We start from the raw sequence: 72,089 nt of genomic DNA, 5'->3' as shown, positions 1-72,089 counted from the left end.
TTGTTCTCACTGCTTTTAAGATTTCTTCCTTAGCCTCTATATTGGTCATTTTGGTTATTATGTGGCGTGGAGTGGTCTTTCTTTGGTTTTGTCTCAGTGGAGTTCTGTATGCCTCCTGGACTTGAAGATGGAAGTCTCTTTCCATATTAGGAAAATTCTCTGAGATTATTTCCTTGAAGATATTACAGATGCCCTTGGTCTGTACCTCTATCCCTTCCTCAATGCCTATTATCCGTAAATTAGGGCGCTTCATATTATCCCATAATTGCTGGATGTTTAGGTTTTGTTGCTGTAAAGATTTCTGTATATCGCTGACTGTGTTTTCGGTTTGGGATGTACTGTCTTCTAATATTGATATTCTGTTTTCCATTTCATCTAATCTTCTAGAGTTTCTTTCAATTGCTGTCTTCATTTCACTTATTGCCTCTTTCATTTAATTCCAGACCTCTTTCTGATTCTTTTTTAGTGTTTCTATTTCACCTTTAACCTCCTCTATACTTGTTTTAAATCCTTTCATCATATTGAACAACAAGATTCTGAACTCCCCTTCTTGCATTTCTAGTAGGTCAGTATTCGTGATTTCTGCTGTCTCTTCATAATTCCTGGTTCTCATATTTGTAGTGTTCTCTGTCCTGTTTTTCTGGTTTCTACCCATCGTTCATGAGTATTATGCTTAGTCAAATCTTAATATTAGGAGTTGGGGTATCGGCTAGTCAGCAGAGCCTTTCCAGTGTTGAGGGTGGGTGATGTGGGAGGAGCTGGGGTGATTAGTAAAGGAGTCAGATTAGGTAGAGGATATGTTTAGGTTGAGAAAGACTTTAAGTATGGTAAGGTGAAATCTTGCTAGGAATGAGAGAGACTTAACTACTAGGACTCTTGTCGTTTGTGGAGTAATTATGGATGTAAGAAATACTTAGAGTATTAGACCAGGAGGTATATTATGTGGAAAAGTTTTTTGGGGGAAAAGTGTGTAGGGTTAGTGTGGGAAGGTTTGTAAATAGGGGTGATGGAAGGAGCAGACAGACATAAAAAAAGAATAGAAAAAAAATCCACACAAGATACCAAGACTATTATGTAATCCAAGAAAAAGGGAGGAAAACCAATCAAAGGAGGAGAATGAAAATAAAGGAAGGAAAGAGAAAGAAAGAGGAAAAAAGAACAAGAATAAAATAAAAGGAACTAGCAGCTGTGTGAAATAAAAAAATAAGGCAAACTGTCATATATATATATATATATATATATATATATATATATATATATATATATATATATATACAACATGTGAAAGTAAGAGAAGTGTGGGTTAAAAGAAAAAAAAATAAAACAGCAATAACCATACCAAAACAAAAGCACTGTAAAAGCAAAATAAAACAAAACATCCACATTAAAAGTAAAATAAACAGTCCTCCTTATTTACGCATATGGGGTCAGGTCTATATAATATGTGCGTATCTGATTGCTTTGGTAACTTTCAGAATACCATCCAATGTCTCTTAGTTTTCTTTGTACTCTATTTTTTTATCTTCTTAGGTCACTCTGGGTGTTTGGACACCTTCTCTCCTTTAGTTACTTTAGGTTTATGTGTCCGAATGTCTGGTTTCACTTTTATTTGATTCTGTACAATTCACAGGTTCTGCGAAATTCTAACCTGTGGTCAGTACCTCTGCACTCACCACCCTAGACTCCAGCCTGTGCTTCCCTACAACATGGGTGGAGCATGACCAAGGTATAATTATAACCTCCCCCTGAGGTCCTGTGCAGATATTGTGGCCCGATGGATTTTCCTGTGTCTCTGGAAATTCCAGCTGGGTTAGCCGGTGTGGTCCCAAGATGTACCCTGGGCAGATGGGTGCTGGTTCCTGGGTGCCCACACTTGCTGCCAGAGCTCTGCCTATTCCAAGAGTGCAGGCTGGGTGTGCTGCTTTTACTGGACCCAGGAGTGAGTGGATGCAGCTGTCTGTTGGTGCTGGTATGCTCTTCCAAGGTGTATTGAGCTGAGTTCTCGCTTAGAACTAAGCATCTGGCTACCAGGAGTGTGGGAACACCCAGCGGTGGGCCAGGAGTGCAGGATAGGTGTTCAAGGATCCAGTGCGTGGTGCCCAGTAATGGTCTCTGCCTCCCGTGGGATGTAGAAACTGGGGGTGCCCCAAGGAGATTTCCGGTTTACACAGGGCTTTCGCAGCCTGGAAGGCAGTCTCTGGCAAGGTGGCAGGGGGGCTAGACACACAGGCAGGCTCCAATTTAGTGGAGATAGTGGGACAGGCACTGACTGCTAACAGGGGACCAGGGCGCAGACAAGGTGCGCAGAGGGGAGTGCTCGGGTCTGAGGCTTGGGCGTGCTGGGGGGTTGGGGTGCAGCGCACGCTAGGGTCCGCACTTCCCTGGGCGCCCGCAGGTACCTGTCTTCCTTGGTTCAGGATTCGTGGGAGTCTCTATGCTGTTGTGATCCAGTCGCTGGTGAGCACACAGAATTCTTACGTGGGTGCTGCTCGCTGTTTTCAGTCCCGGATTATCTTGCTGTGGGACTATCGGGACTATCGGACAGGCAGCTCCGCGGGCCCGCGAAAGCAGCCCGCCGCCGGCGATTGTATCTGCAACTGGTCTGGTGTCTGATCTATGTTCTTCTTCTTCTTCAAGTTCAGAGTTCCCCCGAGGTCCCAGGATTTGTTTTGGTTCCTGGTATGTATTTATTTTGTTGATTAAGACACAGCTTTCTAAGTATTTGAAGTTTATTTGCTTCAGCTACTGAGGAGTGCTGTGTCCCTCAGTCGCCATTTTGAAAAAAAAAAACAAAACAAAACTCCATGATGGATTTTTAACTAGTTTCCCAGATGACTGAGAAGGATAGATGGAAATAGTTCATCTGACCATGAACATTTTGCCCATCTATCTACATCATTGAGTTCCATGCTGACTATGGAGAAGTTGCCCTGTAAATGTTTGCTGACTTGGAATGTTTTGTGCTCCCTTTAAAAGACATGAAGATCAACCTACTACTTGGAAAGAATGAAGGTCAGTATTTGAAGTCAAAGTGTTCCTACTTTACAATGTCTATTCTTTTCATTCTCCTTAGCCTCTACTGGAGTTCTGCTGCCTGTACGCTCACAGGTTATTGCTCAGAAAATGATAGAAATGGAAAGAAGACCACCTGAGTCTACAACCTGTTCTTGTCACATTCCTTTCTGAGAAGGTCATATCAAGAATGTTGGTAAGAGTAACACATTCATGGAGTGCCATCCACTATTGGCACCATATATACGTGAGCTGTATGATCTTGAGAAAGCTAAAATTTCTCTGAGCCTCAGTTTACTCAGCTATGAAATGAGTAGCTGTTTTCTATATTTTTAGTCCCTCACGGGAGAGTTAGAATCACTGGGTAAATGTTACAACTGTATAAAATTGTTTCATAAATCTCAAGAATTATATATCTGTTCGGTTTTTATTACGAAATTTTCTTTTTCTCCACCCCCCCTTTTTTTTTTGGTGGTACTGGGATTCCTGGAAACCCTTCTACCTCTGGGCTAGACTCCCAGACCTATTTTTATACTTTTTTTAAAATTTGGAAACAGGGTCTCTTAAGCCAGCTTTTAACCTACATGATCCTTCTGTCTCTGCCTCCCAAGCACGGGGATTACAAGCGTGCGCCACCACACCTGGCTATTACTCATTTTTCTAGTAATGATTTTTATTCTTAACCCCCCCCCCCAAATGTTGGCATGTCTTGGTGTCACCTATGTAGTCAACTTATTGAAACTATTATATACCAGATCTCACCCCACCAAGATAAAGATGGGGAATATTAACTTCATCTCTCTTAGCAATTTATTGTCCAAAATTATGAATTAGTTTTAGTTTCTATCACCTAAAACTTAGTTTCTCTTTCCTAACAAGTATCTCTTCAGATCCCTTTTATTATCACACAAACCTAAAAGTAGTTTATACTCAAAAGTGGAAACAAAAACAGCCATTCCCCATATATAAAATCAGAACTACACAATTATCTGTGGAATAATTCAGAGTATATAATTGCGCCCTCCTTCTTTTATTATATTTGTCATGTTTATTGCACACCTTTGATCCTCAACTGCTTAAGAAGTATGTGAAAATATCCTAATGAATATATTGAATCTCAATTGGGTTAATTAGGCAGTGTTCAGTCTAGTGAATTTTTTTCTTTTTTTTTTTTTGGTGGTACTGGGGGTGGAACCCTTTCTACCTGCGGGCTATACTCCCAGACATTTTTTATATTTTATTTGGAAATAGGGTCTAAGTTGCTGAAAGCCTCACTAAGTAGCTGAGGCTGGCTTTGAACCCATGCGATCCTCCTGTCTCAGCCTCCCAAGCGCAGGGATTACAAGCGTGCTCCATCACGCCCGGCTTCTAGTGGATCTTTGAAATAACAAATGCTACATATCCTATCTTAAGAACTAGCTATTCCCACTTCATCCCATTAGTAAAATTTTACCAACTCAGTTTTCTCCTTCAGAAAATACTGGCTTTTGATTTGCCTGTTTTACTCATCTCTTCAATATTATTCTCTATGTATAGTAAACAGGGTTTTTTTTTTTTGTGTGTGTGTGTGGTACTGGGGTTCCTGGAAGCCCTTCTACCTCCGGGCTACACTCCCAGACCTATTTCTACATTTTTATTTGGAAACAGGGTCTCCTAATGCAGCGCATGGGGCTGGCTTCAAACCTGTGCAATCCTCCTGTTTCTGCCTCCCAAGTGCGGGGATTACAAGCGAGCGCCACCACGCCCGGCAGTAAACAGGTTTTGATATGAGCAGAGGAGGGGAAAGAGTTGTGATGGGTCTTTGGGAAGAAGTAGGAATGGTCTGAGAAAGCATAGATCATTAGGCAATCTGATGCCACATGAATCAAGAAGGTGGGAAAATAAGGCTCTCACTTTCCAGGAATGGATCTACCTTAGTTATTCGCAAGGACTACTCAGTAGCAATGTGGTTTTGAATCAAACTCCTGGTGAATTTCAAATTCCAGCAGGTAGAGCCTCAGTTCTGCCAGACTCAGTAAGACTGAGATACTTCTAGTAAGAGGGCTGCAAAGAGCATTTCAGCTGATCATCATTGTAATTTTCTGTGAGACATGTCACTGGAGGATTTTCTAAAGCTCACAGTTCAAGTAGCTTATTTAACTGGCTCTGAAGGAGAACAGACCAGAAGGAAAGAAAATACAGTATTTAGTAAGGTGTTCAAGAAAATAACAACCAGGGTCTCCTAGAAGGAGAATTTATTTATAAACCAAAAAGGTTATGTGATTTTATTTTATTTTATTTTTATTTTTATTTTTATTTTTTTTGGTGGTACTGGGGTTCCTGGAAGCCCTTCTACCTCCGGGCTACACTCCCAGACCTATTTTTTACATTTTTTTATTTGGAAACAGGGTCTCCTAAGCCAGCGTGTGTGGCTGGCTTCAAACCTGCGCGATCCTCCTGTCTCTGCCTCCCACAAGCGTATGCCACCATGCCCGGCTAAGGTTATGTGATTTTAAAAGACAGCTTCCACCATGGTGCCATCAGAACTCATAAGATTCAGTCCAGGGAACAGCAAGGCCTTTTAAGTTAAAGCAGTAAATAATTTGAGTGAGATAAAGATTAATATCCAGAATCATGCAAGTCAGTTAGATGCACTAGAGAGCATCCATCTTCAATGATTAATAATGGTAAAATACAACACTGTGATGATCAGTTTCATAGTGATGGATCATGGGAGAATTTAGTGGATGAATTTCAGGAGTTGACTAAACTCAGGGAATGCACGCATCATGCAGGTGAACCTGAAAGTGGGTTATCAGCCCAGAGGACCCAAGTGGGAATACCATTTTCCTGTCTTCATGCTAAATGCTAAAATATCACACAAAATGATGTCAAGAGGTTGAGTGGAATCCGCTGCATCAGGACATGACTGGGGCAAAGAAATTGTGCTCACCATGCTCATTTAGAAGGCAGGAGAACTGAGCCAACATAATGTAATCATGTTTTAATGTGCTCAAGGAGGCTGAGCATAATTAGTCACTGTCTGAGGAGGCATACAAACTGATGTCACTTAGGAAACCATATCATTTTTCAGAAAGTAGGAGGTCATCATCCTCAGCACTTGTTTCTGCCAGCCTATGTGGGCACAAAGCTGATCTTCCTAACAGGGACCTGGTACTCACCAGGCAGCAAGCCATATCCTGGGTCAGGAGAATTGAATGACAAATGATCCATGGTCCTGAATCTTAAAGGACTTACAGTTTTAAAAAGAGAGGCATCTGGCATGATGGAGCATGCTGGCATTCCCAGTACTTGGGAAGCACAATACAGGAGAATCACAGGTTCAAGACCAGCCTTAACTTAGCAAGGTTCTCAACAACTTAAGCAGACTGTTTTAAAATAAAAATAAAAAGGGCCAATGTAGCTCAGAGATAAAAATTTCCCTGCGTTCAATCTGTAGTAACCCCTCCCCCCCAAAAAAAAGACCTAACTTATAATGAAAGGGATCACCTGGTTTTAGAACATAGACTTCAGGGATAAACTGGCTCATCTTTAGCCTTAGCTCTAGTACATACTAATTACAGAGCCATGACAAGTGAATAAGTCTCAGTTTTCTCATTGGCCAAACATGGGAAAATTATAGTTCTCAGTTCATTAAGGTATTGGAATGCTTAAATGGGATGGTGGTGCACACTTGTAATCCCAGCACTTGGGAAGCTGAGACATAAAGATTACTGTTCATGTACATCTTCAGCTACTTGGTGAGGCCTTCTGCAACTTAGTGAGACCTTGTTTTAAAATAAAGAATAAGGGGCTAGGATGTAGGTCAGTGGTAAATCACCTGCTTTGCAGGTGTAGTCCTGTGGGTTCGATCCCCAGTTCCAAAAATGACAATAAAAGAACCCCTTTTTAAAGAAATAAGTTAAGAACAAAATTAAGAATAAAAAACAATAGGGCTGGGGTGTATCTCAAAGGAAGAATGACACTGGGTTCCACCCCACTACAACACACACACACAAAAAAAAAAGAAAGAAAGCTTAAATGGAACAAGTCAGGTGTATTCTTTACATGGTGCCTGGTACGCTGTGATGTTCTAGAAATCATTGGTAACTTGCACCATATGTAAGTAACTATTTTAATCAAAGTGTTATCATACACAAAATTAGAAGGTAATAAAATGTATAGAGAAATGAGTTATTTTTGCAAAGAAGGATGGGACCCAGATTTGGATCAAAATTAGGAGAAAATTAAAAATCAAGAGATAGATATTTAAGATTGATATTTATAAACTATTCTTTTTGAAAAATAGTTTTCCAGATTCAGAAGGGACAAAAGTATTCAAGGAAAAAGAAAATCTTGTGAGCCCAAACAGAGAGTATGAAAATCCATGGCTAGTTTGAAAAATCATAAAGAATCTTAATGTGGCTAGGTTATTTTATAGTTTATGGGACAAGGTAGGACAAACTGGTTTTGACAAGACAGTGAAAAGTTAACTATGCAAGAGAATCCTGAATAACCCAAATTTGTAGCTTAAGTACTTAACTTTAAAAGAAAAAAATTTTTTAATATTTCTAGAACATAGACACATCTTCAAAGGAAAGAATAAGCAAAATATATTGGATAAAACTTGCTAAGATGTAATTTGTTAGGTTTGATATACTCTTTAGAAAATCAAATCCCTCCAAACAAAACTTTTTCATTACAAGTATTATTAAGCTTGCCATGGTGGTACACACCTGTAATCCCAGTACTTAGGGGTCTGAAACAGGAGTATCACAGGTTCAAGGACAGACTCAGTAACTTGCAAGGCCTTCTGCAACTTTGTGAGACTCTGTTTCAAAACAAAAAATAAAATTGGGCTGAGATCCATGGATTCAATCCTCTGCATCACACACACAAAAAAATGCAGAGGTTCTGAGAGATTAAGTCATTTGCCCAAGGTCACATACATAGGAAGTGGGCACCTGGGATACAATTTAAGTCCCTGTCTCTTTCTTTCCTCTCTTCCAAGAGAATAAGCAGCAAAATTCCCTCTGCATGGAGCAAGAAAGACTTTAGTTTCCCACTGGCTCCCATTCCATTCACATTGGGCAAATTATATTATAAATTAATCCTGATGAAACATTCAAAGTCTTCCCTCCCCATAAGCTAAGTAGACATGCAGTGTTCCTATGGCCCCCCACAAAAGGACCTTAGGAAAAAAAATCCAGAGGCCTTGATTACATTTGCTTTTTAATTAATCAAAAGTGTTAATTTTCCTTTTGTTAATCTAATGACTGCATGAGAGATTTTGTGCCATTGCAGCAAAAGTTTGGAATGATTGTCAAGCACCCTGTTGCTTCAACAAATGCAGTGGCACAAAAAACAGCCTCCCTGGAAGGCACATGAATTTAAATAATTTCTACAGATGGCACCTGCTTCTCTCAGTGAAAAGGAAAAAAGGCGAATCCTGACCTAATCAGGCCTCCTGAATGTCCAGGCAATACCATTATTTTCATCTTTTCACATTTCTTTTTCTGAAAGTGAAGAAAAAAAGAAAATTATTTCTTTCAGTAGCAGAGAAGCACTACAGGTGTGAGGTTCAGGTGCTGTTCTATACCCTAGTCTTCTTTCTTGTCCCCATTATATAACTATAGGTTGGGACTCTTAACAGAGATTCTGAGATAAAGAGGTTCTATTTTTGGAAATAAAACAAAAGTGACAGTCCACTGGGTTTTTCTGAAGTAAAGTCAGAATATGTCACTATGTATCCTAGGACTTAAGGAGGTAAGTACAAATATGTCCACTGGGAGTAAACAATAATCAAAGTTGAGAGGATAAGGTTCTTGCAGCTACATATCTTGTCTCCAGAAACCTTAATGAGGTTTGGGACATTCCCCAGAGGACCAACAAGCATTGGTCAAAAGCCTATGCAGGTGATGGGTATGTACTTGTAATCCTAGTACTTGGGAAGCTGAGATAGAAAGACCACAGGTTCAGAGTCAATATGAACAATGTATTGGGGTCCTCAGAAACTTAGTTAGACCATGTTTTATTATTTATTTATTTATTTATTTATTTATTTGGTAGTACTGGGGTTCCTGGAAGCCCTTTTACCTCTGGGCTACACTCCCAGACCTATTTTATAAATTTGTAAAATTTGGAAACAGGGTCTCTTAAGCCAGTGAGACTGGCTCCGATCCTCCTGTCTCCACCTGCCAAGCACAGGGATTACAAGCGTGCGCCACCACACCCGGCAAGACCTTGTTTTAAAATAAAAAATAAAGAGGACTGGAGGTGAGGCTAAGAGGTAAAATTCCCTGGGTTCAATTCCCAGTACTCCCCCACCCCACACACAAACAGCCTACCCCTCCATAGGAACCTCTGTAGAAACTTGAATTTTTGGAATCTAGGAAGGATGGTTAGATAGCAGATGCAACTATCTACCAAGTACATGATATTTGCCCGGGAATCCAGACTTTATAAGTGTTGGTCCATATGGCCATTCATGCTTTCCAAACACTCTCTTACCACATTTTTAAAATTTTATTCACCACCCTCATTTCACAGGCCAATTCCAATTTATAATAGCAACATGTAGCACCATGTTTAAAAGACATCATGAGATACAGTGGGTAAAAATCCCCTCATTTCAGTGATGTACAAGACAGTGCTCAGTGGAGCCAAGCAGAAGGAAGTAGGGTACACATCTGAAGTATCTGCCACCCACACACCTGCTTATCTGTTTATCTCTCAGCTTGCCACTGACAATAGAGTTTCAATGCAGGAGGGAATCTTAACTCTTCAAATATCACTTGCCCAATGAGTAGAGCCCAAAGCCATTGCAAACAGGAGCATCAGCTACCCGTGAAAAAATGCCACAATTTTTATTTTCCTCCCAAGTCATTCTTGCAAAAAAAAAAAAAATTGTTTTCTGCAGTGAACTTGTGTTTTCCCTTTTAGAAAAAAAACTTCTCTTTCAAGATAAGGTGCTTGAAAGACTGAATTTGACTCTGAGTCTCTAAATGAAATATATGTTTAACTCTATATCCTCAAACAGGGGGAAAGACCTATACAGATATCAAGGGGTTATACCTTTGTGCACAGAAAAATGCCTTCCCAATAAGGCTTAGAATCAGACACAATGAATTCAGCCTATCCACTTTTAATGGCCTGTGTTATTAAAAACATTGCTTATGCTTTTTTGCATGACAAAGAACATGAGTAATAATTTTGATAATAACTTTTTCTTTCATGTATAAAGGAACTCAGTGTGAAAGTTTTTAAAATACTCTCTTTGGGGCAAAACTACAGATTAGCAACACACTAGGAAATAAGCTATTCATTTGAGTGAGAAGACTGAAGCCCTTTTTAATTTTAAATTTGGAACTCCAGAAGAAATTAAAAAAAAACTCAGACAAACATGCACAATAGAATATTTTGTCTGTGGAATAAGATGTAAAACTACTGGAAGATAAGATATGCATATGTACACATATGTAGTTTCTTCTCTTCAAGCCTCAACCCACTATAGCTTTTTTCTATCTATCAAGTACAATTTGAAGACGTTCATATATATATATATATATATATATATATATGTGTGTGTGTGTGTGTGTGTGTGTGTGTGTGTGTGTATACATATATGTATATATACATATATGTGTGTGTATGTGTATATATATATATATATATGTCTTATTGTTCAATACTATTAGCAGACAATTAACACATACTTTTATGACAAGTTTGAGCTTTTAAGCACACCTTATTGGCAAGAGACATTGGCATTCACTCATTTGACAAATTAAGCATTTACTACACACACACATGATGCTGAACTTAAGAGACTGAAAATAAGAATGTCCACCCTTGTGGAATTTGCATTCTACCATGGAAGAACGGATGTTAAAAAATAAAAATAAATAATTAAAATATACTGTATGTTAGAAGATAAGTTTTATGGAAAAAGCTGAGGGCAGTTAGGATAGCCTTCTTGAGAAGGAAATATTTAATTCAAGAGTGTAAGAAAGTAAAGGATGCTGCAGTTTTGATATTGGAGTTCCCCCAAAGGCTCATATGTTGAAGGCTTGGGCCCGAGGATGGTCTCACTGGGAGGTGGTAGAACCTTAATATGTGAGGCCTCATAGAGATTCTTAGGTCACTGGGAGCATGGCCTCAAAGAAATCTGTGGGACCCTGGTCCCTTCCTCTTTCTCTTTTGCTTCCCATCCATGACATGAGCAGTTTGGTCAGCCATAGACTCTTTGTCATTACCATTCATACACCACAAGAAGTCTAAATGCATGGGACCAATCAATTCTCAACTGAAACTTCCAAAACTATAAGTCCAAATCCATTTTTTCTAAGTTAATTATTTCATGTTTTTAATAATAGTGACAAAAAGCTGACCAACATAGGGGACTAGTTATATAGTCCATTATAGCCAGTGCCAAAACCCTGGTAAAGACTGGGAAGGCTGCATGGGGAAATTTGGAATTTTAGTGTTTTATCTTTGATCTGCTGAGTTCAATACTTCATTATACTAGAGATGACAAGAGGCTTAGATGTCCTAGTGTGCAATTGAGAAAGAAAAAGTGGGCTGCAAAATCAAATGTGCATATCCTTGGCATAGAGAGGGCATTTAACACCATGAGGCTATGTGAGATCCCTAAGGGAGGGCATGCAAATGGAGAAGAAAGAAAGAGGCAAATTATGGAAGAAGAATAGATGTTCATCAACAGATGAATGGATTATGAAATTGTTGAGCATATACACAAAGAAAGTCTGCTCACCCATAAAGAAGAACAAAATTATGTTATTTGCAGGAAAATGAATTCAATCCTTATTTGAAGATGACATGATCCTTTATCTAGAAGACCTAAAAACTCAACCCAAAGACTACTGGAGCTGATTAACCAATTCAGCAAAGTTGCAGGATACAAAATCAACCTAAAGAAACCATTTGCTTTTCTTTATACCAACAATGAAAGAAATAAAGAAAACAATTCCATTCACTGTAACCTCAAAACCAATAAAATATCTAAGAATAAACATAACAAAAGATGTAAAAAACCAGCCCATGGAAGACTTGAATCTACAATGAAAACTATAAAACATTAAAGAAAGAAATTGAAGAAGACCTTGGAAGATGGAAAGATCTCCCTTGCTCATGGATAGGCAGAATAAATATCATCAAAATGACCATTCTGTCAAAAGTGATCTATAGATTCAATGAAATTCCTATTAAAACATGAACATCATTCTTCATAAACCAAGAAAAATCAGTCATGAATTTTATATGGAGAAATAAAAGACCTGGGTTAGCCAAAGCAATCCTCAGCAATAAAAATCAGGCAGGAAGCATCACAATTCCAGACTTCATATTATACTAGAAAGCAATAGTAGTAAAAACAGCACGGTATTGGCAAAACAGCAGGAAGACTGACCAGTTGAACAGAATAGAAGATACAGACATAAACCCACACACCTAGAGTCAATTGATCTTTGACAAAGGGCCAAACATGTACACTGGAGAAAAGACAGCCTTTTACACAAATGGTGCTGGGAGAACTGGCTATCCATTTGTATAAATATGGAACTAAATCCTTACCTCTCACTATGCACAGAAATAAACTCGAGATGGATCAAAGACTTAGAAATTATACCAGAGACTGTGAAGTTATTAGATAAGGGCATAGTCTCAACACTCCAACATATAGGCACAGGCAGTAACTTTCTCAACAAGACCTCCAAAGCACAGAAAATTAAAGCAAGAATTAACAAGTGGGATGGCATTAAACTACAAAGTTTCTTCTCATCAAAGAGAGAAAACTTAAATAGAAACATCAAACATCAAAAACTTAAATAGAAAGCCTACAGAATGGGAGAAGATCTTTACCAGCCAACACTCTGATAGAGGGCTAATATCCAGAATATAAGAAGAGCTCAAAATATTCTACACTAACAAAACAAATAATCCAATAAAAAAATGGGCAACTGAACTGAATATAAACTTCACAAAAGAAGAGATACAAAGGACCAATAGATACATGAAACGATGTTCACCATCATTAGCCATCAGGGAGATACAAATCGATACTACGATGAGATTCCTTCTAACCCCAGTCAGAGTGGCAAGCATAAAGAACTGAGGCAACAAATGCTGGTGAAGATGTGGGGAAAGAGGAACTTTTTTACACTGTTGGTGGATGTGCAAACTAGTTCAGTAACTGTGGATATCAGTGTGAAGATTCCGTAGAAATCTGGGAATATCTCTACAATATGATCCAGCTATACCTCTCCTGGCTATTCATCCAAGCGTTTTGAAATCAGAGAACTATAGTAACATATGCATACCCATGTACTTAGCAGCCCAATTTGTAATCACCAAATATGGAACCAACCTAGGTCTCCATAAACAGATGAATGGATTGCAAATTTATAGGAAATACACACAATGGAATTCTACTCAGCTCTGAAGAAGAACAAAATAATTTCATCTGCAAGAAGATGGAAAGACCTGGAGAACTTTATGTTTAGTGATATCAGTCAAGCATCAAAAGAAAAGGGACTTATGTTTCCTCTAATATGCCCAAACTAGGGAGTATAAGAGATACCAGAGAGACTCTAGACAATGGAGGAGAAACCTCACCAAAACTAGAATGGAAGGATGGGAGAGGAAGAAGGCTGAAGTTGATTAATGAAGGAGCTACATCTGAATTTGTGTAAAAATATAAACACAGCATGATTGACCTGGACACTCATTGTTTGAAGGGGGAAGGGGAAGTGGGGGGGCACCAAGCACAGTCTGAATCTATGCCATTTTCCATATGTTACACATAAAAAATAACAAAAATAAAGATTAGGGTTATCTCCCAGGTGCTCTCCAGCATTGCCAACACAAAAAGAAAGTAAGAGAGGGAAAGAAAAGGAGATAGGTAAGGTGAGAAGTCAAACAAGAGCTTGCACTGACCTGTAAGCTAATTGAGGGAAATGAATCATGGAGAAAGAAATCATCAGTAGAGCCAATGTATTAACTGAACAAGTCAGGAAAGGTGAGCATGGAGAATCACCAGCCTATGGAGGACTTGAATCGCCAACAGCATTTCCTAGTCACAGCTTTTGTGGCAAAAACAAATTCTTTTGCTTTTATATATTTTTGAATCTTATAAATCTGAAAATGATTGATGCTGTGTTTTGAATTTGTTCTACAAATTTCATGTGTTAATTGTATTTAGAGTTGGGGCCATTAGGGGTTTATGGGTTCATAGATTCATGGAATCAATAGGATATCATGGAAGTGATAGCTTGTTCTGCCTTGCCACATAGTACGCACCACCAGGTTAGAACATGGCATGAAACCCTCACCAGAAGCCCAGAACATTCCTACAATACTGTCTGCAGAACTAAGCAAAATCCATCTCTATTATTTATAAATTCCCTAGTCTCAGGTACAAGTTATAGTAACAGAAAACTAAGGCAGTCCATGACCCCATCCTTTAGGGCCATCTTCTAGCCTGGTAACATTTGAAATTGGGCTGGTCTCTACTCATGTTTGTTATTAGTGTTTTTATTGTTTTGTTTATGCTGAGCCATAGGAGTGTTTTGTGCACTTAAAATAAATAAAGTTGCAATATTTCATACTTAGAAAAAACAATAGAAGATTCCATGTCCCCCTAAGAAGTAAAAAGTGCTTAGATATTTGGCCCATATTCCCATCACATGCCAGGGCTGGGAACATGGCTCAATGGCAGAGCACTTGCTCAGAAAGTATGAGGCCCAGAATTCCATCCCAAGCTTCAAATTTTGTGACTTATTTTCTCATATTTTTTGGAGAGTCTGAATTCAATACAGTTGAAGCCAGACCATGGCAGCAGGAAGTGGAACAAGAGAAAGAGAGAGGAAATAGATAGAGATGAGAGAGAGAGAGAGAGAGAGAGAGAGAGAGAGAGAGAGAGAGAGAGAGAGAGAGAGAGACCTGCTTTCACAACATTGAGTCTGGAACACAATGTATAAGCCCACACCCCAACTAAGTTCTCCAGCCACATCCCCCCTAACCTAGGTTACCAGCACATTATAATGGATTTACTTACTGATGAGATTATATCCCTCATGACCTAATTATTTCAACCCTGAGCTCTTTAAAGAACATTACCATTGCAACTAAGTTGTTTATTTTTTTTTTCTATTCAGCATCCCAGAGATTTCTGATGTTGGTGAGTACTATAATGCTTCAAGAGTAACAACCTTGCCTGGCCATGGGATACTTTTCTGATGGATGAGATATTTTAAAAGAAGAAATGATCAGGACACTCAGGGAATGGCTTTAGACTGGACTTAATGCTGACTGAGGCTGTGTCTTACTCCTTGGATCTTAAATAACATCTAATGCATAGATGTTCAGCAATTTACTAAACAAGTTACAAATTGATGAAGCTGGACATGTCATGTGCAAAGGTAATGTGATGCCAGATTCCACTCCACACCTAGATTACAGCAGATAAAAGTAGTCCTCAGGACCTGCACAAAGCTGGACCCTGGAACAAGTGGTGGGAGCATGCTCTCAGGGAGCTGGGTTCCCACCCATTACGCAAATGGCATGGCCACATCACAAGGGATCTGCTCCAAAGCCCTTGGTAGTCTACTGAGCTAGTCAAATGCAGAGCACATGCCCCTCCCTCTACTTAGCAGGCCTCCATCTCTGATTTCTAACTCTGCTGTGCATCACAGCATCAGTTGGCACCAAAACTGATATTGCATTAAATTGAGGATGATCTCTGGCAGGAGATGACTGTGGCAGTTTTCCTACCTTATAGAGACAAGAGCTTAAATCAAAGGCAGTGTGAGAAAGAAATGCCTGACAAAAGCACTTCCTGGAATGGATGAAGCAGCCCCCACACAGCTGTATCTCTGCCTGTCTCTATTGTTCTTGCTTCTTTTTTAAAAAGCTAGCATTTACTCAGCCTTTGAACCAGGCACTTAATATTCACAATAACATGTGCTTGCATGTGTGGGTGCATGTGTGTGGGTGCGTGTGTGTGTGTGTGTGTGTGTGTGTGTGTGTGTGTGTGTGCTACTGGACATTCCACCTCTGAGCTATACAGCAACCTTTTTGAAATTTGGAACAAGATTTCACTAAGTTACCATGTGCTGACCTTAAAACTGCCATCCTTTTACCTCAGCCTCCCAAGTACTTGGATTACACCCATGTTCCACTATGCCTGAAAAATAGTAACAATAGAATTATGATGCAGATGTTATTTCTATTTAACAGGTACAAAAACCCAAATTCAGAAAGATATCGCCCACCTGACACAAAGTCACACACCTGGTAAGCATTAGGGCTCAGGCTTTTATCTCATATCTGGCCTGATTCTAGCTAAACTGCTTTACTAGGTAATTCTCAAGAGTGCTAAAAGAGGCTTAGCCACACCTCCAGGAAGATTGAGGAGGACAACTTGTGACACTTCCTGGGGAATCTCATAAACAAGTCTCCATCTAAACCTGGACATGGTAGACAGAGCATAACATGCACATTTAGGAGATTTGGTGTAGTTTATTCCAACCTATTCCTGGACCTTCTTTGCCTCGAATTTGTGCCCCAGATTTTCAAAATTTTTGTGTTTTCAATGTGTGTGTGTGTGTGTGTGTGTGTGTGTGTGTGTGTGTGTGTTAGAAAATATATTGCCTCTAGCCAAGCATGGTGGCACACCCTTGTAATCCCTGCTTTGGGGAGGCAGAGACAGGAAGATCGTGCAGGTTCAAAGCCAGCCAAGCTGGCTTAGGAGACCCTGTTTCCAAATAAAAATATAAAAAGTAGGTCTGTGAATGTATCCTGGAAGTTGAAGGGTTTCCAGGAACCCCAGTACCAGGAAAAAAAGAAAAGAATATATTACCTCTATAAATTTGGAAAAATGAAAAAGAAAAAAAAAACATTAAAATATTAATGAATTAAAAAGTGTCATAAAGCCAGGCATTGGAACACACCTCTAATCCTTGGGAGGATTGGACAGAGGGATAGCAGATTTGAGGCCAGATCAGCAATCTAGAAAGACTCTCAGCAACCTAGTCATATCCTGTTTCAAAAAAACAAAAACTAAAAAGAAATGGGGGATATAGCTTGGAGGTAGAAAGTCCCTGGGTTCAACCTCTAGTACCACTATCACCAAAAAAAAAAAAAAAAAAGATATAAGATGTCTTTGTTCCTAAAACAAAACTAAATAACAACCATTAGAAATATTTAATCCTGAGCTGGGTGTGGTAGCATAAGCTTGTAATCCCAGCATACGGGAGGCTGAGACTGGAGGATCATGGTTTGCAGACAGCTTCAGCTACTTAGTGAGGCTCTCTGCAATTTAGTGAGACCCTGTCTCAAGATAAAGAATTAAAAATAGGGTAGGGAGTGTAGCTCAGAGTTCAAATGCCCTTGGGTTTCATTCCCCAGACCTTCCCCCCCCAAAAAAAGAAATATTTAATCTTCATAAAAAAAGGTGATTTTAAGCATTGTCAGATATCCAAACCCCATTCTTGTGGGCTCTCATTTGGGAATGATGAAAGTATTTTGGAATTAGATAAAGATGGAGGTTGAAAAACACTATGAATATATCAAATATCATTATTTGTACATTTTGAAATAGTGAATATTTTGAATATGAATTTCATCTTTAAAAAAATATACACATTCCTGGACCATCAAATTGAATTTAAACACAATTTTATCTTGGAGGATTAATTCTATTCTTAGCAGAATCTCTGCCAAACTGCAGCCCTTCTGGTGATACCCTTGGCATTCTCAAAAATTAAAGATCATAGCAGCTCCCAAGTTGCCAGATGACAGGTTGCCATTGGAAATACAACTGCAGAGTCAACTCATTCAAAGCAAAGAAGAAACCTCTGAAGAACATGCACTGTAGGCACCAGTTGTTAGAGCATTCAGCAGCCTACAAAGATTTGAAAGGGAGTTTGTCACAGCTTTGTTCTCCATGGTGAAAAATAAAGGTTGCCCAAAGTCAACTGGTTCAGTAGCCCCTACTTGAGTCAGTGAGGGATATAGATTAAATGTATCCCCTCCCCCAGTAAAAATACAAGTCTTATTTGTAGGCAGGAGTCCCCAAAGGGTGTAGTCTATAGTCATCACATCTAATTCTGTTTCTCCTTTTCTTTCCTGCCTTGGTTCACCAAACACTGCTAGGAAGATTCCAATACTCTCTCTTCCAGCCACCCTCATGGGCATATATAGACACCTGAATCTGGGCAAGGGTTCCATTTTAGTGTGGAACCAGCACTTCTGGCCCTGGAGTGGCAAAAGGAAAATGCAGAGTAAAGAACTTGGCCCCTCCTCCACTCAAGAAGGAGTCACCTGAGCCTTGAAGCCTAGTCACCTAAGCCTTGAAGCCACCTGGTTTGTACCCAGTTTCTTACAAACTTCGTCGCCTCATGTAACAGTTAAAATGGTGTCTGTCCCTCACCCTCCTGAGCTCAGGTCACTGTATCCACAAGTCTTATCTGACCTTTGCTCAGCCAGCTAAAAATATCTGCTACATAAATAGGTCCATCTCATTATACACAGTGCTACACTTCTGGGTCATTATTGCCAAGCTCATGTTTGGTGCTCAGGAGTGAGAGTGGGATGTGCTAACTTGGTGTCTGCTGTACCTGCTGACTCAGTACACACACTGCATTCCACCAGAATTCAGAATGCAATTTCAGGATAGGGGATGGTTTGGCTCCATGTGAGGCTAATCAGCCATGTGGGGGTCAAGGTGGCCACATTCCCTTTCCCCACACTGTTTACACTTCACAGAGATCAAAAGACATGCCAGGAATAAAGGCAAGTACCATGAAATGGCCCTGTATTTTAATTTCTTTTCTGAAGGTCAAAGCTTTATAATGAGACTCACAGAGGAGCAATCCAGTGAGCTAGAAACACACATTAAAGGGACATCTTTTCTATCAAAAGGGAAAAATATAGGTCATCGACCATTTTAATGGGATCATTTCAGTCTGCTGGCACCTGGTGCTGAAACCATATTGGAAATGGAAAAGCAAGTGAGATATTTTATATTCAGTAATCAAGTCTCAATAGCAGTGAAGGAGACTGAATTTGGCCTAAAATTACACACTTCTAAGAAAGGCAGGTGAGGGCAATGAACAGAGGATAGGGATAGATAGGGATAGGCTTACAAAGCCTACAAACTTTGCTCAAAGGACACTTATCTTGCCAGTGGACTTCCCAGAAACTGAGGTAGTAACATCTAGGTCAGGAAGTCCAAAGACTTCATCAGGTTGGTCCCATTGTGGATGCTGTGATGCTCCAAACCCAATATTTTTTCCCCCAGTATTGAGGATTGAACTCAGGGCATTCTACCTCTGAGCTATAACTTCAGCCCTATTTTGTTCAAAAGAGAATCTCACTAAGTTGTGGAGGGGCTTGCAAATTGCTGAGGCTGGCCTTGAACCTGCAATCCTCCTGTATCAGCCTCCCAAGTACTGGGATTACAGGTGTGTACCACCACACTTGGCTTTGAACCAAGCATCTTTGAAAGGTCCTGATGAAATGCACCATAGGTGTGTGGGAAGGGAAATATTTATATCTCAGCTGCTAATTCTTCCTGGCTCCTTTATCACTCTCTCTGCTTCCCCCTACACACCCTTCTTCCCTGATGAATCTTCTTGGTTTAAAAGCAAAGGAGCCCACTGACTGTGGAGTAAAACCTTGGAACCTAGGGGCCAAGATAGATCTTTTTCTCCTTTAAGTTGATGTTTTTAGAGACTTGTCACAGTAATGAAAAGTTGACTAACACCCCCTCCCCCTTGACTATATATCTGCCAACGCCCCCACATAGAACACTTACAACTCAAAAACCAGGAGTTCCCTTTCCATCTTCTACACTTGCAAAATGCAATTCAAGAAGAACCTGCAAGCTAAAAGTAGCCTGTCCTATGGTATATCATGAACACCTTGGTTTTTATAAACACCTAGGCCACGTCTTGAATTTTGCTTTTTTTTCTTCAACTAACAAAGAAACAGTCCCATGAAAATTGTCAAAAACTACTTATTGAATAAATCTGGTTGCTTTGCAGCAAGATGTGAAGATAATTTTCTGGTTATGTTGCTTAGGAGAGAAAATTTTATGGTGGCTGTAAGTGTGTGGCAGACAAAATAAGACAGTGTATCTTTTTATTTTGTGGCTTCTCTAGGTTTCTAGAATGATGAATGACTTACTATCTTCCTTGCTTTCTAAACTTGGTATGGCCAGCATCTGGCTCTTGGCAGCTGATTCTGGAAAGTTCTACCTTCAGTACAAATCCTGAAGCAATTGTAGTAACACCCCTTGATTTTTCATCTGGGGATTTAAATTGCTCCATGAGATATACTGACACCAAATTTGGGCCAGGGGTTTGATTTAATATGCCATCAGTTTTGATTTTTCACATTACCTGCTCATGCTAGCAGAGAGTGCCCATTAAACTAGCAATAAGTTTTCAATCCAAAGAGGTCATGATAAACTCAGTGAAACATAAGTAGCTGGGGCTTCTTCTGATCACATTCAGAAAACTGAAGGAATGGGTAGCCTGTCTAGTGGATATGTTGAAGGAGAAGGGGCTCCTCTCCAGGACTGGGTAGCAGGATTCTTCTCACATTAACTTATTACTTTTTGTAGAATAGATTTGTAAATTGTCTGTATACAGATGTAGTAGCTGCTAATCAGGTATCCTCCTTACTGATTGCATAACCACAAAGAAAACAAACAGAAATTCATGGAGAATATTAGTTGCTTTCCTCTTAGACAGTGTCTAATGAAATGATCTGAGACCCAATTATTGCCTTATATGCAAGAAGCATTCAATAATATGTGCAAAGTAAAAAGGGATGGATATGGCCCAGCATATAAATTTGTTTGGTCAGTGAATTATTTTCTCTTTTCATGAAAGATTTTGGTTTTTTATTTCCTCCTCAATAACACACAAGTTCTGACAGGACCAGTTCAATAAGTGTGATACATAGAATAGCAGTCTTCAGAGACAGTCCACCTAGAGACCATGCGGAGCAGTAATTGCTCCAAATGAGCAATCAACTTGACAGATTTTTTTTCTCACTCAACTCTCATCCATTTTGATCACTCAGATCACAACAGTCAGGATGAGCTGGGTTGTGCTGCAGTAATAATAAGCTTCATGTTAACAGTCTGGATGGGCCAGGTTGTGCTGCAGTAATAATAAACTTTATGTCGTAGATATTTACAACTGCTGAGGTATTTTTATTGTTCACACTGAATTATGTATGTTGATTTCCTGGGGACTTTGATTTGTGTAGTTACTGCAGGACCCAGGCGAGGAGGGTCCCTGGCAATTAAATGTTTCTGTCTAGAAGAGACACATGCCGCTTTCTCTCATTTTATCATGCCACATTTTATCATGCAGAGAAAGTCACAATTTCATCTAACAGCAAGTTTAAGGAAGTATAATCATCTAGGTACAGGGGGAAAGGGATAGTGAAATGATATACTTAGAAATAGCCCTAACGACTAGCACACAGGTCTGTTCTGGCTTCATGTAGAAGGGTTCTGATTTGTGAATTTGTCTCTAACTCTAAATCATTTTTAAAGTCTACTAGGGAGATATTTCTTTGGGAGAAAACTAATGCATGACAGTGAAAATCAGCCCAATTTTATTTTGAGATAGGATCTTACTAAGTTCCTGATGCTGGCATTGTACCTGTAATCTTCTTGACTCAGCCTCCTAAGTACTGGAATTACAGGGAGATGCCAACCCACTTGACCACCTATTTACACTTATTATTTTTATTTTAACAGCTTTGAATGGGCCCTCTCTTTCTTGGTTTACTACTTCTCTGTGAAATGGGGGTAACATTCCTTGGTCTCCCAAGTTGTCTGTGTTGGTACACATAGCAAGCAGAACCATGAAGTAGAGTCCCCATTTTAGCCCTAAATGGGCCTGGGCAAGGGGACCTGATACTAAAGTTGCTGGTGGTTTACCATCTGCACACAGCACAGATGGTACCATTATCTCATCCATGAGGGACATTCAGCAAATGCTTACCAAGAAATTTGTGTCATTCTTCATTCAAATAGGAGTGAATTCAGGTAATAAAACAAGGGTTGGCATGGTTCCCCAGTTGTGACTTCTCAAGAAATCTCTGACATCACTAATTTCACTATTAATTAGGTGCCAGATCATATATAACAATAGAGTGTGCTTTGGCACTGGGTGAAGAAAAGAGAGATCCCAGATTATGGAAGAACTTTCCTTTGCTATGTGACTCATTTTAATTCATGAAATTCTCCATCTAGGAACTGAGGAGTTTTTATATTCAACATCCTTTCAGGGATAGAAAAGATAAATAAGGCCTTGTCAAATAAAGACATAAGAGAATTATAGATGGTGAGGTATGCATGGAGGAAGTTAAAGAATGTTGAAAGTAATTACATAAACCAATTTTAAGAAGAGTGATGTGACATTTGAGGGTATTCTGAAAAGACATATAGGAATCAGATGGGATAAGAGGCAGGGAAAGTATTTGAGAGAGAGGGAACAGGAAATTCAAGGGCCTAGAAGTTCGAGTGGGGTAGAATGAAGTGGAAGAAGAGAGGAAAGTAGAAGAATATGGCGGGAGAAATAGAACACAGATTGTGCAGACCTATGGGCCTAGCTTAATTTTGATTCACTATCAAAAATAAGGTTGAATATTTATGATTTCACATCTGTGGTCCAATTCCTGATTTGGAGTCTGGCTATAGTAGAAGATGTTACACAGAGGGACCAGGATCCAGAAAGGCCTCAAAAACTCCTACTGGAATGAGGTGAGGCTGGCCAAACTGGAGTAGTTCAATCTGTAGTGAGGCCTGAGAGTTTAGGTGTGGGAAACAAGACAGGGACCAGAGATGGGATGCAAAGACACAAGTGAGGGCAAAGTGAAAGAAGAGATGTCAAAGATACAAGAAGTGTTACCATAGACCTGAGTTTCTAGTTAGTTAGTTCCTTGAGACTTCCTTTTTTTTTTTTTTTTTTTGGTGGTGGTACTGGGGATAGAACCCTTCTACCTACGGGCTACAGTCCCAGACCTATTTTTATATATTTCTTTATATTTGGAAACAAGGTCTCTTAGCCAGTGAGGCTGGTTTCAAACCTGCGCAATCCTCCTGTCTCTGCCTCCCAAGTGCAGGGATTACAAGCGTGTGGCACCATGCCCAGCTGAGACTTTCTCTTTCAATGCTGGTTCATTGTATAGTTAGGTTGGCTTTGATTAAGGTATGCTATCTAATTATGAATGTAGAAATATAATGGATTCTGTGAGTGCATAATGAAGGCTAACTCTTTTCTGCTTTCTAACAGTTCAAAATCTGGCAGAGAACATGAGATAGAAGTCACAACTAAAGGTCAATGCAGATAGTGAGCTGCATGAATCAGTATAGGAAGTCACGGGAAATGGAGCTCATAGGTTGGAAACATCCAGGACACAGGGGAAAGGACCTAGAACTCTGGATGAGCTATGGAGGAAATGACAGATTCCAAATGGCAAGGAATGGACAGGCTGAGAAATAGGGTTCAATTTAGAACATTTCAGATGAAGATCTCCATGGTGTTCTTTTCTAATAATTAGAGTAAATCTGTATTTCATAGTGATATTTTAAATAAACAATAGATTTCATTCCCTTTACCTCCCACCTGGTCCAGATCAATATCACCTATTCTCCTGAGGCCTCTGGACAGACTCTTCATAGAGATAAGAGGAGAAAATGTTCTGAAAACAGAGGAAATGTTCTTTATTCTTTGAAACCATCTTTGAAGGGGAAAGTTGTATGTTAATGAAAGCTATCATCATCAGGATTATTTATTTAAAATGTTGGCTCTGTCATAACAAAAGTTTCATTCTCTGTAATCTTATTGTCGTCTGATGTCATGAAGACATTGAAATTCACTTACTCTTCCAGTTCTGGATATGATGGGTGCCCCCTACCACTCTCCCCTGTGCCTGGTTTTATCCTACTGATTTATAGGGCCTCTTCAGTGAAGGTGATTGAATAGCAATGCCAATGTTTCCTGCTTCCCTCCATCTGACAGCTGGCATGCTATCTGACAACACAAAGGGAGAGAAGAAAGGTTGCATATCAAAATATTTTGAAGGCATACAAACATACAAGCATACAAACACATGACATGGATAATTACTTATTTTTTCACTGCATTGTCCAAAACAAAAATCTTTGTAACCTGGTGACTGTTAGAGAATTTCAGAAAAATATTTGGGTTTCAACTCCTAAATATATACACTTTTTAAAATTGCATATTTGCACATATATAGACACACATACATGTATACACACATCTTCAGACATATAAAAAATTCGAAGTAAATATTATTTAACAAGGATATTAATTTTTAGGATTTTTAAATCTAAAAAGAGTTTATCTCAATACATTTTCATTAAGTATATGATATTCTTTTTTTTTTTTTTTTGGTGGTGGTACTGGGGATAGAACCCAGGGAACTTCTACCTCTGGGCTACGCTCCCAGACCTATTTTATATTTTTTATTTGGAAATGGGGTCTCTTAAGCCATCTGAGGCTGGCTTTGAACCTGCGCTATCCTCCTGTCCCAGCTTCCCAAGCACGGGGATTGCAAGCATGTGCCACCACGCCCAGCAGTATATGATATTCTTGTCAACTTTTTTTGTGTGTGTGGTACTGTGAGTGGAACTCAGGGGCTTTTCTACCTCTGGACTATACTCCAAGACCTATTTTTATACTCTTATTTGGAAACAGGATCTTACTAATTTGATGAGAGCCCCACTAAGTAGTTGGGGCTGGCTTCAAACTTGTGCAATCCTCCTGTCTCATCCTCCCAAGTGCTGGGATTAAAAGCTTGCATCAGCCGGACGTGGTGGCACACGCTTGTAATCCCTGTGCTTGGGAGGCAGAGACAGGAGGATTGCGCAGGTTCGAAGCCAGCCGCACGCGCTGGCTTAGGAGACCCTGTTTCCAAATAAAAATGTAAAAATAGGTCTGGGAGTGTAGCCCGGAGATAGAAGGGCTTCCAGGAACCCCAGTACCACCAAAAAAAAAAAAAAAAAAAAAGCTTGCATCACCATGCCAAGCTTATTCTGGACAACTTTTGATTAAAAAAAAAAGACCCAAATTGTTCAAAGACAACATGGAAAACTCTGGTTGGCTAAGATGGCACCTCATGAAACTAATTCTCAGGAGTACCTCACTGAAAGCTGGCATAGTGGTGCATGTCTGTAAATCCCAGTACTTGGGAGGCTTAGATGAGTTGATATTGTGATCTACAGGAACTACAGGTTCCATGTAGCCTTGGAAATTTAGTAAGACCCTTAGAAATTTAGCAAGAAACTGTTTCAAAATAAAAAGTAAAAAGGGCTGTGGGTATGGCACAGAGGTAGAATACCCCCAGGATCAATCACCAGTACAAAAAAATAAGTTTGATTCAATTAAATAACAGCCTTTACTAATTAGGAACATTTTCTACATCTGTCAGCCTTTGTATTTTAAAAGTTTGTCAGGATGTAAATACTTTTGCAAAATCCTCTGAGTATTCATATCACTAAAACATCATACTCTAGAGCTGTGTCATACAGTGGCTGCCCTTGGAGAATGTACCATAAGGCAAAGTCCTTTTGTTAAGATAAATGCATGCTTCTCATCTTATCATGTGTCATAAATTTTGGGGTTGAAATGGTAAGAAGGTGACAAAGAGGGATACTTGGGCCCCTCAGACTCCTCACCCCTTTGCTCCATAGAACTTACCTTCCACTGCCAACCCCGATGCTGTGCCAGCTTGTGGGTTAGAACAAGATTCCCAGCTGAAAATGTTTTCACAGAAGTTGGCCCTTACCTCTGACTCCCATACCAGGGCTCCAGAGGCTGGCTCTACAGTTACCTTCTATCTCTGAAAAAAAGATACAGAAGATAAAGGTAAGGCCCCAAGAGGTAGTGAGGATAAAGTCTAGCAGAAGAGCTAAAGCAATAAAGGGTGACATGTGCTATTGTTCTGAGCACCTGAGTACTTAGTGGAAAATGTTTGGAAGAGATAATATGGAGAGAGAGAGAAAAAGAGAGAGAGAGAGAGAGAGAGAGAGAGAGAGAGAGAGAGAGAGAGAGACTGACTTAGCTTAGGTTGATGTAAGAAACTTCCCATAGTTTGAATGTCTTAAACAACAGCTTCTCTGGGAGTCTGAGATCAGGGAGCCAGGGTTGGCTGGGTTCTGGCATGGGCCCTCTCTGAGGTTACAGAGAGCCAGATTCTCCTTGTGTCTTTGCATAGCAGAGAGCACCTCCTCAGGTCTGTTTTACAACAGCACACACGGGGTCTACCTCATGACCGAAGTCTCTCTCAAAGGCCTCATGTTTCAATTCCATCACAAGGAGTTATGATTTCAACCTTTGGATTTTTGGGGGGAGACACAGACATTCAAGTCATAATCAGTGGATATCAAGTAAGTTACTGGGGCTGCTTTGGTGTTGAACTGGGAGTGGTCTAGTTATTTCCTAAATTCCTGAGTAATAGCTGTATTCTTCCAATAGGGAGATGGCCTTTCAGCTGGAGCTAGCTGAGTGTGTCTGTTTCTTGTAAATGCAAAAGTCTAAAGACTATCTGGTCCCAAGTTACCTGGTGGTTGTTATGGATATTGAACATGGGTCTCCATCTCAGACCTCCTGAAACAGAAGATACTGGGGATGAAGACTACATTGTAACAAACACGACATATCACATAGAATCAGAACTGCATTCTCAGCAGAAACACCTTCAAAGGCATTTGGTGAAAGTTTCTGAAAATACAAAGTACAAAAATGCAAGGAAATACCTATTCTATTTTCAAAACTTGTTCATGTTATCTTTAAGTTCTTATAACACATCAAAATCATAAGAGTAGTTAAATTAGGCAATGAACAGCAAACACATGTGATAATCACCATTTCTTATTGCAGTGGCTTCTAAATGTTCTACTTTAAAGACCATGTGCCTATTAAAATCAGTGTGTAACATGAAACTTGTGTTTCTCTTCTATCCTTGCACTCTTATGTGTCTTTGAGAAGCTGTTGTGTTACAACTGTATGGTTTTACTGCCAACTCAGGGAGGAAGGTGAAGTCATTTTACACAGAGAATCACAGAGCTTAGTCTTTAAACAAATATTCCAAGTTATAACTTTGTGTCTAGAATGTAGCACTCTGTTAGGCATAAGGAATATGTAGATATCTGAAAAGCCAACCCTTGCCTCTGGGAACTACAACCTTGGAACTGAGGGAGAGATAGACCTATATTTATTAAGATTTCCAATAAGAGTCATGAACACCAAAGTAGATGTATCCAATGGGTATGGGTAGAGGGTGGGGTCTACTTTACACCAGGAGAGGGCTTAGCAGGGTCCTTTAAGTCTCCTCACAAATTCAGTCTTACACAGCACTGCCAATATTGTATAAAGTCACTTTTTTCATCCTGAAAGCGACAGATAGCAAGAATGTTGATTTACAGGAAAACCGTGTCCTCTAGACATATACATATATATATATATATATATATATATATATATATATATATATATATATATATATAGTGGTACTAGGGTTCCTGGAAGCCCTTCTACCTCCAGTCTACACTCCCAGACCTATTTTATATTTTTTTTATTTGGAAACAGGGTCTCTTGAGCCAGTACACTGGCTTCAAACCTGCGTGATCCTCATGTCTCCGCCTCCCAAGCGCGGGGATTACAAGCGTGTACCATCACACCCGGCAGACTAAATTATATTAATAATAAAATGGCCAATAACTTCCTTTTGCCCTATCTTCTGGTTTATTTCTCAGGTTGGTCAAAATTCAACAGGATATTATCTATTGCAATCAAAGAGCCTGGCACAAAGATGTTGGTTAATAAGAAAATATTTTTTGAAACTTTTCTACCTTTATTGCACTTAAATAAATGTTTCAATGCCTACTACAACTGAAGTTATGGGGCTAAGCATTAAAACATATACAACTTTCCTGTTAGGCAGATTCTCTGAGGGTAAGATATGATATGTGACCTTGGCCTGAATCTGAATAATGGTTTGATAGTTTAAGAATTATATTAAATGAAGACCAAAAAACCCATAAATTTTATGGTAATCAACTCTAACAAAGATCATATACTTTGCATCACGTTTGCTAGCAACCCATTGACCAAAGCAAGTCACCAAGGCAACCAGATTCCAGGCGTGGAGAAGCAGATCCAACCTCTATGGGAAGAACAGCAAAGTCACACTTCAAAGGGGTGTTCACATATATGAATAGGACCAAAGACTATGGCATCTAAGCAGTCCATTTGTATTAAGCATAGTCCTCCAAGGTTCCACAATCCAGGAATCAACTGACTGAGAATTGAATACACCCCCCGCAAAAGTGCATCTGTATTGTCTAACAATTTTCATAGCATTTTGTTGTATTAAACATACAACATCGAGATGATTTCAAGTATCTGGGACAGTATGCTCAGGTTATATGCACGTACTGTGACACCTTAAATAAGGAAGTTTGGTATCTGTAGTGTTTCTGGAACAGATTCCCTACAGATACCAAGGGAGAGCCATACATGCAAAATCATAGCCAGGTTAACCCATTTTTCATTTGGGACAGGAGCACAAATGAAGAAAGAATATGGGCTAGAAGGTCCAAGATGTCAGTGGCCATGGTTGCAGTGGTGACAGCAGCCACTGAAAAGGACATGCATTCCTCGGAGAAGCCCTAGACACCAGATTTTGGTTTAATATCTGATTGGGCAACTTAAGGAGACATTTCCAGCCATGACTTTCTATCTAAAATACAGGAGAGAGAATGAACAATGGCAGAATTAGAAGCAAGATGACAAGGAGGTTCATGCCATGCAAGAGGTGATTTTTGGAAGAGCATCCCAGAAGGAATTAGAGAAAAGACCACTTCAGCCGCACACGCTGGGAAATCTTAACAACATAACTCGTGAGAAAAATGATTTGGGCGTCGTGGAGGGAGCCCTGCAGTGCCAGGTGGGAAGCCGAGCCACACTTCCCAGAAGCTCAGCACACCTGGCTGCCATGATCCTCTATGTTGTGCTTGGGTTCGTGGTGTGCTAGGAGCAGCAGATCCTGCTATATGTAGTGAGGCTGTGGGCCTCTACTCTTGGAGGGGAGATAAAATTCAGTGCTGCTGAGTGCTTGATTCCACAACCTCTCCTCTTCAAAACACACATACTGTCTTCTCTTATTAAAAAATACTGGAGAGGGGCCAAGATGGTGGCAGTGGGAGCCAGGATTCAGGAGATGCAGACAAATTCTCTCAAATTCACTTGGAACTTTTGGAAAAAAATCCCCGCGAAGGGGGACTGCTCCTGCTGCACATGCTTAAGAATTCTGGACATCATATCATGTAAGGAAAAAGCTCAGTGGAGAACCAGGAGGAAGGCTGTGTTGGTGGTGGTGGTGGCAGCAGTGGCAGTGGTGGCTGTGGAGGCTAGTATTGGGGAAAGGCAGAAATCTGATCCAACCCACCCTGCTCTTCTGAAGAAATTGCCCCAGTAGAATGCTACTGCTGCACATGCTCAGGGATTCTGGACAACTTGCAGTGTGGGAAATGTGTTTGGGAGAGAATTGAGATGATGGAGGCAGTGGCAATGGCAGCATCCAGTATTCAGGAGAGGCAGAGATCTGATTCAATCCACCTTGATCTTCTGAAGAAATCGCCCCAAAGGTTGAATGCTACCACTGCACATGCTCAGGAATTTGAGACAACATGCTGTGTAAATAAGGTGCTAGGAAGAGAAGCAAGATGGCTGTGGCAGTGGCAGCAGTGGACAGTATTTGGTAGAGGCAGAGAGTCGATACAATCCACCTCATAATTTTAAAGAAATCCTCAAAGGTATACTGCTACTGCCGCACATGCTCAAGAATTCTGGAAAACAAACTGTGTGGGAAAGGTGTTCAGGACAGAACCTGCCACTGTTACTTCCTTTTCCTAGGCATCTGCATGAAGATATTCCCACGCAAGAAATTGGCTAAGCTTAAAGGAAGCAGAACCCTGAGGGGAAGTGTTGTCTCTAGCCAAAGTACTCCCCCACTCTTAGATATTCTTGCATAACTACTATTCTTTTGGTAATGATTCTTTTAACTTTCCACATGAATTGTTCCGGTGACATAAGATCAGAACTGTAAGAGAAACTGAGTCCATGGAAAATAAGTTTTCTAGTCATTTGTCTAAGCCTCTAAATGCCCTCAGCTTTGCTCAAATGGTAATAAAATCTAGTCAGAATTCAGATGCTGTGGAAGCATTCCAGTTACAGCAATTACAAATGCAGATTTCCCCTCTATCTCTGACCTTCATTCTAATCATTAACCTATAGTAAAAGCCTTAAGAGTCAGCTGAAGTCATTAGCCCTAAAAACTTGCAAGGGAGGCAACCGGTGCCTCTGTTTACCCCCTCTCCTTGTGATCCGGCCTAGATACAGAGAAGATAAACTTTGTGTGTGACTTCAAAGCAGCCTAGTTGATGAACAGCCAATATTGCCCGATACAATAGAGCTGAAAGGCTAGGAAGATTCTTGACCTTTACACCCATTATGTGAGCTGCCCGAGACAGGGAGGGAGGCACCACGTGGTTAAGAAATGAATATGTCAGAACAAAGGACAGATATAATAAATGTGTAAATGTGAAAGAAAGGAAATATGGTGAGAATGAGAAAGCATTTTGTATGAAGAAGAGCTTATCCTACGATTGTCCCAAATGGGAAAGAGAGAATCAGGGTAATCAGAAAAGAAGAGGAAGTTGCAGAGGGTTTGTGATAGGAAAAATGGATTATTAAAAGAGGAATAGGCTTCTAATAAGCCTGTCATTTGAGGAAAAGTGCTCAGCAGCTAGAGAAGTACATCTGACAGGTAAATCTTAAAACTTCATGTTACTTTTTGGTGTTTATCTACTAAACTGTGTTTTGAGCTTCTTTAAGCTTTCAGATTTTGGATGGCAATGCAGATGTAAACTGGGAGACCTCCATTGCAGCCCCTTGGATCGCCATATCTCCCCATGCCAGCCATATATACTAAGCCCTAGGAACGGAAAATTCTGAAAAGAGTTAAAGGAGATTCCACGAGAGGCTGTATTCTCCAAGCCCTGGGCATGCCTGTGCCTTCTGGAATTTGCCCTTTGGAGCCACCTGTCTGCAAGGGCAGGGGGCTCAAGAACAGGGCGCTGGATTTGGTCACAAGATCCGGAGCTAATCTTGAATGCTGGACTGGTGTCTTTTTACTTTGTTTACATGTCCTTCACTATTGTTTTGTGGTGATTACACTTCTCTCCTTTTTTTTTTTTTACTATTAATCTCACTGGTGAAGGATATAAATTTTCCGGGTTCTTGTAATAAAGTGTCAATTGCACTAGAGGCATTTGTCCATGTCAGATTCTTTCCCAGAGAGGAATCTCCACTTTTAGCACTGTGAATAGGAACTTAAAGGAGTTTATTTCATAAAAAGGGAAAAATTGCTGCAGATAAGTGGCTACAGAACTGCAACCAAAGCCTTTGCCCATCTTTCTGAGAAACTTGGTCTCAAGTGGACTCAGTACCCATATTCAGTGCTGGATTTATTATTCCAGACTGAGCCAGTCTTTTGCAAGAACCGAGATGGCAGTGGTGACAGCAGCAATGCTGGTGACCAGAATTAGGAGGGGAAGACAAATCCAGTCCAGTTCACCTTAAACTTTTGAGGAAGTCTCCCCAACAGTAAACTGCTCCTGCTACACATGCCAGGAATTCTGGACAACATGCTAAGTGGTAAAAGGGTTTGGGGTTATAAGGGAGTCCACATAGTTGGGATGGGCCACCACCCTGTGTGTTCTAAGAGTCATCATCCCTCATTGCCACCATGCTCCTCTGTGCAGAGTGGGAAGCTAGGGTACACGTGTAGCAGCAGAGCCTGCTCTCCAAAGTGAAGCTGTGGACCTCTGCCTTTGGAGGGAAGACAAAATTCATTTCCACTAGGTATTTGGGTTCCCAGCTTTTGCAAAAGACATCTATTGCTCTCTCATATTAAAAAAAAATCAAAGGATGCTGGGCATGGTGGCGCACGCTTGTAATCCCCATGCTTGGGAGGCATAGACAGGAGGATTGTGCAGGTTCGAGGCCAGCCTTGATGGCTTAATAAACCCTGTTTCCAAATAAAAATATAAAAAAATAGGTCTCCAGAAGTAGAGCCCAGAGGTAGAATGGTTTCCAGGAACCCCAGTACCACCAAAAAAAAAAAAAAGGAACAAAAAAGGGAACATCTGTAGACAACCTGCTCATAGTGACAGAGACCAGAGCCACATGCACAGCAAGACAGAAAGGCCAGTTCCGGGGCCTCCGAGGCCAGCATAGAAGCCTGCTGGGCGGCTAGGCTTGTGCTGGGGCCAGCGAGGCCGGGATCGGAGCCTGTCCTGAGAAAAGGCCAATGCTGGGGCCTCCAAGGCTGGGATCGGAGCCTGCCAAGGGGTGAGGCCGGTGCCGTGGCTAGCAAAGCCAGGATTGGAGCCTGCTGTGAGGCAAGGCTGGTGCTGGGGCCTCAAAGGCTGAGATCGGAGCCTGCTGAGAGGTGAGGCCGGTGCCAGGCCAGTGAGGCCAGGGTTCAGAACCTCCCCTGCTGAGAGGCAAGGCCAGTGCTGGGGCTTTGTAGGCAGGAATTGGAGCCTACCAAGTGGGAGGCCGGTGCTGGGGCCAACGAGGCTGGGATCAGAGCCTGCCATGCAGCAAGGCCAGAATTGGAGCCTGCCATGCAGTGAGGCTGTACCTGGAACCAGTGAGGCCAGATAGCTTGCCTTAAGGCAAGGCCAGTGCTGGGGCCTCTGCAGCCAAAAAAAAAAAAAAAAAAAAAAAAAAGGAGCCTGCCATGAGGTAAGGCCAGTGCTGGAGCCAGCGAGGCCGGGATCAGAGTCTGCCAGGTGGCCAGGCTGGTGTCAGGGCCTTCAAGAGTGGGATTGGAACTTGCAATGCGGCATACACAGAGAAATATCACAGAAAATAAAAAATAAGATGCTTTCTATAATATGCAAAAACTAGAAAGAAATGAGTAATAAGAGGAAATCTAGTGGACGAAAGGGCCCTATGGAGGAGCAATTAAGGTGACCAATCAGAAGGGACTGGATGTGGAAAGATGGAATCTCTTTGATGTATGTAAATAAATATATCAAAGTTAATCACTGAATCAAGCATGGGATTGAGGGAGGGGGAGAGAATGGGATGGGGATTGGATAAAGGCTAATTGGATGATGTGTACTTGGATATCCTCACAAGTCTTGTATTCCATTGTAATGTTTTACTACAATGCATCAATAAAAATATATTAAAAATAATATAAAAAAATCTTTTTTAAGTGGTGTTTACTACACCATAGCCACATCTCTATTGCTATCACTATCGCAAATTCAAAAACCAAAATTTAAAAATATGCATAAGGTCATAAAGATCAACTGTTTTAAAAAATATAATTGAAGTCACCCTGAAATAAGGAAATGGAAGAATGGTATCATCAATGAAAATATCGCTAATGCTAACTCTATTTACTATGTCATAGTGAAAACACATGCTGGAGAAACTGGGCACTGTAGGTAGTAGCCTTGACTGGCAGGGTCACCCCCTACTGGGTGCTCAACAGACCCTTGTCATTGAGTTGGATGCTGAACTGAAAAGTAGTCCAGGACCATCATATGATGGCATACAACCTGGGTTCTCCATGGCTGAGCCTGCAACTTAGAATGTTGGCAAACTGAGTCTTATCACAAACTTTATAAGGCACTGAAGCCAATACCTGGATTCCTTTCCTCTTCCAGAAGGTGAACTGATATTATATTGAATCCACCTTGTGCTATTACAAAATAAGCCTTAAAAAAACAATGAGCAAATGGAAAATAGAGTGTCTTTTATTGATGGTGATGTTTCCACTTAACTCAATTCCAGCAGGAGAGCATCAAGTGTGGCATGAGCAAAGGCATTGTTTTCTAAGGAAATGGATAGGTTTGTCTGCCTTATGGATCTCACCAATTTTCTCCATTCAAATCCAACTTGGGATTATTCACTTGCCAGATCTTTCAATAGTTCCTCCAGATGTTTTTTTTTTTTTTCTTCAAATCAATTTGGTAAATGTCATCCAAGCATCTGGTATACTTTCATGATGAAGGCCTCGTTTTAAAGTCACATTCCACATAGCATTAAGGTGGTGGTCTGCCTTTCTTTGTGGCCAAGTAGTAGCCTTTGTTTTCTGTGTTATTTTTTTTTCTCAGTATGTGATGAATAAAATACACACTCCTTTACAGCACATGGTGTTCACACATACACTATAGGAAAAAAAACTGTCCATAGTTACAGTACTTTCTTAAATTTCCTTCTTACCAATAAAAGTATCTTAAAATTTCCCTTCTTCCACTACCCTGCTGCTTTCTCCATCATTGTTGTCACTGGCTTGTTGCTGCTGTAACCAAAATGCCTGACAGGAACAACCTAGAGGGGGAAAGGTTTATTTTGGTTCAGGATCTCAGAGAACTCAGTCTATGGCTGCTTCCCCCACTGCTTTGGGCCTTAGATAAAGCAGAAGAAAATCATCTCAGAAAAATTAGCTCAGCTCAATGCAGCCAGGAATCAGAGAGAGGGGGGAGAGAAGAAGAAGGAGAAGGAGAAGGAGAAAGAGAAGAGGAAGAAGGAGGAGGAGGGAAAATGGGAGGGGGAGGAAGAGGAGGGGAGGGGAGAGGAAGGAGGGGAGGGGAAGGAGATGTGGAAAGAGGAAAGAAAGGGAAAAGTTAATGAGAAGGTAAACCCTTAAAGGGCATTTCCCCAGTGACCTACTTCCTTCAACTCGGCCCCATTTCTCAGTAGTCCATTCAGCTATAATCTATTCGATGGAGTAGTGGCTGAATGAAGTCAAAGCCCTCTTGATCAATCATTGTCTAAAAGACCCACCACTGAACCTCACTGCAATGGATAAATGAACCAAAGCATAACAACCTGTGTTAATAAACTTTTTTACTTTGCAATATTTTCAGGTTTATAGCTACATTGCAAATATAGGAAGTTCCTATAGACCCTTCACCCAGCTGAGTTTATGCTAATGGCACCATATTAATGAGATACATTTGGCAAAACAATTAAAACAATAGTTAGGAAACTCCAAACTTGATTTGGATCTCACCAGTTCTCTTACTCATGTCCTCTTCCTGTTCTGAGATTGGTACAAAGAACTACTGACATTTGGTTCTCATGTGCCCTTAGCTCCTTCTGGTTTTTTTCTCAGTCCTTATTTGTTATAACTCTAACAGTTCTGATAAGTACTGGTTAGGCACCCTATAGAATATCCCCAAATTTAGATGAGTCTGATGGTTTTCTCATGGTTAGCTTAGAGTTACAGGTTTGGGTAAAGTGCTTTTCTTATTATATCTTCAGTAGAAAAAACAATCAATACAGCTTATCACTGACAATGGTAAAGATGATCACCTGGCCAAGGTAGTATTTGCCAGTTTTCTCCTTTTTCTCTGTCAAACATTTTTTTCTAAAACAGATCTGACTGAAAATGCAGTGTTATAATTGGGTGATATTTCTACATATTATGCTTCTCATGATACCAATATTTAAAGTTCTATATTTTTAGTTTCCATAGTAGTAGGTTAAGTGAAGCTGAGTAGAACGTTGAAAGTATTAGGGTGACAAGAGAGGAAAGAGAAGAATGTCATGAACTTATTTCAAGTAAAGTTTTTATTTCAAATTCCCCTTAAAATTCATTTTTAAAACAGATTCTAATTTATATGGGCCTACCAGTCAGTGTCAGCCTTACTGGATTCAGTCTCAGAACCTGTTTTTAGTTATAAGCACAGCAAACCTTTTGCATTTCAGAAGAATTGAGAATTGGTCTGTTTAACTCATTTAACTATATCTTATAAACAAAAAAAAATTCTATTTAATCTTAAAATATATTATGATGTAGCATACATAATGTTCCTTATGTATTTTTCATGGTAGCAAAATTCACATTGCACAAGAGAGGCTTGCTTTCAAAAGGGCATAGAGTGGTGCTCTGATCAGCGGCACTATCATCATATGGGAGGAATGTAGAGTCTCAGGTACCACCTCTGGATGGTGTATATATGCTTAAAGTTTGAGAAGCAATGCTTTAGAAATTGCCTATGAAACATCAGATGCAAAATAAAACATTAATCCCATAAAAATAAATATGTGTGGACTTCAGATCCTCTGTCTTCAAGTGGATATTAATATATAAGTTTTAAAAGGACAGTTTACTAAAGGAATTGGCAGTATTAGTTTGTGAATTATGCTATTGGATTTACTTTTCAAAGGGAAAATTGTTGTCTCCAAAAAATTTGCTAATTGGATACATTGTGAGGTAGCCAAAGCACATTTATACATTGTTTTAACACAATTAAAAAAAGAATTATTAGGAAAAAAGGATCCACAAAAGGAACTATGCAAGGACTGAAGCTGCCTATTTCCAAGTTCATCTCATGCCTGAGAGGCATGAGAAGCCTACAATCCCTGTGGTTTGTGACAGATCTTTCCCCACTCTGCCTTAATGCCTTTGCATTCCCAGCAAGTCTCTAAGACAGAAGACTTTTGTTTTAATCCTTACAGGAGGATGAGGTGGGTTTTTTTTTGTTTGTTTGTTTGTTTTGTGGTTTTTTTGGTGGTGGTACTGGGGTTCCTGGAAGCCCTTCTACCTCTGGGCTACACTCCCAGACCTATTTTATATTTTTAATTGGAAACAGGGTCTCTTAAGCCAGCATGGCTGACTTTGAACCTGTGTGATCCTCCTGTTTCTGCCTCCCAAGCGTGGGGATTACAAGCATGTGCCACCATGCCTGGCGAGGATGAGGTTTAAAACTTGCTTTCAGCACTGCACACACAGTGACTACTTTGCTATGAGTTGCATGTTAGTAAAAGAAACAAACAAGACACACCAATTCTTAATTGCATGGTAACACTTCTTACCAATTTCCAAATACCTTTACTGCTACTTTGATGAAAAAAGAAACATAACATAGGAAAAATTATAGTTGAAATAGACTGGGGCAGGAGAAAAGGCATAGTACAATTTTTTGGGGGAGAGGAGGGATCTGCATATCCTAGGAAGAGTCAGAGTCAGAGGAAAAAAAAAACCTCAAAGCAAGTCGAGCTGTCAGCTGCTAGATGTGCTAAAATGCAGAGGTCAGAAGTAAAATAGGACTGAAGGAAGAAAACTTCTGGAACCAAAATGAGATTCATGTCCATCTTTCCTCCTCACTAAAGTGTGACACTGTGCAAGGTGCTACACCTCTATGAAGTCTCAATTTCCTTGTAAAATATAATCATAGTAGTACTACAAAGGGGGTTCATTATGTTTTCACAATGCAATGCACAATCTCTGTTGAATATACATGAAAAAGTTAGTTAAGCCTCGTGTAGTGGTGCATGCTTGTAATCCTGGTACTTGGGAGGCTGAGAGAGGAGGATCACACCAGTTAAAAGACAGCCTCAGCAACTTAGTGAGGCTCTCAGCAACTTAGTGCAATCCTGTTTCCAAATAAAATATAAAAAAATAGGTCTGGGATTGTAGCCCAGAGGTATAAAGCCCCTGGGTTCCATCCCCAGCACCATAAACACACATACAAAAAGCTAGTTATTAACAGTATGTGTATGTATATATATATATATATATATATATATATATATATATATATATATATATAATGCCAGACACATGTAGTACAATAAATGACTACCATTCATGATAGTCATAGCTTCCTTGTATCACAGGATTTCAAATTTAAGAAAATGATAGGATAGCTGGGTGTAGTGGAACATTCTTGTACTCCCAGTACTTGGGAATTTGAGACAGGAGGATTTCAGGTTTGAGGCCAGCCTCAGCAACTTAGTGAGGCTCTCAGAAACTTAGCAAGAATATGTTTCCAAATAAAATATGTCTGGAGTCATAGTCTGGAGATAGAAGGCTCTTGGTTTCCATCTTCAGTACCACAAAAATGGAAGAAAAAAAATAAATGATAGGATAAATTGTAAAATAAAGTCATTTTAGCCTAAGCTGGACACATTCTATCCAGGAACCATCCTCACAAGAGCCTCTGAACAGCAGCTTGTAATTTATACTTGGGGTTCCTTCTCTCACTGCAGGAAAAGGCCCTAACACTTGAGCTTGACATAATCTGTAAGGACAATTATGACTTTGTAGAAAGATCCAGTCCCTGGGCTGAGATTCAATGCTTTCAAATAGATATAATGAAGGTCATCTGAGAGACAACTTTTCTTAACAGATGATGCTCCTAGGCATCAGAGAAGCCAAAATGGACTTCTGCTCAGATCTCCTACCAAGATTCTGCATTGTGACAGCTATAATTCTTCCTTTTTCAATTTCAATTCTTATTGATTTTCAAGGTTCTCATTTCAGAGATGTATGCCATCACTGTATTGGAGTGTTTAGCAATTTATCTGTGCCTGCTCTTATATGCTAGATTGATCCTTTCCTAACAACTCTGCAGGAGAGGGAGCATCAGGGTTGCTATTCAGGTGTCTGGCTGCTCTGCTTGCAAGCTATTACACTGAGACTTTTCGGCTTATCACCCTAGAAGGAGACTTCAAACAAGGCAAGAGCCAGCTGAAGTTTATAGTAGGTAAGAAAGCAGAAGCAGTTGGCAAGGAACTACTTCAGAAAAGAAGAAGCATAAATTAGAAATCAGTCCAATCTAAAAGAAGAATGGGCAATAGACATTGCTCTGGATTTAAAAGGCCCAGATTTCAATCTGGGAAGACAGGGAGAAAATGACATTAGGCAACTAAATATTTGGCTGGTTCCAGATAAAAACAGAAATGCAGTTTTTCCCCTTATCATGTTCACATAAACACAAGAGATCTTAACAAGTGCAGAGAAGGCAAATAAAATAAACCTACGAAGATGGCAACCAAGAAAAGCACTGTTTACGAGTCCTGCTAACACTCGATCTCTATTGCTACAAAATCAGCATTTTTCATAGCTAGAACACACTATCAGCAGAAAAATAAAAAATGTAAACAAAAGGGACAGAGAAAAGAGGTCTAGAAAAACAACCAGAGACCAGAAAAGAAAACAGTCTGCAATGTGGCGGCAGAGCCATGCTGGGGCCATCTTCCCACACAGCACCCGGATCCAGAGAAGAAAGGTAAACAAGGAGCTGAAGTGAGCTGCTGTGAATCATTCAGGTGTAATTCAGCAGTTTTTCCTGTGCAAAGAACGTCTAAAACTCCTAGTGGCCAAGCTCATCCCGCCTTCCAGGGACTCAGAAAAGAGCTCAAAACCAGAAAAGAAATATGGCAGCCTCACAGCCAAGGGTGAGGCAGTGGCTCCATATTGGAGCAGTGCTGATAACTTCACCAGGGCCATGACAGCTCCAGATTGGTGCGCACAATAATCATAAGTGAAATTGCAGCACCTACAGGAGCAATCCCAGCACTGCATGCCCAGGGACTTGTGCAGCTTTGATAATCCCTCTGGGTTTGAAATTATGCACATCAACCCAGTGAAGGAGTAGAGGTGGCAGTGATGCCATATCCTAGTTGCAGCTCCCTGTGGGAAGATGCCCAGCCCGGCACCCCCACAGTCTTGCACAGTCTCGATTAACTCCCTGGGTCTGAGACTTTATGATACAACCCAGTAAAGGAGTAGTGGTGGCTGAGATTACCACAAACTCCAGATTCAGAGCACCCTAAGTGAAGTCATGGTGACCTGGGGAAGAACCCAGAGAAGGCACAAACTTCTGAAATGGGAAAGAGGAACAACAAGAGAGCAATAAATACCCACATTCCCATATTATCAGAACCTGATACCACAGAAATTCAGAGATCTCCAGAAGATCAAATCAGGAATATAACTGTAGAAATAATACAGGACTTTCAAAAAGAATTTAGAGAGAGTCTAAAAGAAATAAAGGATGCAATAATTGAAGTAAAGGCATCAGTTAAAGTATAAACAATCAATTAGACCACATGGAGAATAGAATCTCGCTCCTAGAAGATGATCACTCCAAAAATGAACGCATAATTTATAACTTAGAAAAAAATCAGACAGCAGAAATCTGACATTGAAGATATGTGGGCCAATTTTAAGAGAAGTAAACTAAGAATAATCAGAATAGAGGAGGGAAAAGAAGGTGAAACCAAAGGGATCAATAATCTCTTCAAGGAAGTAATAGCAGAAAATTACCCAAACATAGAGAAAGAGGTAGATACACAGGTACAGGAAACTTATATAACTCCCTTTAGACAGGATCAGAGGAAAGGTTCCCCACACCACATAATTGTCAAAATGACCAATGTAGAAGCCAAGCAGATAATTTTAAAGGCAACAAAAATAAAAGGCCAAGTTATATTCAGAAGCAAACCAATTAAAATCACTCCAGACTTCCCAAACGAAGTCATGAAAGTCAGAAGGGCTTGGAATAACATATTCCACACTCTGAAAGAAGACAACGTCCAGCCAAAAATTTCCTACCCAGAAAAACTATCTATCAAATTCAATGGGGAAATAAGAAGCTTCCATGACAAACAGAAACTGAAGGAATTTATGTCTTCAAAACCAGCACTAGCCCGGCATGGTAGTGCACGCTTGTAATCCCTGCTCTTGGGAGGCAGAGACAGGAGGATCCCACAGGTTCAAAGCCAGCCTCGCTGGCTTAGGAGACCCTGTTTCCAAATAAAACTATAAAATAGGTCTGGGAGTGTAGCCCAGAAGTAGAAGGGCTTCCAGGAACCTCAGTACCACAAAAAACAAAAAACAAACAAAAAAAAATCAAAAAAACAAAAACCAGCACTACACACTAGAACCAGAGAAACAAGATTTTCCATCCGCAGACAACTAAGCAAAGAAGAATAAAAAAGTATTTCAAACAGAAATAAAATCTTAACATGTTATGAATTAAAAGTTATCTCTCAAAAATCACACTGAATGTAATGGCCTCAATTCCCCAATAAAAAGACATAAAGTGGCAAAATGGATTAAAAACAGAATCCATCCATCTGCTGCTCACAAGAAACACACTTTACAAGTCAAGATAGTAACAAATTCAAGGTAACGGGCTGGAACAAGTTAATTCATGTTAAGTAGCCATCCTAAAAAATGTGAAGTAGTATTTCACTATAGTTTTTATTTGTATTTCCTTAATAATTAGTTATATTATGATAATGATGAGTGATATTCATATAAAATCTTTGGAGATTCATTACCTATTTTAGTCTTTTACATATTTCTAAATTGTTTTTTTTTTTTTTGGTGGTATTGGGGTTCCTGGAAGCCCTTCTACCTCTGGGCTACACTCCCAGACCTATTTTTATACTTTTTAAATTTGGAAACAGGGTCTCTTATGCCAGCACATGTGGCTGGCGTTGAACCTGCGTGATCCTCCTGTCTCTGCCTCCCAAGCGCGGGGATTACAACCATGCATCACCACACCCAGCTACCTATTTCTAAATTGTATTGTTTGCTTTTATTGTTGCTAATTTAGGGTTTCTATTTGGAATATTAATACACCTTCAAATATAGCATTTGGAAATATTTTATTCCATTCTTTCAGTAACTTTTATTTCTGTTTGCATTGTCTTTGAATGTACTATATTTTTTATCTTTTATGAAGTTTGTTTATTCATTTGTTGCCTGTGCCTTTGAAATCATATCTAAGAAATCACTGCCAATTTCAATATCATGAAGTCTTATCATGAAGGCTTTCTTCTAAAGGTTTATATTCTTAAGATTTAGATTTAGGTCTTCTATCTATTTTGAGTTAATATTTGTACATGGTGTTAGGTAAGGGTCCAATTTTATGTCTTTTCATGTAATTGTTATTTTTCAACAATATTTAGAGAAAAGATTATTATTTCCTTCACCAAATGTTCTTGGAAACCTTATCAAAAATAGCTTGGCCATATATGGAAGAATTTATTTCTAGGCCTTTTATTTTACTCCACTGTTTTATGTATCTGCCTTTTCAGCAGTACTATACTGTTTCGATTTTTGTAGCTTTATAAGGTTTGAAATCAGAAATTGTACATCTTCTAGCTGTGTTCTTTTCTGAGATTGAATTGAGTGTTTAGAGTTCATATTTCATGTTAGGAGAGATTTTTTTCTGAAAATAAGTAAATGTATAAAAAATAAAGTAAAAAAATGTTGGAGTTGAACACCAAAAAAAAAAAAAAAAGCATAATACAATCACTTTGGAAAACAGTATAGAAGGTTCTCAGAAGAAGGAAAACAAACTTACCATATGACCCAGCAATACCACCTCTGGGTATCTACCAAAAAGAATAAAAACCAAAATACCAGACTAATGCAAGAGCAACCGTGTTCATAGATGCACAATTGACCATTGCCATAATGTGAAACCAGCCAAGATGTCCTTAAACAGATGAGTGGATTACAAAACTCTGGGATGTGTACACAGTGGAATTTGTCCAGCCATAAAGGAGAACAAAATTATGGCATCTGCAATGAAATGTCACAAAATATTAAAAATCAGACGCTTTCCCTAATGTGGAAAAACTAGGGAGAAATGGGTAACAGGAGGAACTCTAAATGAAGAAGAGATCCTATAGAGGAGCAATTAAAGTGACCTATCAGAGGGGATGGGAGGGGAGAAGAGGAAAATTCTTTAAAGCAAATGATGTACTTAATCAAACATATCAAAGTTAATCAGGAAACCAATCATGGGAAGGAGGGAGGGGGAAGATAGGGGTTAGGAATTGGGTAAAGGCTGATTGGGTGATGTGTGCATGTATATCTCAAGATTTTTTTTATCCTATTAAGAAGTATGACTACAATGCACCTATAAAAATTTATAAAAAATAAACCTGAATGAGAATAAATTTCTTATTGGCTATTTTTTTCAAGATAGACATTCTAGATCTAACATTGGAATTTATTTGCATTAAATTAAAGCACTCATACTAAACACAGAAAAGTGATTGGAAATTTGGGGGTTAAAACACAATCAAAAACACTTAGGGATTAAAAAGTATTTATTGTTTTCCATTAGCTTAAATTGAACTATTACATTCCTGGTGACTGTGACAATTTTATTTCCTTTTCTAATTCTTCTAAAAATTCTTTCCAAAGTCCACTTATCTGTGCTGAAAAATATCTATTGTACAACAGATGAATGGATAGCAAAACTTTGGGATATACACACCATGGACTTCTATTCAGCCATAAAGAAGAAAAAAATTATATCATTTGCAAGAAGATGGAAAGCCCTGTAGAACATTATGTTAAGTGAGATCAGCCAAGCACAGAAGGAGAAGGTACATATGTTTCCTCTAATATGCCCAAACTAGGAAACACAAAGGATACCAGTGGGACTCCAGATAATGGAGGGGAAATACCAGCAAAGTTTGAATGGAAAGATAGGAGAGGAGGAAGGCTGATCTTGATTAATGAGGGTCTACATCTGAATATGTGTAAAATTATGAATAAGACATGGTTAACCTGGACAACCATTGGTGGGAGGGGGAAGGGAAAATGGGGGCGGGGAGGAGAGGGCACCAAATATAGTTTAAATGTATACCATTTATGTTCAATAAAAATTTTGTTAAAAAATATCTATTGTAGGAAATTCAAATCTAAATGGGCTATGTGACACCTAGTTATATTAAAATTATTTGTTGTTTATCTGAAGCTCAAACTTAACTGGACATATTTAAGCCATTGTTAAAAAAAAATTGCCAGGTATGGTGGTGCGTGCTTGTAATGACAGTACGTGGGAGGTTGAGACAGGAGGATCACAGGTTTATGAACAGCCTCAACTACTTAGTGAGTCCCTGTTTCAAAATAAAGAATAAAAATAGGGTAAGGGGTGTAACTCAGAGTTAGAATGCCCCTGGGTTTAATCTCCATTACTGCAAATACATATTTTTTATAAAATACAATAACTTTCCACTCTTTACATAAGGCAGCAACTTAGATGTTAGATGTTGTGTGAGATGCTGGAACTTTGGGATTAGTCACATTGTTCTGTATCTTGACTTATCTTTGCTATGGCTGGTGAGATTCCCTAACCAAAAATAACTTTGATAACATTTGTTAGCAAGAGAAAAGACAACCACTGACTTAGGAAATATGCAGTCTACCACTATGTAACCTATTGTAGGCAATTTCCTAGGGTAGTACATGAAGATAGCACTTTGGTCTCAAGAAGGTTCCCTTCCAAGTGGTCCTGAGCAGGGCAGAGTGAGGGAGTGAGTAGGCTGAGGATTCATCTTCATTCCTTTCCTAGTCCTTCCAGACCACCACACTCAACAGCAGTCCATCTGTCCCAGTGTTGTTTAGTGTTCACAGTAGTGCTTTCCCATTAATCTGTGGTCTTGGGTCAGTGAATGTTCTAGAAATCTTGACCTCTTCTATTTTTCTCTACTTCTCCCTAAATTCCTTTAACAGTCTAGAAATGATAGTATACTATGGTAGTCAAGTTTCTAATCTCCTTTCATTTAGAGACACTTTATACCCCCTCCCCACCTCCACACCACACACTAAAAGGGCATTCTGAGGCTGGTTCCCTGCAGTCTTTAGCCCAGAGGACCTGGCTCATGGGTGTGTATTTTCTTGACCTTTCACATCAGCCATGTAGCCTTTTACCAGGACAGTGGCATTTTACATTCACTTTGTGGAAGAGTCTTTCAATGAATATGGGAACAGGAGTGCTACTGGGTTAGAATTTGAGGTTTCCAGATTGTATTTATGCAGCCCTGAGCTGAGTGCCACATAAATGATACATTTTATAAATAACTCTGAGACCTTGCCCTGTATGTCCAGTTGGTAGGAAGAGTTTAACTTTTTCTATGAGCACTAAGGTTCACAGTCAGGAGGAAAGAGAGTGGTAGGGGAAAAAAAGGAACAGATTCAGAATTTTCAGTCCAAATGAGAATATCAAAGATATTTCAAACCTTGAATTTGATAAAATTAAATTGTCCTGAAATGTGAAATTATGGAGCTTGAACAAACCTCCAATGTTTACAAATGCAATTAATTGGAAAGGTTGTACAGAACCTCTTCCATGCCATTCTCCTATGAATTTTGGACTGACATGCAATAAATGATAACCTATAACACTTAAAATATTTCATGGTTTTTATTATTTTCATTTTTATTTCTTCTTAATTTCAAATAAATTTGGAAATATGATCATCAATCCTATGTTTTAGGTGAAGAGATATATTTTAAAATACAATGAAACCAAGTGTGGTGGCTCACGCTTGTAATTCCAGTACTTGAAAGGCCGAGACAGAATAATTGCAGGTTCACAGCCAGCCTCAGCTACTTAGCGAGGCCCTCCACAACTTAATGAGGCCCTATTTTAAAATAAAGAATTAAAAATCAGCTGGGAGTGTATCTAGGAAGTAGAATGCCCCTGGATTCAATCCCCAGTACCATACACACACACACACACAAAAAAAAATTAAATACAGGAAATTTCCATTGTCACAGATACATTAGATGATACAAACCTCAGACTTTGGGGCCTGAAATCTTTACTGTAGAGGCCCTATGTCCCAGGCATTGTTACAGACACTTAGTGAATAAAAATAGTCATTCTTCTGCCTCAAAAACTTAGCATGATACCTCTACATATATACAAAACAATTCAAGTCAGTATTATTTGTGTGTGAGTGTGTGTGTGTGTGTGTGTGTGTGTGTGTGTGTGGTGCTGGGGATGGAACACAGGGCCCTTTACTTCCACACCTATTGTACATTTTATTTGGAAACAGGGTCTCACTAAGTTGCTAAGCGCCTCACTAAGTAGCTGAGGCTGGCTTTGAATCTACACGATCCTCCTGTATCAGCCTCCCAAGTAATGGGATTACAAGCATCCTGGATATATTCAAGTCAGTATTATGAGAAATGGAACAACTTTACATATATTCAAAGAGTATAACAGGTGATACAAAATCATTCAATATATTTGACACATAAAATCTTAAGTTCTTAAGAAGCCAGTTTAAGAAGAGAGACAGAGAGAAGAGAAAAGGAAATAATAGGTTTAAGGAGGGAGTCAGTGAGAAAGAATCCAAATGTTTGTAATGTAGAAAACAGTAGAACACAGTCAGGGACAGTAGTAACAATCAGACACGCTCATAATGGGCCCTTCTTGCCTTTATAGATTTTACCATACAGAAGTGCAGGCCCATTGCCTGCTTCAGTCTTCATGATACTGATACTTCAGGACCTTCCAATGAATAAGTCCACTCTTACCAGCCTTTGCACTCTAAGTATTCCTGTTTCATAAAATAGGTGCTAATCTACTTGCACTGAACACATCAATTCTGTAAATTCTGTAAATTCTTTGAGGCTAAAATTTCTGGGTCCTCAGCAAAACTTCACTAACCAGAGATTAAGTTCAGGTTGATCATTCCTAATTTACCTACTTGGGTAAATAAATCAGACTCTATTTGAGCAAGATTGATTTTTATATCCACCACTACACAAAAAAAATCTATTCTAATAAGCTTATTGAATTTTCTTTTTTAAATTTTTTTATTGGTGCACACTGTAGTCATACAAATTAATGGGATAAAAGACTTGTATAGACATACTTTCACACATCACCCAATTAGTCCTTACCTAATCCCTACCCTATTCCCTCCCCATCCCATGCTAGGCTTAGTGATTGACTTTGCTATGTTTAAGTATATCATGTGTGTCCCTGTTCCCATCTCCCATCCCCTCACTTAGGTCACCTTATTTGCTCCTCTCTAGTATCTCCTTCTTCATCTAGAGTTCCTCCTGTTGTCCATTTTTCCTTAGCTTTTACATATTAGAGAAAGCATTCAGTTTCTTCTTTTATTAACATTAGTTTTCTATTTTTTATTGGTGCATCATATTGGGATAAAAAACTTGTGTGGACATATATGTACATATCACCCATTTAGCCCCTAACCAATCCCCACCCCATTCCCTCCCCATACCTCCTTCCCATGCTTGGCTTAGTGGTTGACTTTGATATGTTTAAGTACATTGTGTGTTTTAGATAATTTTCTTCTCCCCCCCTTCCATCCACTCATTTAGGTCATCTTGTTTGCTCCTCTATAGGATTTCCTTTTTCATCTAGAGTTCCTCCTATGACTCATTTCTCATTAGCTTTCACAATTAGGGAAAGCATCAGATTTCTTCTTTTTTGTGACTGACTAATCTCACTTAGCATAATGCCCTCCAGTTCCATTCATTTCCCTGTAAATGATGTAATTGTGTTTTTCTTTATGGCTGAGTAAATTTCCATTGAGTACATATCCCACAGTTTTGTAATCCATTCATCCAAGATGTTGATGGACATCTTGGCAATGGTGAATTGTGCTGCTATGAACATAGATATGCATGTATTAGTTTGGTGGTTTGGTTTCCTTTCTTTTGGGAAGAAACCCAGAAGTAGTATTGCTGGATTAAATGGTAAATTTGTTCCCATTCTTCTGAGGATTCTCCATACTGTTTTCCAAAGTGATTGCCCTAATTTGCAATCCCACCAATAATGTTTTAGAGTTATCACTTCTCCAAATACTCACAAGCATTTGTTGTTGTATTTTTAATGAATGACATTCTAGTTGGAGTTAGGTGAAATCTCAGGATAGTTTTGATTTGCATCTCTCGGATTGCCAATGATATTGAGCATTTTTTTCATGCATTTATTCAGCATTTGAATTTCTTTTTTGTGAAGAGTCCATTTAATTTACTTGCATTAAGGGAAGAAACTGATAGATTCTGGGAAGAAGGAAGAAATGGAAAACAGGAAAAACCTTACAGGGACTTAAAGTTTGTTTCCCACAATGATGTGCTTTCCATTTTAATCCAGACGTACTGAAACAGCACTGTCTTGGTTAGCCTGAGACAAACTAGCCTAATTGAACCATTGAGATTGTTTCGGTCTTCTTACCTATCAATAAAGTCCACCAAAGGGTGAAATAGAGAAAGGAGCTGCCCCTGGTGTTCTCCTGGATGCCATCCAGCTATATGCTGATGGGGAGATCTTATTCCAAATGCGTGGAGAATGGCAGACAACATATAAGGTGTACACATAAGCACTGATATACACTTAAAAATCAGCCAGGCATGGTGGCACATGCTTGTAATCCCCATGCTTGGGAGAAGTAGAAGAGTTTCCAGTAACTCCAGTACCACCAAAAAAAAAAAAAAAAAAATCAAGTGCTTTTCTATATTTTTCTGACTTTTTTCTTAAAGAGTTTATTAAAGGAAAACCATAGGAATGTTCCCTGTCTTGCATGATACGTGATACATGAAGGCCTTGATCAAGAATCAGAGAATTCTCTAGAATGCAAAATACTTTGCTGATATACAGATGAAGTTTTCTCAAGTGACTTTCAATGGGAAAAAATGTGAAGAATACTGATGTATTGATGGTTCTTGGTTGTTTATTGCAGAACTCTGCAAAAAACCAGGGCTTTTTCATAGGCATTAATATAAATATGTTGTGATTCTAACACAAAAAATTAATTTTTGTCTGTATTAAAGGTAAAGATTGCTAAGATTTGATACTTAAAAGAGGCTACAATGAGTAAACTAATTGTGGTACATTCATTCAATGGAAAAGACAAAGTCAAAAGAGAAAGAGAGATGGATGAGCATTGGGCCATAAAAAAAAAAAAAAAACAGAAGAACCATAAGTGTGTATCGCTAAGTGAAAATTTGAAAATATCTCGTTGATAGGGGCTCAACTAGATGGAACATGGGTTTTTTAGAGCAATGAGGGCATGCCATCCTATATAATGTTATAATGGTGGCTATGTGTCAAGTTACATATAATGTCAAAAGCTAAAGAATACAGTAAATTATTGGCTTTGGCTAATTACAATGTGTTAATATTGGCTCATAAACTATAACAAATATACCATACTCATGATAGATGTTAATAAAAGGGGAGGCTGGGGTAAATTAGGGCTCTTATTATAGGATATATGGGAGTGCTATGCTTTCTGCTTATTTTCTATAAACATAAACTGCTAACAAAAAACATAAACTGCTATTAGCGTGGCATGGTGGCATGGACCTGTAATTACAGTATTTAGGAGGTTAATACAGAAGTATCATAGGTTTGAGGATAATGAAAGAAACTTAGCAAGATCTTGTTTTTTTTTGTTTGTTGTTGTTGTTGTTGTTGTTGTGGTGGTGGTGGTGGTGGTGGTGGTGGTGGTACTGGGGATGGAACCCAGGGGCCTTCTACCTCCAGGCCACACTCTTAGACCTATTTTATATTTTATTTGGAAACAGGGTCTCTCTCTCTTAAGCCAGCTGAAGTTGACTTTGAACCTGTGTGATCCTCCTGTCTCAGCCTCCCAAGTGCGGGGATTACAAGCATGCGCCACCACGCCCGGCAAGATCCTGTTTTGAAATAATAAAATAAAATAGGGATGTAGGTATAATTAGAAATAAAATTTCCCTGGTTTAATCCTCAGTGCCAATAATGAAACAAAACATAAAACACTCATACAAAAAGAAAAAAAACACAACACCAAATGATCCATATTTTTTTCATACTGGGGATTGAACCCAAGAATGTTCTACCTTTTAACCATACCCTCAGCCCCTTTTATATGTTTTGTTTTGAAATAGGGTCCCATTAGGTTGCTGAGAATATTATTATGCTGCCGAGGCTATCTTTGAACCTGTGATCCTCCTGTCTCAGCCTTCTAAGTACTGGTATTACAGATGTGGCAAATATACGTGACAAAGACCCACTGTTTTTAAAGTAGATATATAAGAAAAAATTCAGTAGAACAAATATCTTAAGACAGTTTTGGGGGAGAACACAGGCTTGGTCTATGGTAAATTTCTTAATGTATTTTTCATGGTAGGCAGGATAGATTTCGGGAGGTGGAAAGGCAACTTGTTAAAAAGTACAAAAAGACAAAACAAAGTAATAGAAGATCCAGCAGCCCTGATCATCCCATGTCAACCACAGAGTGCTGAGATGCAGAAGCAATTAGAGTAGAGGAAGAACACAGAGAATAGGATAAAAGGTCACAATAAAAATAGAAGAATTATAGTTGAAAGTAAAATATACATTAAAAGTAAAGCACACTAAAGAACTCAGAGAAATGTTTTTAACTACTGTATTTGCTTAAGAATTTCAACATGAAGCCACAGTAGCATACAGCATTGTGCAGTCAAAGAGGAATTATTTGAAGATTTTATTGTCTTTCAATAGTTTAAAAGCTACAGAAGGCTCTAACAACTTTGCAAAACTTTCTAGTACTTTTTCACTGCTAGTAATATTTATCTCTTCCATTTACTATTTTCTCTTATGTAAAAAGACTTTCTGTTTTACATTCCAGACATGCTCTGTTTTGATCAGAAGGTAGGTCAATAAGAGGAACAAAAGTAATTTTAGCTTAGTTTCTTCTCTTGTTTAATTTCGAACCTGTGCAAATATCCCAGCTAATGGAAAAGGATGAAAGGGATAGCAAGTTAGATTCCCTCCTGCTACCTACCACATTTGCTCAGATGCCCAGAAAATCTTCTAGAAAAAAACAAAAACAAAAACAAAAAAATGGGAGTGAACACTTTCTACAACATCCTATATTATTTAAAGTACCTTAAAAAATTGCTGTGAAAGCACAAAATGGAAACATGCAAAAAGTATCACTGGGGAGACTGAAGCCTACTGTGATAATTTTCTTTTGAAAGGGTGGGCTGCTAGTAGAAACTTGTGGACACTCAGTGCTCTTCAAATTTAGGGTTGCTACTCTAAGTGTTGTAGATTTGATTTAGTAGATCTCAGCATAGTGTCCCATTTGGTGTTTAGAATATTGAATTTGCTCTTGGTCCCTATGTTTATTTAAAATATTATGAAAAGAAATTGATGTTAATTTTTAAAATTTATCATCTATAATATGGAAGTTGGTTCAAAAATTATTTCACAAAAAACAAATTTTTTAACAATTTTTTATTGAACATAAATAGTATACATTTAAACTATATTTGGTGCCCTCTCCCCCCTGCCCCCATTTTCCCTTCCCCCCTCCCACCAATGGTTGTCCAGGTTAACCATGTATAATTCATAATTTTACACATGTTCAGATGTAGACCCTCATTATTCAAGATCAGCCTTCCTCCTCTCCTATCTTCCCATTCAAACTTAGCTATTATTTCCCCTCCATTATCTGGAGTCCCACTGGTATCCTTTGTGTTTCCTAGTTTGGGCATATTAGAGGAAACATATGTATCTTTTCCTTCTGTGCTTGGTTGATCTGACTTAACATAATGTTCTCTAGGGCTTTCCATCTTCTTGCAAATGATATAATTTTTTTCTTCTTTATGGCTGAATAGAAGTCCATTGTGTGTATTTCCCAAAGTTTTGCTATCCATTCATCTGTTGATGGTGGTCTGGGTTGGTTACATATTTTGGCTATTACAAATTGTGCTGGTATGAACATAGGTATGCATATGTTGCTGTATTTCTCTGAATTCAACCCATTTGGAAAGATACCCAGGAGTGGTATAGCTGTATCATATGGTGGATCTATTCCCAGTTTTCTCAGGAATCTCCACACAGATCTCCATAGTGGTTGAACTAGTTTGCATTCCCACCAACAATGTAAAAGAGTTCCTCTTTCCCCACATCCTCACCAGCATTTGTTGTTGTTTGATTTCTTTATGCTTGCCACTCTGACTGGGGTTAGATGGAATCTCAGTGTAGTTTTGATTTGCATCTCCCTGATGGCCAGTGATGAAGAACACCTTTTCATGTATCTATTGGCCCTTTGTATCTCTTCTTTTGTGAAGTGTCTATTTAGTTCATTTGCCCATTTCTTGAGTGGGTTGTTTGTTTTGCTAGTGTAGAGTCTTTTGAGCTCTTTGTATATTCTGGATATTAGCCCCCTATCAGAATGGTGGCTGGTAAAGATCCTTTCCCATTCTGTAGGCTTCCTCTTTAGGTTATTGATAGTTTCCTTTGATGAGAAGAAACTTTTTAGTTTGATGTTATCCCACTTGTTTATTCTTGCTTTAATTTCCTGAGCTTTGGAGGTTTTGTTGAGAAAGTTACTGCCTGTGGCAATATGTTGTAGTGTTGAACCTATGCTCTCCTCTACTAACTTCACAGTCTCAGGTCTAATTTCTAAGTCTTTGATTCATCTTGAGTTGATTCCTGTGTTTGGTGAGATATAGGGGTTTAGATTCATCTTTTTACAAATGATTAGCCAGTTCTCCCAGCACCACTTGTTGAAAAGGCTGTCTTTTCTCCAGCGTATGTGTTTGGCCCCTTTGTCAAAGATTAATTGACTAAAGATGTGTGGGTTTGTTTCTGTATCTTCTATTCTGATCCACTGGTCAGTATATCTGTTTTTGTGCCAGTACCATGCTGTTTTTTACTACTATTGCTCTATAGTATAGTTTGAAGTCTGGGATTGTGATGCCTCCTGCATGTTTCTTATTGTTGAGAATTGCTTTGGCTATTCTAGGTCTTTTCTTTCTCCATATGAAGTTCATGATTGATTTTTCTAGGTCTCTGAAGAATGTCATTGGTATTTTAATGGGAATTGCATTGAACCTATAGATCAATTTTGGCAGAATGGCCATTTTGATATTTATTCTGCCTATCCATGAGCACGGGAGATCTTTCCATCTTCCAAGGTCTTCTTCAATTCCTTTCTTTAATGTTTTATAGTTTTTGTTGTAGAGGTCTTTTACATCTTGGGTTAGGTTTATTCCTAGGTATTTTATTGGTTTTGAGGTTATAATGAATGGAATTGTTTTCTTTGTTTCTTTCATTGTGGATTCATTGTTGGCATAAAGAAAAGCCACTGATTTCTTTAGGTTGGTTTTGTAACCTGCAACTTTTCTGAATTTGTCAATCAGCTCCAGAAGTCTTTTGGTTGAGTTCTTTGCATCTTCCAGATAAAGGATCATGTCATCTGCAAATAAGGATAATTTTAATTCCTCTCTTCCTATGTGAATTCCTTTGATTTCCTTCTCTTGTCTGATTGCTGCAGCAAGAGTCTCAAGGACTATATTGAAAAGGAGTGGTGATAGTGGGCATCCTTGTCTTGTTCCTGACTGTAGCGGAAATTCTTGCAGTGTTTCCCCATTCAATATAATATTGGTTGTGGGTTTACAGTATATTGCCTTAATGATGTTGAAGTACTTTCCTTCTATCCCAATTTTTTGCAGTGTTTTTAACATAAATGGGTGTTGGATTTTGTCAAATGCTTTTTCAGCATCTATTGCTATGATGATGTGGATTTTGTTCTTGGTTCTATTTATGTGGTGAATAACATGTATTGATTTGCATATGTTGAACCAGCCTTGTTTTTCTGGGATGAAGCCGACTTGGTCATGATGTATTATTCTCTTGATATAGTTTTGAATGCGTATAACTAGTATTTTGTTTAGAATTTTTGCATCTATGTTCATTATGGATATTGGTCTGTACTTTTTCTTTCTTGAGGTGTCTTTATTTGGTTTGGGGATTAATGTGATACTGGCCTCATAGAAGGAATTTGGGAGAGTTCCATCTCTTTCAATTTCCCGGAACATGTTATGAAGTATTGGTATTAGTTGGTCACTGACGGTTTTGTAGAATTCAGCTGGGAACCCATCTGGGCCTGGGCTTTTCTTTGGTGGAAGAATTTTTATTGCTGTTTCTATTTCCTTGGTTGTTATTGGTTGGTTTAGGCTTGCTATGTCCTCCTGGCTGAGTTTTAAAAATGTTTGAAGAACAGTGTTCTGAATGTTAATTGAGGTAGTTTGAAGTCACCAGAGATGGCTGAGGAGAATTAAATTGAATGTCCCCAACCCCAGCCCACCCAGCTTGAATGCCGGGGCCCAGTCTGCCCCAACAACTTCTTCTAAGGGAGGGTGTTTCTATCTGTCAATACATTGTGCAGGAGAAGTGATTGCTGTGGCATCTGATTTCTGATCAAAATAATAATTTCCCATGCCTCATTTTCAGAGATGCCTCGTTTACTCTGCTGTGTGCTTGATACTTGATATGTTCTATTTCACCATAAACAGAGGCTGCTAAGAGGCACAGTGGAATCCAGGACTCTGTAGGACAACTTCTGGAGGCATGTCCACAATGATGAGGGAAATGGCTCTGTGAAGTGTATTTTAATTGTTTTGAGTTGTGCTGTGCTTAGAACAAAAGGCTGAATACTAAAAGTGACAGACAGGCTCATTATCAGAAAGTGTGTCTGGCACTTTCTCACAGCATTGGGCACATACCAAGGTGGTGAAGGGAGATCAAAATAAATAAAAACTTTCTTTAAAGTTGAGGACTAAAATGGTCTTCTTGCTGCACATCCTGGACTCTGACCCTGTCACACTTGCAAAGGAATATAGTTGGAAGGTATCAATAGAAACTGAGAAAATTTCCATAGAAACAGATGTTACTGAACTCTGTTAAAAGGGATTTATAGATGTTATATTATCTAATCATTAGAAGTCTGAGAAATTTATTTTCTTTTTTACGGATGAATCCTATTATCTCATTCCAATCTTCGTTTTCAGGAGTGACAATAAAATATGAAGACTCTAGTGTTCATATAGGTATAGACAATCCAGAATAATAGAATGTGTATAATCAATAAGATAGTATGTCTCAGTTGATTTTTCCTGTTTTTACCAGGCTGATGATGGGCCTTTCATATCAAAGGCAATGAAAATCTCTTAGAATTTCACAATGTTCTTTGTTTACAATAATTCTTGAAATAGAATCAGTATGTGACTTATATAAATTATAGAAAAAAATGTCCAACTGGACATGTTCTTTCTTTAAAATATAAGAGAGAGCCAGGAATACCAGTACACATTGTAATCCCAGTACTTGGGAGGCTGAGAAGTGAGGATCACAAGGTTGCAGCCAGCTTCAGCAACTTAGTGAGGCCCTGTGCAACTTAGTGATATCTTGTTTCAAAATAAAGAATAAAAATAGAGCTGAGGGTGTAGCTGACTATAAATAAAAGAGCATGGTTCTAGCATAATGACAGCCATATAGGTAAAAATAGAGTTTTGAAACAAGCTCAAACTTCTATAGTCAACTGATTTTCAATAAGGGCACAAATATCATTGAATGGGGAAAGAATAGCCTCTTCAACAAATGGTGTTGATATAACTAGAAACATACATGCAAAAGAATTAAATTTGCATTTCTGCCTCACATCAGCACACAATAAATACATTATGAGTCAATGGCATAAATGCAAAAACAAAATCTATGAAACTTTTAAAAGAAAATATGGGTATAAGTGATCTTGGAGTTGGCAATGAGTTTTTAGATATGACACCAAAAACACAGGCAAGAAAAAAAATAAAAATATTGGACTTGATTAGAATTTTAAACTTTTATGGTCCTAAGAACATGATTATAAAGTAAAAAAGGCATTTGTGTTTCTGAGAACACTGTTATTATAGTAAAAAGGCAATATACAGAATGAGAAACAATATTTGCAAATGACATATCTGAAATTAATTGTATCTGATAATTAGTGAAAATCTGGAATAGTGTCCAGAATATACACAGAACTCATAAAACTCAACAAAAGGGGAAAATGAGCAAAGGACTTAAGTAGATATCTTTCCAAAAATATGCAAATATCCAAAAAGCACATGAAAAAAATGCTAAACACTATTAGTCATTTTGGAAATGTAAGCCAAAACCACAATGATTAATGGTTATTTAAGGAAAAAATGAAAAAAGCAAGAAATAACAAGCATTGGTAGGGATATAATAAAATTTAAATTCTAACTAATTGCTACTGGTAATATAAAACAATGTGGTATATGTGTGATCTCAGGCACTGGAAATCAGCCTACACTAATCAGCTGTGGGAAATAGTTCAGTAATTCCTCCAAAGGTTTAACACAGAACCACCACATGGTAGAGCAATTCCATATCTAGATGTCTATTCAAATAGTTGAAAGAAATGTGCACACGATTGTTCATAACAATTTAATTTACAGCAGCTGAAAGATAGAAATAACTCTAATGTCCATCAACTGATAAAAGGAAAAATAAAATGTGATATCCATACAGAGGAGTATTATTTAACTGTAAAAATAAATTATAGGTACTTGCTATCATATAAATCTTGAAGACATTAAGCAAGTTAATACAGACTATATACAAAAGGCCACATATTATATGAATCCATGTATATTAAATGCTCAGAATGGCTAAGTCAACAGAGAGGGAAAGAAACAAGGTTGTTTACAGAGTCTAAATAGGCTACATGGAAAAGACTAGAACAAAGACAGGTTCATTATATTTAAGCACTCTTGTTTTTTTTTTTTTTTTTAGTTTCCTTCAACATTATTTTAAAATTAAAAATTTAATGGGACCAAAGAAGGCCTACTTAGTGGTTATGGTTTCCTTTTCATTGATAAACATTTTTTGGAACCTATCCTATTTAGTTCTTTGCTTCTATTATATAATACTACAGACTGAGTAGTTTATAAAGAATAGAAACTTATTTTCACAGTTATGGAGGCTGGGAATTCTAAGATCAAAGTGGGCAACTGATGAGGGCCTTCTACCCTTGTCAAATGGCAGAAGGCAGAAAGGGAAAAAGGGGCTGAATACTATGTCCCGAGAGGGCAGAAGAAAAGAGAATGAACTCCTGTGAGCCCTTTATGAGCCCTTTCATAGAGGCATGAATCTAATCCTAAGGGAGGAGCCCTTCTGACATAAACACATCCCAAAAGGTCCCACTTTCCAACTTTGTTGCAGTAAGAATTAAGTTTCCAGTCTATGAATTCTGATGGACATATTCAGATCATAGCAGGAACCAAAAGAGATGATAGTTACACAAGATTGTGAATGTACTAAATGTCACTGAATCACAGCCTTTAGCTGTCTAGTTGTATTGATTTAATTTTTCTTCAGTTTAAAAATTGCACTTTCCAAACTATGTAATAATACATCATGTTTATGACTCACTTTTAAGAAAACCAGAACTAATAATAACTCATAGCATAAGCTTTCAATTACACATAAATGGAGATGCTTAAAAGAAAAGATACAAGATACCTAGAAGAAGACAGAAAAAGAAAAGAAAGAATATAAAATGTTAGTAGGGGTCATCTTCAGGCTGTAAAATGGTGAGTGGTTTGATTTTATTTCTTTCTATATACTACCATATTTTTGTGTTTTTTAATTTTTATTGGTGTATTATATTCATACATCATATTGGGGTAAAAAAAAACTTGTATGTACATACATGGCATATTTTTAAAGTTTCCTCAATATTACTTTTTTATGGTACTGGGGTTCCTGGAAACTCTTCTACCTCCAGGCTACACTGCCAGGCCCATTTTTTATATTTTTTTATTTGGAACAGAGTCTCCTAAGCCAGCGAGGCTGGCTTCAAACCTGCTTGATCCTTCTGTCTCTGCCTCCCAAGCACAGGGATTACAAGTGTGCGCCACCAGGCCTGGCTCAATATTACTTTTAAAATAAAAAATACTTGGGTGTGGTGGAAAATATCCATAATCACCATACTTGGGAGGCTGAGAAGGAAAATCACAGGTTCAATCCCAGCCTCAGCAATTTAGCAAGGCCCTCAAAAACTTGGTGAGACCATGTTTCATAATCAAAATCAATATAAAAACAGGACTTCTCTAGATCAGAAGTAGATTGGCCTTGGGTTCAATCCTCAATACCACAAAAAATATGTCCCACAAAAAGCTCATGTGTTGGGCAATGCAGCCAGGTTTGGAGGTGGAACATGGCTGGAGGACATGGTCATTGGAGGTATGGCTTTGGGAACTGGATTTTTCCCTGAGCATCTCCCTTCCTCTTTTTCTCTCTTTCTTTCTGTTTCCAGCTGCCTTGAGCTGAGAGTTGCTTTTCCTTTGCCATGATTTCATGAGCCAACTGACCATGGACTGACTTCTGAAAAACCATGGGAACCAGTAAAACTTTCTTCCTCTAAGTTGTACTTGTCAGGTATTTTTGTTACAGAGATGAGAAAGCTGACTGCCACATGCTTGCATGCACTTGCGCGCACGCCCACACACACACACACACACACACACACACACACACACTACATTTGCTTTGGGGCTGTAGTTAACAAGTATCTGGGCAACGGAGGATAAGAGAGTGGTGTTCTAAGCTGTGTGCGGGAGATGTATTTAGTGGCTTTGCACCTGTAGTAGGTTAGCAGGCAGGTTGCCAGTGAATGCATATGGCAAAGTGCCGCCAGAAAGATGAGCTTGAAGAAGAAATGGCCACTTTTCAAAACTAGATAAATAAATATGAAGAAATATACAGTGGCCTTTATTCCCAGTGCCCAAATTAACTTTTCAATTGGGTAAAATGACTCAGAACAAAAACCAAATGAAAGGACTGGTTTCCCCACTTATTGTTCCACTGAACCTCGAGGTAATGGTCATTCACTTGGAAAGAAGAAAGGATGGGTAAACCAACTCAAAGTACAGTTGAGAACCATGCCTCAAAAATATTGCAGCATGGCTAGTGATTCATGGATCACCAGACGCTTATTGAGTTCTTAAGGGAAATGTATTACCAAAAGAAATGGGATGCTGGGACTTGAAAGCCTTTGTGACTTAAAATGTTTCTCAGATTTCCACTTCCCACAAACAGAAAGTAGACTGAGGAAACTGTGCAACTTTGGGGGAGGGAATACTGCCCCCATCTCCTCTAGTTTTGGCCAAGAAAAATAAAGGAGACACCCCTGAAAAGGGCCAGGCTATTGTCTATTGGAGAACACTGTCAAAGGAACTCATACTAGACAGCCTAATGAAGGAATACCCCCACCCAGGAGAATAAACTGCTTTCCAGCATTTGTCAAATTTCAAATTTCAGATTACTGTGAACCAGTGACTGCAAAGAGAATTACTCTCTCTCTCTCTCTCTCTCTCTCTCTCTCTCTCTCTCTCTCTCCTCTTGTTTTCTCTCCTTCACTCTTTTTTTTGTGTACATTACTTATTACTGAAGATAGAACCCAGGAGCTTTGTAACTCCAGGCTATACCCAAAGCTTTATTTTATTTATTTTATTTTATGTTTTACTTGGAAACAGTATCTCACTAAGTTGCTGAGAGTAGCTCTAAATTGCTGAGGCTGGCCTTGAACTCAAGTATTCAGATTACAGGCATGAGCCACTCTGCCCAATTTTTAAATTTTTTTAAAAATTTAATTCTAATTTAATCCAATTAAATATATATATACAAAATATATATACAAAATATATATATACATACAAAATATATATATGCTATATATAAATATATATTTATATATATATATAAATTATATATATGTATGTATATATATATATATATATATATATATATATATATATATATATATATATATAATTTTTTTGGTGGTACTGGGGATCCTGGAAACCATTCTACCTCTGGGCTACACTCCCAGACCTATTTTATACTTTTTAATTTGGAAACAGGGTCTTTTAAGCCAGCATGGCTGGCTTCGAACCTGAGCAATCATCCTGTCTCCACCTCCCAAGCATGGGGATTACAAGCATATACCACCATGCCTGGCTTTTTATTTTGCATCTTGCTAAGTTGCTGAAGGTCTTTTGCTAAGTCTGGCCTTAAACTTGTGATCCTCCTGTTTCAACCTTCCAAGTACTGAGATTGCAGGTATGCATTACCACACCTGGATTTTTTTCCTTCCTAAATAACTGGAATTATCTGGAATGACAGTAAATGTACTTACTGTAATTATCTTCCATGGATACTGCTGTGATAGAGGAAGGCAATTAATTTATCTTTTTGTTTCTTGATTTCCATACCAAGAGAAGCCATATATGGATTTGAGAGAGTATTTTATAGGGCAATATCTAGACCTGGTCTTGAGTTGGATGCAATGACAAGATCAGTTGGTCACCCTTAGCAATGATTACATATGCCCTCTGTGTGAAAAGAGAGGACAGCCAAAGGTAATCTGATTTTCAGACTGACTATGGCAGAACTCATCAGTGATGACCAAACATTTGCAGAATCCTCTATTCCTTCTCTTTCATGTGCCCAATGGACTGTAAGCCAATCAACTTTTTTTATCTCTCCCTCCCCCACCATTAATATCTTGGGGACATATATTCCTAATGACATAGATACAGGGGCCATCAAGCCATGTATGACTTTATATAAAGAAGAGATAATCACAGGCTTATTAGGTTTTAAAGAATTTTTGTTATAGTGCTATGTATAACTCTTACCATATAAAACATCTGTTTTATAATAAAGATATTTTAATTAGTATTAAAACAGAACAGGATCTGGCTTCAGGGTCCAGTGCAGTGATGTCAGCACAAGAATTGGCCCTGGGTTTCAGTAGGAAGAGTGACTAGAACCTCTAGTGGTACCTGGCCCACCCTCTAACTCGCTGGGCACTGTGGGCGAGTCCTGGGCACCTCTGAGCTTTGCTGGCCACTTTACAAGACATGGTCAGAACATTTTGCCAAGTGTTTCCAGCCATCAATATGGACCTCTGTGGTTGCCTTCTACCTAAGTCTCAGCACACATGCACATTTCCCCATTTAAGTATCACAAAAAGTATCAGATCTATAAGCTAGAAGACTAAATTGAGAGATAAACTGATAAACTTCTTTTTTTTTTTTTTTGGTACTGGGGATGGAACCCAGGGACCTACATTCCTAGACCTATTTTATATTTTTTATTTGGAAACAGGGTCTCTTAAGCCAGTGGAGGCTGGTTTCAAACCTGCGCGATCCTCCTATGTAAGCCTCTCAAGCGAGGGGATTACAAGAGTGTGCCACCATGCCAGGTGGGGGATAAACTTCTAAGAAATGATTCCTTTCCAATTTCCAAAGTGGTCTCAGGCTGTGGGTGAGGGGGCTCCCAGCCACTTGAAACCGTATATGTTATATTCCCAGAAGAGATACCAATTAAGTTCCCCCAAGTGGAACACAAAATAAAGGAGTACTTGCAGCTATAGAAACAGCCATTGGTGTGGCTTCCCTGCTGTGTTTCACTGGCAGAGAGCTTTACTGATGGGTCACTGCTGAGCATTGCAACTATGAATTCTAATTGGCTTACTTGCCTGAAGTCTTTTTCTAAGTTTATCCTAATGGGTGGCTTTGATTAATTCTATGTGTGGGGTATTTTTCTGACATCAGCTAGTTCTCTGACATCAGCTAGTCATCCAACAATTTAATTCTGATACAAACTCCAGAGTTAGTGCAGTAACCACAAGTTAAGGACTCACTACCACCAGACTGTCTCCACTTCAGATGCCAGCCACAAATGAGGTGCCCAAGCTACCTACATTTCTTCCCAGACAGCTACAAATTCAAGGGTTTTTTAGGACTGCAGTTTCCATAATTGACTACACCACTTATAGAACTAAGAAAAGTGCTTTGCTTACGATTACTGGTTTATTATAAAGGATAGAACTTAGGAACAGCCAAATGTAAGAGACACATAGGGCAAGGTGTGGGGAGAATGGAGGGAGGGCTCTTAGAGCTTCAGTCTGTCCAATGATCTGGAAGCTCTTTGGACCACACTGTTAGGAATTTTATAAAGGTATTGTTAGATAAGCATGATTGATTAAATAATTGACCATTGACTGAATTCAACTTGAGAGGTACCTCATCATGAAATTATCTTGGGCCCACCAACAGTTACCTCATTAGGGTAAATGAAGATGTACTGAAAGGGGCTCATTATGCATAACAGGAAAATATTCCTATTACTCAGGAAATGCCAAGGGTTTTAGGAACCAGGGACAAAGACCAAATAGAATACTTATTATACTACACCATGCTTTACAGGTTTATTTTTTAATTTTAATTAGTAAAAAAAGAGCTTGACTGCTCTAAAATAATAACCATCCTTCATATTCTCCTGGGGCTCTGAAAGCTGGGAAGGGGCCTTGAATTTTTACTGAAGAACCCAGATGGCTTGTCAGCTGGCTTCCTCTGAGAGCTCAGCAGACAGACCCCTTGGTTGCTATTAGTATGTTGACTACCACTGGAGTTACCTAGTGACAAGATCAAATTACAGACAGCAGTTTAATTTCATACCTCCTGCCTGGTAGTCAATTTTCTAGCACCAGTCACCCTTTTGAGGAGTATGTAATTTTGATACCTGTTTAATTTCAGTCCTTCTCTCTGGTTTGACAAAGTGATTGCTAACCCTTTTTAGACAATGTCAGGCAGTCCTCAATTGGGTTTCTTCTTCCTGCTGATATAGATGATTTCTGTACTAAATATTTACAGACACAGTTCTCTAAAAGCTGTTAATTTAGATTCCCTGTATGCACACAAACACATACCCACACTCAAGTATAGTTTTTTATCCTTTCTCTGACACAAAGAAGGAACTCTTTCAATATTTTCATTTCCCAGTTAAATTATTTACATAGTATCCTTCCTTACACAGAAAAGTTAAGACTTAAGCAAATTCAAAACCTATAATATATAGATATTCTTCTTAAGGGAAATATAAACATAGACAATTGATCCATAGTGATTTTCTTCTGACTTGAAATAGTCTACTATAAATAAGAAGACACCATGACTTCTAATCTACCCTCAATTTTTAAAAAAAATGATTCTTGAAGATCTGTAAAATCTAGCTCCCTGACTCAACAGAGTTCTTGGTAGACAGGTCTATGGCAATGTCATAGAGCTAGAGTAGAACTCCAGAAGTAAATTTCCAGTAACACACATGGTATGTACTCCCCCCCACACACAGATAATATATTGATCATTTTGATGACTGCATCTAAATCAGAAGCAAAACCAAAAGAATGACTCATCAAAAACTATTTCCTGGCTTAAAATACTCACACCCACTTTCCACACTTATGTCTAGTCTATTTTTATTTTGTCCTTTCTTTGAAATGGAGAAATTGGCAGAAAAAAAGCTTGCTCATAAATCTCCACAGCCATAAAGCTGCTTGGACAACTTGTCTCACTTTCTTGCTTCTTAACTTTCAAACAGTGTTTCTAATGGATTGCATCTTCTTTGGGGGTGGGGGTGGGATGGGGTAGAGAGTGCTTGGAATTGGCCCCAGGGCCATTCTATCTCTGACCTACACCCTCAGCCCAACTTTTCATTCTTTATTTTGAAACAGGGCCTCACTGAGTTGAGGAGGGCATCACTAGCTAGATCCTCATGTCTCAGCCTCCCAAGTACTGGGATTACAAGTGTGTGCCCCCATGCTCAGCTTGTACTGCATTTTGGAGAATGTCATAAGAAAATTTGAGTTTGGAAAAATTACCTTCAACTTCATGCCCCACCTACATCATTTTAACCAATCAAGTCAAATATATAGTACACACTTGGGAAAGGAAGAAGTATTGGGATCTCATGTTTGTGAGAAACAAATGCAATATAGGTACCCTTGTGATTCAGTCTTTGTTCTGTGGTATGGTTGAAGAAATATAGGTCCATCAGTGGAGGCACCTGAAAACTTTTAAACTTTCATCTCTCAAAGAGCAACAATGTAACCCTAATTTAGAATGCATAACAACTCCAGAAACCTTTTCTTTCCTCTCCAGTTCATAAACCCAACAAGGACTCCAGAAACTCCCTCAATCCCTTATTCTCATACTTTCATTAAAAAATAGGCCACATGAGAGAGAGAGAGAGAGAGAGAGAGAGAGAGATCTATTAAACACAAATATGTATATGTGTATATATACAGATACATGCATGCATATTAGGCATGTATGAGTGTGACATACATACTCATGTACAACAATGTGTCATAAATAGTTAATGCTCAAGTTCTGCCTCATTTATAAATAGAATCAGCAAAGGAAAAACTCTACTTAGAGATTGGAAAGAAGGGAAATTGAGACAGCATAGACAAGTTTAATTACATGGCTGTGAATTGTAAAGACAAAATAAAATAAAATAAAACATACACAGCCCCATGCCTAGGTAAATATGTCTGTGCTCTTTATAGTCATCCCTCCTTCCTTTTTCACTTTCTTTCTGTAGGTTCTCAAGCTTCTACTGCCACATCAGTCTCCTCTGTCCATGCCTTTATGATTCATACTGAATTTCTACTTTAACTCATTTCTCAAAGTCAAATCACTTAGGAGTATACTGAAATAATCATGTCATTCCATGAGTAGTGTTCCTCTGCAGGAGGCAAGTGTAGCTGAGACAGACAATTTTCCAGACAATAAGAGTGTTGTGTTCCACATCACTGAAGTCAGAGGTACCTGATAACAGATTGTGATATTTTTCTGAAGCAAGACAGTCCTGGGGCTGATTTTCTCCTCTTTATATAACCAATAGTTTTCAGAGGCAGATCTGAGTCCCTGCAGTTATTTGCATAGATTTGAATCCTTTATATTTGATGCAAGTAAAAAAAATTCATAGGGATTTTCCAAAGAACTAAATTCTCCAGGTTCCTTTATAAGGTACAGAAACAGAGACACTATCTTAAAAGCCAAAGGAATTTACATCAAACTTTTTTTAAGAGCTCCTATAGCTCTTCAATAATAATTTTGAGTTTTCCTGAATTTGGCTGCAAGTATGCAACATATGAGAAAGTCCCTGAGAGGACTTTCTCTAGTAATTTTGCCTAGTAATGCATCTGGAGACATGTACAGCACCACAGAACATGGCAAACTCATTATAACAGGGAGATTCTTTCAGACCTCAGTCAGCATTCTCACTTCTATAATCCAAAACAATGCTGACTACGTAACTCAGAGGAAGAAATATTTGTTTTCTCACAGTTACTTTTTTTTTTATTTTAGAATCTGGGTCCATTCCATGTGAGGCTTAGGGCATGGTGGTGGGAACCAGAGAGAGGAGGAGAGCAAGGGCTCTTCTCTCACATCATGGAGGCCAGAAGCAAGATAGTTAGTGCAAGGATTTGAAGAAAAAAGCACAATCCCTAAGGCCACACTCCCAAGGACATACCTTCTCTAGCCTCACCCCTCCTATCTAGGTTACCATCTAGGCCATGGTAAATCCCTCCCAATGGACTTATCTACTGATGAGATAGAAATCTTCATGACTCATTAATATATGAGCTCTTCAGGGGACATTCTATATGTAACCATGACATTCAGTTTAAAAGAAGATTTTGGAGGAAGACCTATGGGAGAATATAGGTAAAACTCGCATGAGTTTTGGAATTAGAACATAAAGATTAAGTACTTTTAAGTGCTGTACTGTTATTCTTTCCAATTATTATGGATAGTTGAAGGAAATCTGTGAGGAGCTTCTCCACATTTTCCACACCCTCCAAAATCCATCTACCCATTTATCTGGTCCATAGATTCTACTTCTCTAGAATGGCCACTAACATTATATCAACAAGGTTTGCTTAAAAATATAATATTCATTGTTACCATTTAACTTGTATAAGTTATAATATATATAATACCATCAGTGACTCTTCCATGTGAAGACCACATTAGGAAATTATTACATTTTTTACTTCTTTGGCAGAAATAAAATAATATGAATATTTTATTTTGACATTGTGAATTTTATGACCATTTCCACCTTTCTTCTTTGACCATCAGGAGGCTCAAAGGCAAACTTCAGTGGTCACAATAATGTGTGTCCTTAGAGCTTGCTTTTTTCATTCTGTGACTTTCACCCTAACCTTAATATCCTCTACTTCTTAACATATTTCCTGCCTTTGATCTACTTCTCTGCATTTTTCTCTCTTTTTAGGGTCTATCCTCTCATGACAAACTACCTTGACTCCTTTATGTTTTAGGATTATTGTGGAGCTTTCAATTATTTAACAGAATCTTCACAGGAGGGTATTAAGTTACACAAAGATATATACCTAAAAATGACTAGAGTGAAAATAAACTTTATTTATCTCCCTCCATTCCCTCACAGTCTTTCCATTCACTGGTTCTTAGGAGAAAATGCCCAAAGTTCAGCCTGTCAGCACCACTGACAGGAAGCACATGGTTACACCACCATGTCTGCCCTGTGAGCACTCAGGTCTTCTCTGTTTGAAATCCTTACATGGGCTCTACCATGTTCACATAACTTCATGGATTCCTGTCCTATCACCAAGGTCTCCATTGGTCAGTAGCACATGAAAGAAACCCAACTCTAACTTAAGTAAACCAGAAATCAAAGCCAAGCAGAAGTAAGAAATCTATTATTCATATTTGAGAAGGAAAATAAAAGTCTTTATGCACAGGATTCAATATCTTTACTCTCCTCCACTTGACTTAAAATTAGCCTTCCTCTGCTTAGCAGGAAAACTCTTCACAACAGCTTCAGACATACAAGGCCAAGAAATAAAGATAAGTGATACTTACTTCCCCAGAGTCTCTATCAACTCTTGATAAACATACTGCTAAGCTCTGCTTAGGTATCAGGCATCCTTTAATCAACCACTTTGTCTAGGAATATTGGGTTCAGAGCCAACAGGCTGAGCCTTGCATCTACTCCTGACACATAAGCAGGCAGCATATGATGCTTCTCCAACATCACAGGGAACAAGGGAGAAACGATTTTTAAAAATGAAGAAATGGTGGAAAGACAAATGTGCAAGTCCATGGCACCATGTATTGCTGTCTTGGGTATAATAAGGTTGTGACCTGAAATATTTACTCTCCTGATGGGGGCTACAGTGCTGAGCCATGTCCTTTGCAATTACAGCACCAGCAGATGGCATATGGCAGGAGTCAGTACAAGTTAGTTTGGAGGAGGAGTAAAGCATTTTTCTATTTTAAAAATAACTCATCAAAATGATCAATTTTCTCTATGACCAATGATGGAAGTCTTAGTTAATCATGACAAAGCAATATAATGATATACACAAATAAATGGCATTATAAAACATACCTAGGCCAGGCGTGGTGGTGCACGCTTGTAATCCCCGCGCTTGGGAGGGAGAGACAGGAGGATCGCGCAGGTTCGAAGCCAGCCGAGCATGCTGGCTTAGGAGACCCTATTTCCAAATAAAAATGTAAAAATAGGTCTGGGAGTGTAGCCCGGAGGTAGAAGGGCTTCCAGGAACCACAGTACCCCCCCCCACACACACACACACAAAAACATACCTACATCTGCCTCTTTTTTTTTGGAACTGGGAATTGAACCCAGGGCAATCTACTTCTGTTCTATACCCTTAGCCCTGTTTTATTTTGAAACAGGGTCTCACTAAATTGCAAAGAGCCTTGCTAAGTTGCTGACACTGTCCTTGAACCTGTGATCCTCCTGTTTCAGCCTCTCAAGTGCTGGAAATAAAGGTGTAAATCACTATATCTGGCTACTGTCTGCCTCTTAATCAGTAGGTCCCCTTTTTTTTATATATCACCAGATGTGATTGGCTTGTTTTCATCCTAAGGAATAATGAAAATGATCTTTCCACCTTATACTAACTATTCTGTTACTTACCTGGCTTCCTTGAAAACTATGGTGATATTACACATGTGAAGGTCAGAAGAAATGAGAGAGAGAGAGAGAGAGAGAGAGAGAGAGAGAGAGAGAGAGAGAAAGGAGAGAATTGGTATTGCATTCCTCTTAGAATAACATCAGCTTGTCCCTTCATCTGATCAACAGAGTCAGGTATAAACAATTGTGTACATATATAAGAATAACAAGGTCAGTATCAATACTCTGTATAGGGAAGGGAGGATGGGAAGAAACCAAGGAAAGCCCACTAAATGCATGTATGTTATTATCACTATGAACTGCATTATGATGTGAGACTATAATGTGAGACCAATAAAAGTGTTAAAAAATAAGGAATTGGTTAAATAAATTATAACATTACTTTTCACTCTGCAAAAAACAAAAGAAAAAATAAAATTGTTTGGTTAATGTTATCCTCCTCTTGCCATCTTTTCAAGTTCTCCAGCACCAGTTCTCAAAAATTTAACAAGTGTATGACACCTGGTTGATTGTTAAAATTCAAATCTTGAAGACTGGGTGTAGTGGCACACACTTGTAATCCCGGCCCTTGGGAGGGAAAGACAGGAGGATTGTGCAGGTTCAAAGTCAGCCTCACTGGCTTAACAGACCCTGTTTCCAAATAAAAATATAAAATAGGTCTGGGAGTGTAGCCCAGAGGTAGAAGGGTTTCCAGGAACCACAGTACCACCAAAAAAAAAAATTTTTTTTCAAGTTTTGAGTTTGTAATTCTGGAGTAAGGCCAGAGAGTCTGCATTGATAATGCTTTTGCTGATTTTCAGACCATGGTTTGACTAGCAGGGTGCTAAGTCAACTTTAAAAAGAGGGTGCAGAACTACTGTCATTTCCCCAGCAAAGAGAGAGACATGAGTCTAAGCATATGAAGAAATGGAGAAAATTCACTGAGGCAGGTGAACTGTGGTCCCCTGCACTCTCCAAAACCCTGTTGCCTGTTATACCTCCAAGTTAGACTTCACCACAGACTCCCATAGTGGCCCAGAGTAGCCTTGTGGCCTGGGCATCAAGCCATGTTTCTAGTGCTGCTTCTAATAATATCTCCATGAGGACCTCAGGCAATGCAATGAGGCCATCTAGTCATCAATGTCTTTACCTCTACAGTAGCAGACTCCCAGATAAATGAATATTAGATACCAGGTCTAAATATGAGTTAGCAAGGTAAGTAAGGAGAGCAAATCTCATATTTTGATGACTGAACTTTGAGAACACTGTGTGATGTGTTTCTAATGACATGTGGTCTCATGACATTATGTAAGCTGAAGATACAGGAAAGCTAGTAATGTGACTCCGAGTTTAAGTTCAAATGTTGGAAAACCACAGGAGCTGAGAGTGTAAACTCCATTCTGAAGGTAAGAAGAGATGAGATGTCCCAGGTCAAGCAATGCCACAAAATAACGGGTGTATATTCCTTTTTCCTCTACTCTTTTGCTCTCCTCAGGCCTTGAATGGACTGGATGATACCCATCCATATTGGGGATGGCAACTTATTTTACTGAGTCCACCAGTTCAAATACTGATCCCATACCAAAACATCTTTACAGACACACCCAGAAATAGACCTTAATCTGGGAACCCTGTAGCCCAATTGACACACACAATTCATCATCATAATATGAGACATAGTCTAAAATGTACCTTCCTGCCATCATTTTAATTCTAGTGAGTGTTTTTGTTCTGTTGAATTTGCCTCTAAACTTTCATAATTAAATTTAGATCTTATTTAAATATGGGTATCCTGAGACCTATCCAAAGTGAGTTGCCAACAAGCCAGATAAAATTCTGACAAGCAGCACTAGAGTGATCCTAGGTAGAATTTCTTCTATGTCTCTTCCAATAAGAACAATCTCAGGAGCAGTAGCAATTTTTCCACATGTGATTCCCATACAAACTACCACTGCTGGGAAGACATGGCTGACACTTTTGGACTGTCCATCATGAGTGTACAGAGTGTCTTTGTTTCACAAATATGTGATTCTAATCTTTCAGAGTTTAAGCAGGAAAATTCCTTAGATCATCATCAGCTCAAACTGTTAATGACTAAAGCTAAATACAGCAGTGTTAGTCTACCTAGCTCACATTAAACCAACTGCAGGAAGTCAGCTTGCTGTCTCAAATGAAAACATTTATCAGAATTACTCATTAAAAAATCAACAAAGCACAGAGACATTGGATTTGAGGATGGGGTTGGTAAAGGGCATAAAGAATGGTAATGGATGATCAGAGGTGAAGAGGTGGAGTATGCACAGAGCTCATTGTGAGCAGAACCAACTGGCTCTTCATCATGTGGCAGGGACTCTTGTAGACTGGGAACAGATCCTGCAATCCAGCTCTGTGGATTCAGCAAGAATCTAATCTCCCATATTTAGCAAGGAATTGGATGAAGAAACAGCCAATGGAGTCAGATATTATGTACCACCTCTGCCCATGGCTAACGGTTTAAGAGTAGGAAAAAAAAAATATGTATATATATATATATATCTCCAAGTTATAGAAACAATTCAGATGTCCATCAACTGACAAATGAATAAAGAAAATGTGGTATATACACACAATGGAATTTTACTCAGTTTCCTCATCTACAGCATGTATAAGAAACTGATTATGTAATGAGCTCATGAAAACTTAATGTGTTAATGTAGGGAAGCATCTACCTCACAGCAGAAGCTCAGTAATAACTGCTCATCCTCTTTTTGGTGGAAATGGAGAGCAGTATAGAGGTTCTTTAAAATACTATGAATGAAACCACCATATGACCCAGCTATATCACCCCTCAGTATTTTTCCAAAATAAAGTTACAATGCTATAGTGACATATACATATCCATGTTTATAACAGGATAATTCACAATAGCCAAGTTATGGAAACAATTTAGATGTCCATCAACAGACAAATGAATAAAGAAAATGTGGTATATACACACAGTAGAATCTTACTCAGTTAAAACAAAGAATAAAATTATATCATTTACAGAAAAATGAATGGTGCTAGAGAATATTTTATTAAATGAGATCAGCCAGACTAAGAAAGTAAATACTGTATGCTATTTTCTCATATATAGAAACTCAAGAGAAAATAGGAAACATAAAAGACTTTGGATAAATGTGGAGACAGAATAATAGAATACTGCAAGGGGATTAGGGTAAGGGAGGTGGGGGAACAGGAAGGATTTGAGAAGAAAACAGTCCAAATATGTCTTTGGTCATATATAAATATGTTAGTACAAGTTTCACTAGCATGTACAAGGAGAGAGTGGTGGGATGGGATGTGTAGGGAAGTACACCAAAAATTGTGTGTGCATGTATATTTGTATCACATTGAACCTCACTATGATATGTACTTGCAATGCACTAATAAAAATATAAAAAGCACCAGATTTAGATATCACAAATTGTTTCATCTTTTGGAAATTTTTCATTTGAAATACTCTCATTTTAGTTTAAAAGCCAATTATTTAAAACTCAGGAATATCTCAGAGAAATACTTTTTCAAAACAAAATTTTCAAATACATTTCCAGGAACACTCCCAAAATCCTTGATGCAGACAAAGTATAGCATTTTAAATTTTTGTTATGGGTTAAAATGAATTTCCTTTTTTGATATGATGTTAAAGAATTAAAAGTGAATATGACATCAAAGGAAAAATAGTAACATAAATGTCAATGTACCCAGAATAAGAACTGAATCTTTCCAGAGGTCTCTAATTATCCAAGTCACACACCTGAAATTTGGGTAGTACTGTGAAGGTGCAGCTCATGAGTTTGAGGTCAAGTAATGGTGGGTGAATTTGTGCATATCCTTCCACCCAGCTCCTGGAAGCTGTTTACCTCTTGAACAGTGTTTCATCTAATTGGTGAATATAAGATCTGTTTTAAGAGGAAAAGTGGAAAAGGGACCAAAATGGCGACTGTGGGACACAGCACTTCTCAGTAGTTGAAATAAATAAAGTTCAACTACTGAGAAAGCAGTGTCTTAACCAACAAAATGAATACATCTCACAAACCAAAATTGATCCAGGAGCCTCGGCAGAAGATATCCAGAAACCCTGAACTGCGGAAGAAAAGAAAGAAGAAAAATAAAAAGTCGAGTATCGTACTCGCTGCAACCAAAGTGCAGCCGCCAGCACTGGCGCGGGCTGGGGGCCCAAATCTGAGTCTCCGGGGACCTGACTTACACCACGAAGAAAATTCCCTCGGGGACTCAGGCTGCCAGCTAGCCAAGCCACCTCTGCGCCGGACTGTCCTCCGCCGGAAAGCCACCTCCGCGCCAGACCGCCAGCTGCCTAAGCTGCCCTGGGGCCCGGGCTCTGCTCACCCTGTGCCCCTTCTGGCACCTGCCCCTAGCGAGCACTTTCTCAGCAGCTGCAGCTGAGATCCAGCATAGGCTACATCACAGACCCAGACAAAGACCTAATCTGTGCAGCCCCATCCAGAGGATCCAAGACCCAGCCTCAAGAGGGTGCAGCCCAGCCCAACTTACCTCCCAAAATGGACTCAGACTACTGCAGAAGAGACCTAGGAATTCTGACCTGCGAGAGTCTCTGCAACATCCATAAAAGGTGCCATATGGAGCCGCCGACCCAAAAAGGGTTTTGGGGAATGGCAACACTGGCAGCCCTATGAACTAAAAGTCTGAAAGTGCTCATAGAACTTTAACATCCCAATTTGCAAGAGTAGCCAAACCCTTGAGTGGCACAGTTGGCGCAACAGAAGTGGCA

Source organism: Muscardinus avellanarius, assembly GCF_963383645.1.
Source record: "Muscardinus avellanarius genome assembly, chromosome: 18".
NCBI lineage: Eukaryota > Metazoa > Chordata > Mammalia > Rodentia > Gliridae > Muscardinus > Muscardinus avellanarius.
This window is presented reverse-complemented; position numbering follows the sequence as displayed.